We start from the raw sequence: 72,089 nt of genomic DNA on the forward strand, positions 1-72,089 counted from the left end.
AATGCAAATGTTGATAAGCAAACCCTAGGGCCACAGAGTGAATGTGTTTGAAAACATGAATGTTGGAGAAATAATGAAGGCTAGATAAAGTCAAGTAATCCTGGGGCTTTGAGAAAAAAAGGAGTATCAAAGAGACAGTGCAGAGACAGAGCCCAACCTGTTAACCTGGGGTGCACTGGCATGAAGAGATGATCGTGTGATACAGACACATGGTCAGCTTCAGGCCAAAGAGAATATTCAGGAAAAGCTACCGACCAGTTCCTTGATATTTGAACTGGCAACTGAGCACAACTAAACGTTCCTCTATCTATTCTGCAGTGTTTCAATGTGATAGTGTCAGCAGTAGAAGCAGGAGAGTAAGGTAAGGTAAATAAGTTTCTCTGAAAATATTCTTTGTGATTCTTTGGAGGAAATTCTGTCATATATTTTCCAAACTACACCGTGAGCTCTATTTTCCCCCATAGATCATCCTGCAGACCTCATGTTTCAAGACAATCTTTATAAATGTTGCCAATTCACTCCAGCTCCTTTCATAAATACCCCATAAACTTAAGGGTTTAAGTGATGGTGAAGTGTTTCTCACCATTCTGGACCTTAGGCATCCCATTGAGCTATGGCACAGTTTATCTTTGTGTAGCATTTATTTTTCTGGAGTGCAGCTTGCTGTCTTCTTGCTGTGTACTGTGACTCAGTTGAAAGCACATCGTTCAGGGTCAACATCATATACTGCTTCATGTGTTTCTTCATTATCTGTCTTTCAATTTCCTTCATAAGGAATTAGGACCATGACTCAATCTCATATGTTAACTCATTTTCTTTGGTTTTCATAATTATTACTGCAGACTTGTTAGAGAACTGTAACATTTCTTTCCAAGATGTCTCCTATTCAGTCTCTCCCAAAGGAACATTCCCATTATCTGTGTGATATCTTGCCTACCTTTGTATCCTCTTGATATAAACTATGGCAGAATCCTGATTTATCAAGAAGACTCCAAAGGAAGCACAGGGTCCTGTTTAACATTTCACAAAATTACATCCCAAAGAAAAAGGACGTTGTCATTGTCCATGATTTATGAACAGTGTCACATTTTTGAGTAGTTTAAATAATTTTATAAAATCCTCAAAGGCAAATTTACTATGAAACCAATTTCCTTTTACATGGGTAGTAAATAGAGTGAGTGATAAGCAGACACAATCACTGTGCTATTTGTGTAATTATACTCAGTATTTACATGGTTAATTTATGGCAGAAGGGCTTTCATATTTAAAATACAGAGCAGAAAATGAACAACAAACTTATGGATTAGATAATTTATGAAATGCTATTTGAGGTAATTAAAATAATGAAGAAGGGTAATGACTATCTCAGAAGAGAGCACTGCCTATGACTTACAATGATTGGAACTATGGTGTGTCTAGCTCAGTTATCACAAAAGTCAGTCCTTTCCTTAGTCTCTGTTGTGCCTCATCACGCATGACACTGCTTGAGCAAAATGCTCAGCTATCCTTTCTTTCCCATTACCTCATAAGCATTTTTCCAGAAAATTCTGTTTTCACTTCTCCAAATTATCTGGCAAATATGTCTGCTTTTGTCAATCAGCTCCATCCCAACAGTTTTCTTTGCCAGACATACACAAATGCCTATTGTTCATACTTACTGTTTTCTACTATCCAATTCTGTCTTCAGTTAGGAATCCAGAATCATCATTTTAAGTGGAATTACACAAGAAAATCTATTAAGGGTTTATAATTGTGTAAAAGTTAAGAGTTAAATATCAACTGTGGCCAGTAGTACTCTAGAAGATATTAGCATGCTATTCTGGCCACTTTGTTTACTGAAATTCACAATCTCTCAAAGGTACTATATGTGTTCTTTATGCTTTCACACACACACACACACACACACACACACACACACACACACACACACTGCTATCTCTGATGAAATTTATATTGCTACTCTTTTTTTATAAATTTGTTGATATTTATGCTTCAAGTTTTAATTTAAATACAGTGTTCTTAGGTATGTGTTCTTGAAGTGCTTTCTTGATATTATGATGAAAATTCTCTTTCTCCAAGCATACTTCCAATCATTTAGAAACATAATATGGACTGTTATAGCAGCTCTACTATGGAGTCTTTTCTACTATTACCAATTCTAGAAACTTCCTTTCCCAATCATCTTAATCTCCATCATTACCACATTTCTTTGTGTATATTGAATAAATATTTCAATAAATACACAGTTAAATTTCATTAAAAAGAATTTCTCAAGTTGAATAATGGTAAAGTTTCTACTCAACAGCTTATTCCAGAGCCCAGCCATGTGGTCTTATCTAATTACAGGGTGACTTTACAAACCAAAATCTGTCCATGTCTCATTCCATTTCTTCCCAACTGCTACTATCATACTAAACTCAGATATTCAACATAGAACATAGCAACTCAAAACATCTACATTATTTCGTGTATTTGAAATATTTTATTACAAGTCAAATATTTTATTAATGATTTAGAACAAAAAAATAAATAGAAACTTAGTTTAGTGAGGAAACTGTTCCATGATGTATGGAAGTCAGCTATTATTCTTAGAATGTATTCTGTACCTTGATTTAATGCGACACTTGAGCTGCTAAAAGATAATATGGGCAACAGAAAGGCCAAACAATGAAAGCCAGCAAAATTTAATAAAATAGCCTATCTTTAGTGATAGACCTTAAAATGCTTTAAAGTTTTTAAAACTTCAAATCACAAGCTTTCATATCTTAGGAATAGCACTTCCAGCAAGAGGAAGGAAAGAGGACGTTGCTGGTGATTTTAGGCATCTTAGGGCAAGGTCATTCTCAAACAACTATTTCCAGGTTTAAACAAAAGGGCTTCACAGTTAACACACTGGAAATGTGAAAGGTTAACAAATTTAATGCAGAAAACTCCCAAACCACTTGAGGTGATTTAAAATACTTCTAGAGCACTTGTGTTATCCTTTACAAAACATTCATGATTTTATTAAAAATATGGGTACATTTTGTATTACTTAGGCCTATACCTTACAACATTAAAACTTCACATGGATGTTTATTTGCTTATTCTTCTTTTAGTCAGATTAATAATTATTATTTTTCCAAATTATAACTTCAAATAACTAATGTATATCTTGTATCACCACAAACATTACGAGATATAGTTATTACACTAAGTGTTAGATGTTCAGTCAAAAGCATGGCCTTGTTACCAGTCAGTCAAAGCCATAGATGCTTTTATCGTTCTTCATGCATCTGACACTTTGTTAAACTCCCTGTGGAATTCAGTTAGAAGGTCTTATTTATTTATTTATTTATTTACCTCCTGGAAGTAAAGCAAGCAAGGAGAAATCATAGTATCTCATAGTATCACAACCTTTTCTCATCTGGTCCTTAGGACATGGTGTTACTTGCTGAGTTCTCTCCACAGACAACATAGATCAAAGGCAGGCTCTCATCTCTTGATTCTACAGTTTATTTTGCACAATCAAAGGACTCTTAGGGTTGCCTTGAGAAGACACATAGGGTGACCCTGATTTAGAGAACAGTCTTTGCAGCCTGTGGTTGGGGCTTTCACTACACTACTTTGTATGAAAAAAAATTAATTGGAGATTTTAAAAGTATTAGCTGAAATATATAGCAACAAATTGAACTCTTGTTAAAAAAAAGTGAACAAATGTGACTCTAACATTGTCCTAACTAAAATATGCATAACGAATAAAGTAAAATTCATGAATAGTAAAATAGGAATTCTTTGATACTAAAAACACATATATCAGCATGGCAAGATGCCTCAGTAGGTAAAGACACCTGCCACACAGCCTAGTAACCTGATTTCAAACCCTGTAACCCACATGGTAGAATGAAAGAAGAGACCTGACTGGTGAAACTTGTCCTTGACCTTGTGGTGTAAGCCACAACGTGTGGATAAGTGAGCATGCGAGTGCATGCACGCACCTAAACACACACACACACACACACACACACACACACACACCATACTCTTTTCTCGCTCACTCTCACCCTAAGTACATCAATAAAAATTTGAAAATAAAAACTATCACCACGTTTATGAAGAAAGCTGACACACATAGCAGATATTGGCTTAAATGAGGTACTTCAGATCAGTTTATAAATATGTCTCATCATCTCAGCAGGTTACATGAGCAGAAAAGATTTCTATGCTTTATGAGATAAAATCCTCCAATGCTATCAGGTTCTGTTAAACCCATTTTTTAGATTGAGGGACTTCCTTTCTTCAAAATCAGAAACTGAAAAAGGACTTGGCCTATTTATAAAAAGAAAAGAAAAAATTAAAGAAAGCTCTCCAGTCTTAGCTTCATTTCTCTTAGAGGCTCATTAAAGACAGCAACAGAAGTGCTTGTTTACAACGGAAGCACTGGTAGCATTATGAAACACACACCAGAGGATACAGTCAGTCCAAAAACATCTTGCACAACAAATCTCTGAGGGACTCTCTAAAAGTGTTGTGAGTTTCCCTGATTTCTCTGGTGCTTAGAAATAGAAGAGAAGATGTCGAGAAGACATCCCTGATTAACATGGAATCCTGAGTGCACTTCCTAGACCCACAAATATTCTGATCACACCCTCCACTGTTATCCTTCTATAAGAAGCTTCAGACAAGAAGAATTAAGTCACTTGATTATTCTTTGGAAATGAGTTTCTTAGTGGCACAAATAATATGAAAATTAGCTATTGAGTAATGATTTTTACAAGCAAAATCATTCTTAGACTTTACAAGGAAGTTGATGGAATTTAATATAAATTTAAATATGAAGTTTTCTTTTTTCTAACAGGTGTTATGTACAGGAGCACCTAACATGGATACTTTGACAAAATCTGAACAAGAAAAATACCAATGGATTCTCTAACATGGAAGGAGAAAATCTTACATGGGTCCACTCTTGAACAAAAATTACAGGAAAGCAAGGAATTTTGAGAGCAAGAGAAAAGAGTCTTCTTCCCCAGGGGTCCCGCAATTGGCTATCTGATACAAGGTGATTAGCTCTGAAATCACATACATATAAGTAACATACAAAATGAGTAGATTGTATCTATATACTTGGGCATGCACATGCATGTGTGCTTGTGCGTGTGTATAACAACAATTAAAGCAAAAACGAGGTATGTACTTGGAGGGAGGAAAGGGAAAAATACTGTAATTTTGTTTCAATTTAGAAATTGTTTGAATGTGAATAAGAAACACTTGCATTGTATTGTCAAGTTAGACATCTACTGCAGAAGATATTTTCCTTGCTAACTGAATAATTTCATTAGGATGGGTTTATTGCAGTTAAAATAAAGAACAATTAATGTGATTGGTACTTAAAAATATTAAGCTTCTTTGGTTTGTGGCAAAAGGTGTTAAACCCAGAGCTTTGCACTTGAGAGAAAACTCCTTAAATGTAACTCTAATCTGAACTTCATACTTGAATAAAAATATAAGACTAGGGACTTTTCATTTTAGAAGGTTAGACATTTGATTTTTGTCATAATTTAGCTTCAAATTTTCTCTTACTTAGCTTAGAGAAAGTGTTAGCACAGTCTCTAAAAATAAGTTCTTATATTTTCATTTTAAAAATTCTAATTTTAAAATTTAAAATACAGAGCATTTATATAAAAACCTTCATAGTATTATGTGTGTTTACTATTTTGATTTAGTTAATTTTAAGTCATTGTTTTACAGATGAGTAATAACCCATTTTTATGGACCACGTTTTCTTTATCCATTCCTGAGTTTTGGGTCATATACACTGTTTCCAGGTTTTTACTATTATAAATAAAATTTCTATGAATATAGTTAATCAACTGTCCTTGTATTATGATTGAACATCCTTTGGGGAATATGCCCAATAGTTGTATTGCTGGGTCTTGAGGTTGATTTATTCCCAATTTTGTGAAAAAACCACTATATTAATTTCCAAAGTAGCTATACAAGTTTGAACTCTCACCAGCAGTGGAAGAGTGTTCTCCTTACTCCACAACTTCTCCAGCATAAGTTATCATTAATTCTTTCATCTTAACCATTCTGAGATGTGTAAGATGGTATTTCAGCTTTGCTTTGATTTTGATTTTCCTGAAGGCAAAAGATATTCACAAATTTCTTAAGTGTATTTCAGCCATTTGAGATTTATCTGTTTAGATCAGTACTCCATTTTTAAATTTGATTATTTGAAATTTTTATGTCATTTCTTGAGTTCTTTATATATTCGGGAGATTAACCCTCTATCAGATGTGGGGTGAGTGAAGATCTTTTCCCATTTTGTGGGTTGCCATTTTGTCTTATTTACAGTGCTCTTTGCCTTACAGAAGCTTTTCAGCTTCATGAGGTCTCATTTATTGACTGTCTATGTCAGTGTCTGTGCTTCTGGTATTTTATTTAGGAAGTGGCTCCCTGTGCCAGTGACTTCAAGGCTACTTGCTACTTTCTCAGTGGCATTATTAAATTTGCAGGCAAATGGATAGAACTAGAAAAAAATCATCCTGAGTGAGATAACCCAGAAAGACAAACATGGTATGTCACTCATAGGTGAATATTTACTGTAAAGTAAAGGATAACCATGCCGTCAAACCACAGAGAAGTTAGGTAACAAGTGTTCAAAGAGGTACTAATGGGTTTCCCTGGAAAGGGGGAATAGAAGTGATCTCCTGGATAAATTTGAATGGGGCAAAGGGGGAAGAATAATGAAAGATATGTTTTTATGGGGAAGGAATTTCAGCGTCTGGAGAAAACCTGGTACCAAGGAAACTTCCAGGAATCCACAAGGATAACTCTAGCTAAGACTTTTAGCAAGAGAGGAGAGGGTACCTAATTGTCATCAGAGAGCCTTCATCCAGTAACTGATGGACGTAGATGCAGAGATCCACACCTACGCACTGGGATGAGCTCCAGGAATCCTGTTGATGGGAGAGAAGAAGGATTGTTTGAGCCAGGGGAGGATCCCAGAAACAACAAAGGGAACCCATAAAAACAACTACTCTGGGCTCATAGGTGCTCACAGACTCTAGATCTAGAGCTGGAGAGCTTTCATGGAAGCACCTAGGCCCTCTACATTTGTGTGACCTTTATGTAGCTTGATTTGTTTGGGGGTACTTAGCAGTGGGATCGGGGCCTGTCCCAAACACTTGGGTTGATTTTTGGAAACCAATTCCTCATAATAAATTACCTGGTTCAGCCTCAATTCAAAGGGAGGAGCTTAGTCCTACCTCAACTTGATATTCCTTGCTTCATTGGCACCCATTGGTTGAGAGCATGAAGTAGAGAAGAGGCAGAGGGAGGAAACAGAACAAGACGAGGGAGGGGAAAATATGGTAAAATAAATGAAAATTTTAATTAAGAAAAAGAAAAAGTTTAAAAAAACGTTTATCCTAAAGATATTCACAGTAAGAATTTATGGTATGTTAATTCAATTCTAATTTTATTTTTGGGCTCTCATTAAATTCTTTTGAAATATTAGTTCAAGAAATAAGGTGTAGAGAAAAAATTTACTTTGAATAAAACCATCTAATCCATTCAAAGAAATGCTAATCTATGTCCTGGACCTTCATTTTGTTTTTCAAAGTTCCCTACTCTTTGTTTCTGAGGCTGAGTCTCTTTAATTTTGAATTAATGAAATAATGCTTCTGAAAACACAGCAAAATACTTATCAACATTTACATCATTATTATAGCTTTCAGAAGTCATTCTAAGACCTTTGAGGCTCCCTATCCCATTGAATTAGTATAGATAAGAAGAATGTGATCTTTCAAATGGAATAATTAGTTCATTGTATCTTATAATCAGTACAAAATATTTATTTTTTTATTCCTATAAAACCAGGTCATTTTAAAAATAAATAGTGTCTACTTATGTAGCATATTTTGAGAAATATTTAATCCCTAATAAATATTTCCAATTGCCCTAAATTTACCAGATACCCATTCTTTGTAAGCATGTTTTGGTGACATGTAGACTATCACTCATTCATTTATATATCCATTCATTAACTTCTCATTTTCTCATTCAGTATACACTGAGCCTTTATATATTTTTGTGAAGTTAAGCTAGTCATCCAGAAATATTTTTATATTTTTCTACTTTACTTTGAAAGTAATGAAAGTGATAACCTTGTATATGTGTATAATGTGAAAAATGGAACATGGATACTGAGAAGACATGCATATTATTTTAAAGTATTGACATATTTTATTTTATTTTTGCTTTTTCAAGACAGGGTTTTTTCTGAGCATTGGAAGAAACTTTTATAAGACAGGAAACTAAAGAGATTCCCTAAGGGAAACTACAACTTGTTAAGTAAGCTATGAAAAGTTGTTTATTTTTCTGTTTTTACTTTATTTTATTTTTATTTTTAAACAACAGAAAAAAATAACTGTCCCAGTGTATAGAAGTCAACAACAGCATGCCTTGGTTCTTGCAAAGAATCGGATTATTGGTGGAATAGAGAAATCTACTAAGCCATTCAATCCTTAACTATAGTGTCTGAAGTATAGTCTACATTGGAGAAAATAAAATAATTACTCTCTTAATTTCCTTTCAGTGGTACTCAACTTCATAGATGTTAAGCATGTATTCTACCACTGAGGTATGCTCCCAGCCTGGTTTGACCATATTAATAACATCTTTGTTATGTTAAGATATTAAGATGTTCAGTATGCAGATGTTAGACATATTATACAACTATTTTCTTATTTTATAAATTTATACTTCAAACACAATTTTGAAATTAGCATAACAGAGTCTTTTGTTAGTAAAAATATTTTGAACTAAAATAACAAATATATTAATAGATACAATAAATATTTGATAATATATTAAAATTTGGGGGATAATGAGAAATGGAAACACAAGTGGAACTTAAGATGGTTCAGTTCTTCAAGGAGTACTAAAACAAGGCTTTTTTACATTGATCTAGTTCTTTTCTTGTGAAACTACTTTAGTCTTATAATCCAGGGTTCTGGAAATTAAAAAAATAAGTGACTTGAAGATAACAAATGGAAGTTAGTGCTACCTAGGTGGCTAGAATGGAGACAAGAACATAGAACAAAACATGGAAGCCCTGAAAGGATGGCTGTCCGTAAGCAGAGATTGTACTTTTATTTTCCTGCTGCCCAGACCCAAATAATCACACACACAAAAAAATTATTAATTACAATATTGCTTGACCAATGGTTTAGGCATATTTCAAGCTAGCTCTTACGTCTTAAATTAACCCATTTCTATTAATCTTATACCAGCATGAGGCTGGTAAGGTTCTGTCCATGTTGTTATCTTTTGTTGTCTCTATATGTTGTCTGCCTGACTCTGCCTTCTTTTTCCCTGCATTCGGTTTACTTTTCCTGCCTGTTTGGCCTGTGATAGGCCAAGGCAGCTTCTCAATTAACCAATGGTAATAAAATATATTCAAAACATACTTCGAGGAATGTCACTTCAGCCGTCAAACATCCATGTGCAAATTCCATCTAAGCATGTCTGACTTTAATTGTTCTGTTGAATTTACACAACATTGACCTATGCTTTATCATAACTAATTATTGGCAAAAAAACTTCAGTTAGAATTTATATGAGACTAGTGTTATGAAATGCCTGGACTGATAAAAATTAATACCCTTTAGGGGAAATACAAAATATTCATATCATCCATAGAAAATAGTATATACTTAAAATAATTGATTATGAAAAAAATAACTGAAAAAGGAAAATCTATAGTGGTGAAAATTTGCAGTTGATGGATACAGAGCAGAACCTTTATTGATCAATTTCATTCTGACTAAAAGTCATGAGCATTCAGCTAATAGGAAAGCCAGAACTGATAAACTCAATTCAAAGAAAGTATTTCTCAGTGATATGTATCGCTGATGTTCACAGAAATTACATAATTGTACTTGGCATCAATGTTTCAATTAAATATTGGAGCTGTTTTGTTTCTCTTGGAAATTTTTTCTGGAAACAAAGCTATGCCTCAATTAAAGCAGAAATAATAGGACAAGATAAGTAAGAATTCTGTATAAAAATTGAATGCCACGAGTTTATAATGGCAACAGAAACTGAAATGCTTAACAATTAAATAAAATAATTTTTTCATCTATTACTTGCTGTATATCAACCAATTGCTAATAAAATCTGTGTGTTCTTTTTTTTTTTTTTTTTTTGCTTTGGTATAGATCTTGGTTTATTTTTTTTTATTTTTTTTCCATTTTTTTATTCTTTTTTAATTAAAATTTCCAACTGCTCCCCGTTTCCCATTTCCCTCCCCTCCTCCCACACATTGCCCCCTCCCCCCACTCCCCTCCCCCATCCCCACTCCTCTTCTCCTCCCCCCAGTCCATTTCCCCTCCCTCTCGATACTGAAGAGCAGACCAAATTCCCTGCCCTACAGGAAGACCAAGGTCCTCCCACTTCCATCCAGGCCCAGGAAGGTGAGCATCCAAACAGGCTAAGCTCCCACAAAGCCAATTCATGTATTAGGATCGAAACCTAGTGCCATTGTCCTTGGATTCTCATCAGCCTTCATTGTCCGCCATGTTCAGAGAGTCCAGTTTCAACCCATGCTTATTCAGTCCCAGTCCAGCTGGCCTTGAAGAGCTCCCAATAGATCAGTTCCACAGTCACAGTGGGTGGGTGCACGCCTCGTGGTCCTGATTTCCTTGCTCATGTTCTCCCTCCTTCTGCTCCTCATTTGGACCTTAAGAGCTCAGACCGTTGCTCCAATTTGGGTCTCTGTCTCTCTCTCGATCGACGCCAGTTGAAAGTTCCTGTGCCATTCTCCTTGGCCTCTCGTCAGTTCTCGAATTTTGCATGCAAATGGATGGAAATAGAAAATACGATCCTTAGTGAGGTAATCCAGACCCAAAAAGAAGAACATGGGATGTACTCACTCATAATTGGTTTCTAGCCATGGATAGGGGCCACTGAGTCTATAATTTGTGATCCTAAAGAAGCTAAACAAGAGGGTAAACCCAAGGAAAAACATATAGATATCCTCCCAGCTATGGGAAATAGACATGACTGATGGGCAAAAAATTGGAATCTTGAGGGTGGGGTGGGATGGGGATGAGGGGTGATGGGGAGAGAAAAGTGTGAAGGAGAGGATGAGGGGAACTGGGGGAATGGGGGTGATTGGGGATAAAGGAAGGTTGGATAGGGGAGCAGGGAAACTCATACCTTAGGTAAGGGAGCCACCTAAGGGGTGGCAAGAGACTTGAACTTGGATTGGCTACCAGATGCCCAGGGCAATGTCCCCAGTTAGTTCATTGGGGCACCTGAGGATAGGGAACCTGAAATGAACCTATCCTATAATCATACTGATGAATATCTTGCATATCGCCATAGAACCTTCATCTAGCGATGGATGGAGATAGAGCCAGAGACCCACACTGGAGCACCGGACTGAGCTCCCAAGGTTATAATGAGGAGCAGAAGGAGAGAGAACATGAACAAGGAAGTCAGGATCATGAGGGGTGCACCCAACCACTGAGACAGTGGGGCCGATCTATTGGGAGCTCACCAAGGTCAGCTGGACTGCTACTGAAAAAACATGGGATAAAACCGGACTCTCGGAATGTGGCGGACAATGAGAACTGACGAGAGGCCAAGGAAAATCTGTGTGTTCTTAAATAAGGGTTTTCAGTTGAAATAAAATGTTTCATTTATTCTTCTAGAATTTCAATCAACACATTTATATCTATTCTTTTCCATCTCCCAAATCCACTCAAGTTTTTCACCAACTTCCTATACTCAAAACTCCATGATCGCTTTGTCAAATAATAAAAATTAAAACAAAAATGCCAGGGTGCAAACTGTGCTGACTTATTTCTCCTTCTCTGGAGTGTGGTTACACTGTCGTTCCCAGTGAAGAAAACCAATCTCACTCCCTCCACTCTTTTTCAGCAGCTATCAATTAAAAAAAAAAATCTTGGTTGGGGTGAAAAAGTCACACCTACTGCAGCTCCATGATGGGATTTCATCTGGTCGAAGTTTTGTGCATGTCTTATATATGCTGGCACTGTCTCTGTTAGTTTATATGTGAATCTGTCCCATTGTGTCTGGAAAATACTCTTTTCTGGGTTTCATGCATCACCTCTAGCTGCTCTAAAACTATTTCTTTCTCTTTTTCCATATCTGTGAACCCTGAGGAGAAGGATGTGATTAGATAGACCTTCTACATAGGACTAAGCAGTTTGAGTCTTTTATTTTATTTTATTTTATTTTATTGAGTCTGTGTTGGCCTTTTGTGACTCTCTAGGTTAATTATGATCTACTGCAAGAAACTTGCCTGATGAGGGTTGAGCCAAGTATTAATCTACATATATAGCAATATGTTATTAGGAAGCATTTTACTGCTATGCTTGTATAGTAGAACAATAGTAGCAGATTTTCTCATATAACCCATGACATACTGAACCTCAGATTTTGTCATCACTGATAGTGGCAAGTATGGGGTTCCATTTTATGCAACAGACATCAAATAAAAAATTAGCAGTTACTTCTGTAGGTAGAGTTTTCCTGTCCTGCCCACCTGCTCTCAAATATCCAGTAGCCACTTCCAAAATAACCGACTCAGAGACTTTATATAAATTTATAAATGTTTGGTCAATAGTTAAGACTTGCTACTAGCTAACTCTTATATTTAAATTACCTCATATTTCTTATCTTGACTTTGTCATGTGTCTTGTGGCTGGTTATCTCATTTTCTACAGGTCCTACTTCCTCAGCAGCTGACTGGAATCTGCTCTGACTCTACCCTTCTTTTTTGCATCATTTTTCCCAGATTGGTTGTTCTGCCTATAATTCCACCCTAGCTACTGGTCAATCAGCATTTATTAAACCAATCCGAGTATCCGAGTGACATATCTTCACAGTGTACAAAAAAATTTGTTTCACTTCCATTAACACTCATGCCACTGCTGTACCAGTGGGCATATTTTGCAGGCAAGTCTTATTGTAGTTCACAGTGTTTATATCTATGTGAAATTAATAATTATTTTATCTCTATTTGCCTGTCTAATACTTCCAGACCAGTAGGGTAAAATTCCAGTTTAATACCAATAAACTTAGTAATACTAAGTTACTCTGTGTTCTATTTTAAAATTATGTTGCTGTCTTCAACAATAGGGTCTTAGTGTTAAGTTATGGTCGAAAACCAACAGGCTTGGAAATACCATGTTATGTTTGGATGGTCTTTAGGAAACCAACTACACACAAAGATGTAACTCATTTATAATACTAGAAATTTAATTTGGTTGCATATGATGTCTATTTGGGGCATTTTCTCTCTGCATTGCCGAAATAGAAACAAAAAATAATAAGATAAAACTGAGAAAAGCAGATTGGAATCTTCATTTTAGCATCAGGAATATTATCATTTGACAAGTCATTTTCTTGGTTTCTGATTCCATCATTCTCTATTTTGACTGATATGAATGCTTAATAACAAAGGCAGCAAATTATATAAGAACTCTTAGAAGTGGTTCCAACTCAAATGCCTTCAGCAGAGCCTGAATTTCATTTCTACACTGCCTTCTACTGATTACATCCTGTCTCTTTTTGTAGTAAGAGTAGCTTGCAATTTTATCTTTAATTTGAAATATATTTTATATCCTTATATCCTCAAAATATTCCCATTTTAAAAGCAGTACTATAAAATCTCGAATGTTATTCTGTAATCAAATATCAAAATTCTGATGATCTTCCCAGTTCTGTTTACAGTTTAGATGTACCTTCTAACAATTCTTATTGATCTTCAGAATAATTACATTTGCTACTTTTAGCTCCCAATACCTTACAGTTACAATGTATTTATAACCATTTTTATCATAAACAATTTAAGAATATTCTTATACACTTTGAATAATATATTTCACTGAAATTAAATAGTGACATTGAAATTACATAAACAGTAAAATTGTATTAAGAAATGCTGTTTTATTATTATCTATGTTTACGTGCTTTAAATGTATTTTGATGAAATAACTTTGCCTAGGCCTTGAGGGTGTGCCTGTCTCTCTTTCTTGTGTTACCTACAAATGTATTCATATTCTAAAGTGTGACTTTTGGGGGATTAATTATGTACAGTGTAAAAATCCTTAAGACTCTTAAGCCTTATGTTGTTCTACACGGGGTTGAGAAACAGTGATATATTAATAGCATCATTAAATGATGTGGCATTGCAAATGGAAACTTTAATGTTAGTGCTTTACTCAATGGGCTTTATATTATTCTGTGGCTGTATTTACAAGGAAAGGCATATTTTTTCACTTTAAATTTCAGCTAGCAATGATGAAGCTGTGTCAAAATAAATCACAAATCATCTTTATGTTTTTCTGCCATGAAAATTCTAATTGCAAAAGAGATTTGGTATTTATTTCTAAACATTTCCTAAGAGATGACTCAAACAGCCATCATAATAATATTATGATCATCCATATTTTTAAACTGAAGCTGATCTAATAAAATTTTATTTTAAACTCTGAATGAAACAGTTGTGAGAATCAAAAGGAAATTGCTTTATTCTAAAGAAAAGAATTTTGACACAAACTTACATTTCTACGATAAATTAAAATAGCATGTTTTCTTAGAGAATGGAAAGTTGTCAGCACAGGTAATATGCATGTAAAAATGCTCATAGTCCATTTAAATCCTTCAGGAAAAAGTTTCAGAATATTGCATAGGAAAAGGGCTCATTTTAGAATACTGAATTTTTCTATGTTTTAAATAGTACCACTTATTTAATTTTTATATAATATAATTTGCATGTGTAACATTCATCAAGATTTTATAATACTGCTTCTAACATAAGAGTATTTGAGCATATAAGGATGACAAAAGCTAATTCAGATAAATGATAACATTTCAAGCTATTCCTACTATCAAAAGAGGTAGAGTATGAACAAGAGAAAGATAGTATAAAAATTAAATTAATGCTCTGCTGAAGATTTGAAATGGAACCACTTATAAGTGTGTTATAGATAATTCTGTTGCTTTAGTTATTAAGCACGCATATAATAAATTATAATAGTACAGAGAGAATTGAAATTAGAAACCCTGAGAAAGAACTGTCAATGGATAATCTCTTTGCCACTGGAAAGAAGTTTTCCATTATGTTTGTCTTGGTTTTGCTTCATTTTGTTGTATTTATGTTTTGGCACTGACCTAGTTCAGTTAGGATTCTATATGCACACATGATTGTGGCAAAATAAAGCACAATATCTTCTGTCCTTCCTTCTAGAGTAAGATACAGTATCTCTTCATTGTGAAAATTGTGCTTGAATGCATGTATAAAGCTTACCTCGTTGACACCATGTGCCAAATTCAGAATGATCAAACTTGCATATTAATCTTTCACATACTACAACTTCTTTTACAAAAAAAGTCATGTTTTAATTTTTTTTTTTGAAAAAAAATTTTCTGCCTCCTCCCCGCCTCCCATTTCCCTCCCCCTCCTCTCGCCCCGAAGTAGTAGTGGAGTATTAGGCTTGTGCTGATCATGTGAGGTGGCGGCACTTTTATAAATCATTCCGAGTCTTCTAGATTGTTGCTATTGAAATCCTTTTTTCACAAGTCAGTACGTTCCTGACATATGTGAGGTCAGAGGAAGCATGTGGGATATCTCTTTGCCCATCACTTTGATCACTGCCCTGATGGCATTATTCTGCAGCCAGAAGCTTCCCACTTTCACCAGTACTTACAACAAATGGCCAGATCTTTAATGTGAGAGCTAAGTTTCCAAAGGCAATAACCATCCTCTCTTGTGTGGTATCATGATGAGGCACACGTTCCCTAATGTGACATAAAGGAGTGGTCATGCACTTCAGCCTAAATTGTCCTCTGTCTATGGCTTCTGCTCGTCAGTTCTACTATTAATACCTGCAGGTTAGACTACACTGATATTTGTAATAATTTTGTTCACCTCTAAGATTGCTTCTTGTTTGGATAATTTCTTTTTATTACTGGGCAAAATCCATTCAGCAACTTGCCTTCAACAAAGAACATCTCTCAAATGTTAATTTGCTTTTCTTTCTGTGTGCATCTTTTTTGCTATATGCCAAATTACATGGAGCTCGGCTTGGTTTGTGAGGTTGTGGTTAGCATATGTGCACTTACCTTGTAAACCATATGGGAAATAAAAGTAGTTACAAGCAAAATACAGCAAAATTTACTTTTATATTTGTTCATGTATTAATTTAGTAGATATCAGTCTCAACAAATTTGATCATTTTCTAATATTTAATTTCAATATGGCAGATTTCTTTCAGAATTTTTGGTTAAATCTATAGCTACCAAGTACCTTTGGGGTATGTTTACTTATGATTATAGAATATTTTCTTTATACAAAGAATACTTGTCAGCAGATAAATCATTCTTTGTTAAATGTTGATGTCCTTTTAATAATTTTTATTACTTATCCACTAACTCTGGTTTCCACTATTGTTCCTGCTAAATAAGCTGCTAATTTTACTGCAGATAATTTATTATAATACGCCATTTCTCTTTTCCTGTATTTAGGATTCTGTTGGTCAATGATTTTAACAGGTTAGCAATAATGTATCTTTGTAAAACTCTCTAAGTTTAGTTTACCTAGACCTTGATGAGCCTCTTAGTTGTATATCCTTATGCATTTCATTTACCTTTTTATGTTTTCATCCAGATGTATTCAATATTCTTTACAAACTATTCTTTTAATTCTTTTAATTCCATTTTTTGTCCATTCTGGGCTTGCTCACATTTGCTTTCTCAGAACATTGGAGATAGAGAGGAATCTTTCTATATGTTTGAGGCTAATATGTTCTGTGTAGTAAGTTCCAGTAAAACACGGCTACTGAGATGAAAAGCATACACATATTGTTACTCACAATTATCAGAAATAATTTCAATTCTATTAAATTTCAATATATGTTTGTCATATATTACTTTTTACTCATTAGGTACAGATATTATGGCTGTTATATCATCAAATTCATGAATTCCTTGTTCTACCTGTTCAAATCTACTAGTCACTCTAATGAAATTTTCATTTATTTTTATTTTATTATTATTTTATTTTTTAATATATTAGTCATTTTATTTCATATCGTACTATTCAGCTATAAAATATGTTTTCTTTTTGGTGCTTTTGTTTGTTTGCAATTTTTGACACAGAGTCTTCTTATGGATCCCGGGCAGAACTTGCACTCACTGTGAAGCCCAGGCTGACCTCAAACTCTATAGGGAATAGGCTCCAAAAACCCTGTTCATGCACTTGGGATAGATCCTGGTCCCACTGCAAGGGACCTTTTAAAGCACACAGCTACAAAGCTCTTGCCCACATGTAGAGGGCCCAGTTCGGTCCACTGTAGTCTCCTTAGCTGTAGGTCTGGAGTCTTTGAGCTCCCATTAGCTCTGGTTAGCTGTCTCTGTAGATTTCTCTATCATGACCTTGAGTATCGTCCCCCCCACTCCCATACCCACCCCGCCTTATACATGTATTCTTTCTTTTCTCTCTTCTACTGGACTCCCAGAGTTCAACCTGGTGCTTGAATCTCTGCATCTACTTTCATCAGTTACTGGATGAAGGTTCTGTGATGAAATTAGAGTATTCTACAGCTAGATTACAGTGAAAGACCAGCTCAGGTACCTTCTCCACTGTTGCTAGGAGTCTTAGCTGGAGTCATCCTTGTGGATTTCTCGGGATTTCCTCAGCTTCAGGTTTCTCATTAACGCTATAGTGGCTCACTCTATCAAGGTAGGGTAAAGTGGCAGAGCGATGAAAGTAAATGTATACTTTTATACTGGGGGTTTCCAAACTGCTGTCTTTAGTAAGAGACCGCTCACACTGTGGTGCCAGTATTTGCATTTCTGGGAAACTCCACATCTTGATTTCCGCATTTAATGTATCTATATGGAAGCATTTTTTTTAATTCTCCCTTAAAATATATCCCAACTGCAGTTTTACCTCCCTCTACTTCTCCCAGTTTTCCTCAACCTTTTCTCTCTCCCAACTGCTTCTCTATTTCTCTTCAGAAAACAGCAGGCTTTCTGGGATACCAAATGAATATGGCACCACAATTTATAAAAAGACAAGGTACAAAGCTCATATAAAGTGTAGACAAGGTACCCCAGAAGAAGGAAAAGGGTTTCAAGAAGAGGCAAAAGAGTTGGAGACAACTCCACTCCCAGTTAGAAATCTCACAAGAACACCAGGCTGCATAACTGTAACATATACACAAAGGACCTAGTAAACAGACTTATTCAGGTTTTGTGATTGTTATTTTAGTCTCTGTGAGACCCCATGAACTTTGCTTAGTTCATTCTATGGGCCATGTTTTCCTGACAAGGCTTCCAATGGTGGGAATGGGCCACCAACATAGTCACAAAACCTTCGACCTATAATATGCCCTGCCTGCAAGAAGTGTTGGGGTAATAGTGGTGCAGAATTTGTGTAAATGGACAACCAATGACTAATCTAACTTAAGGCACAAAAGAGGGAGTCCATGCTTGAAATTACCTGAACCACAAGGAACTGGACGCTAGAACTGGAGTTCAGTGAACTAGGATAGAACAAAATTTAATACTACTGGCAAAAGCAATCAATGAAATTATTCTCAATGATATTCTGCTATAGTCATAGACTGGTGACCAGCTTAGTCATCATCAGAGAGCAACTAATAGAAGCGTATACAGAGACCCACAGCTAAACATGATGGTTCTCTCAGGGATCCCTGCAGAAGATGAGGAGAAAGGATTGTAGTAGGAGTCAGAGGGTTCATGACATGGACCATGTGAAACATTTAAAAGAACAGGTCTCTAAGAAACACAATTTGTGTAGGATTTTGTCTGTTGGTTAGCAGTAAAGAGGACTATGGCTAGCTACTGATTTCTGTGATGATTTAGAAGTGTTTCTCAATGAGATTCTGACAAATAAGAATAAATATTTCCCCAGGCTGGCACGCTGGACACATAAGCTGGGAACAATAATTCAGTTTTCCCTAAATATCTTTTAACCTATTAATGCTCTCCCTAATACGACTTGCTTTTAAAATGCAGAGAAACAAGTTCTAAACACAAGGGAAAAATAACTACATACTTCTAGCTAATCTTGATAGGAAAAAAACCCAAAGATAATATACTCTATATAATTTTGTTTAGCTGGAACATACTTTGTAACTTACTTTGTCTCATAAGCATTGCTATTTTTTCCTAGATTGCACTTTAAACTAATTCTGTGGTTTAATTATTCTGTTTTTTGTATGTTAGCAGCCACTGTGCATGACCTATTTTGCTACATTGCAAAGTTTTTGTTGACCTTTTAACTCATCCAAAGCAATATGATGCCCTCGGTAAAAGCCAGTCATATTTCTGAGCTGGTTGATTATTTTGTCACAGATGAGATATAGTTTATGAGATATGCAATTTTGTTGAATGGAGATTTTTCTGTAACAAAATACTATTTTGTTGGTAGGGTTCTTATAAATGTTCTGCACTCCTATCTTTCTATATATCAAAATTAAATTTCTAATATCAAATATGACTATTTTATCTTTGACTTAACTGCTATACTCCTCAAGTACCATGGTTATGGAGTATAATTACCCATCTGGTGTTATCAAAATAAAATAGAAAGCAAATGAGTCATTATGTTGGTGGGAAAAGTTATTCCAGTTATCATTGTGGAAATAGTTTAACAATTTGGATTATGGAAATCTCAGAAACACAAACATTACATATTTTCTTTAGAATTTTCTTCTCCAGAAGTTTAAATTTTACTTTTTGCTTTAGTTACATGTTTCTTGTCTTTTCTTTTGTTCTTTTCTTTTCTTTCTTTTTTTTTTTCAAGAAAGGCTTTCTCTGTAACTTTGGAGTCTATCCTGAAACTAGCTCTTATAGACCAAGCTTTCAGAAATCTGCCTGTCTCTGCCTCATGGGTACTGATAATCAACTGGTGCTGGTCCAGTTCCCAGAAGCTATGTATTTCTTTTCCATCTGTAATAACACTTTATCAGTCAATCCCATGGACATCCAGGACCTTTTCCATTTATCTTCATTTACAAACAACTTCAAATTGTTTATTTTTGAACTAAAATTTTGGTGAGACTTTCTCATCTTTGAAGAATCCTTTGAAGATATAGATGAACCTCTGGAGTTTCTTTTCCTAAATATCATAAATTGATTCATTTTGATATTACTTAACAAGTGTCTTGGAGAGGTCCATCATATTGTATCTCTTTTGAGTTACACTAGTCTTTTCATATCTTTCTTTGCTGCAACAGTAGCCTGAGCAAGTAGCAGGCATTCAGAGGTGCTGCCAATTTTTGATCCATTGATCAAAGATATATTTGTGTGAAAAACAGCATTTTGATACTGAGATGGTAACAACTGTATAAAGCACAAGTTAGGAACTGCAGCAATTCTAAGGGACACCTTGAAAGACATCATGTACCAAATAGTATTGCCACGATTCACTAACCTAATAATTTAGGAGAGTGACTGGGAAAAAGAGCTAAGCCACAGATGGCTTTTCATTGTTCCTACAGGGCACTACCAGTTTATGTTTGCTGTTATGTTTGAAATTTTGTATTTCTCACTGTACCAGGTCTTCTATTTGTAGTGTAAAGCACTGATCACAAAGAAAACAATTAACTTGTCCTGAACACCTTGAGATTTGTCATTCACTTGGTCTCTTTATGAAGGAAAACATTTTAAGACATCAGTGTCCACAAGAGATTGGATTCTTCTAAATTTAGAGTTGTTCTTGAAAGTGCTTTTGTTCCTCATATATACTGATTGAAGTTTCTTCAATCTTTGTCATATCAGCACTTCAAACTCACAACATTTTACATTATGTAATAATTAAGATCTATAGTTTTATTTCACACAGAAGGAAGAGTAAAGTCACAAATATGTAACCATTTTGCCTGAGTCATGAGTATCACCAAAGTGAGATTCTTATTTTGTTTTCAGTCCCACTCCATGGAACTTACATCACATTTTAAAAAAAAAAGTATTTCTAGAAGTGTTTGCCTCCTCATTTTCAGTGAAGCTGAACTTTGGTTCTTGTTTTTCAGAATGGTAGCATTTGCAGGATGTGTCATACCTCATTCACCAATAATAATCATAACTTTTCCACCTTCATTGTCTTCAATCACTTTTCATTTAATTTTTAGGTCAGTTATTTGTAGTGACCTCTTAATGGTAATGTTAGCAGTGCAATCTTATAATTATCAGTTATGCTAACAAAACAGCTAAGATTAATTAATACACAAGAGGAAATAATAAAATCATGAAGTTTTATAAGCATGAGATCTTAGAGGTCTCTGTGGTGCAACACTTTGGCATATACTTGTATAAATACAACTCAACTCAAAAATAATAAAAGCACACTGTAGCAAATCAGTCACATCCTGCTTATTGTTTTCATCAAGTACTGCTTAATGTACCTTTTATAGAATAGGTAGTGAAGGTGAAGGTATATATAGAAAAAATAACTATACATAATTATCTATATAACTTCTAGTCTGATAATAAAATGAGATTTATGTTCAATTCATCTGAGAAAAGTCAATTCACATTATATTTGTTATACTGCCATTGGAAAATAATAAAATATTTTTCAGATGCACTATTTATATATTTCAATACCCCATATATAAATCACTATTTCCATTATAGTTATCAATTCCATTACTATATGAAATGAGTTCTTTTCATTCATGTTACCCATAAATATAGAATAGATAAAAATATTTAACTCACCAACAGAAATAAGAATATGTAGAAAATGTCATTCAAAGAAAATGCATTAATCCAATGAGAATATAAAGGAAATATACAGATAAGTATAAGGAGCAGATACCAGCAAAATAATCTCAATTACTTAATCAGATCCAGTTTAAGTATCTAGTTATATAGATTTTTACTATATCTTTTTCAAGCATCATTTAAGATTATAAAATAAAACAATTAAACTGCTTTGATTGATTTAAAATTATCTTAATGTTTTTAAGCATTGTGTCAAAAGATGGTGAATAAAACATATTCTATAGATGTCGTATATTCTTGGTTAATTCTCTTCAGAGATAACCACCACAAGTGGAAAATGCCTAGAGACAAAACAGAAACAAGCATATCTATAACTGTGCAGAATTTATTTATCAAGGACACAGGCATTGTAAAGGGAAGAAGTGAGATGAATGTTTTTTCAAAATACAACAAGGGACGAGGCATATGCAGCAGTTCAGATAAAAATAGTTTGATCCACATTCCTGTGATCCTGGTCTCTATTAGCCTAGTATCAAAGCTTTAAGATATATTTCTAGTGTTGATAGAACTTGGCTGTAGTCATGAAGTCCCATGCACAACTGTAGTTTTCATCATTTTGGCCAGGAGAATGTGTGGGGAAAATACGCTGTGGTAAGTCCATGATGTATCAAGATGCTGTAGTCAGACCAAATCTATCTCAGTGGTGTCAAGAATAAAGAGACAAGAAGATACAGAGGGACACTGAAGAGCACTCACCCTTTGAAATGTCAGATCTATCAATGGTAGTTCCTGTGTCAAGCACTGTGAAATCATTTAATTGGTGATTTGGTGCCCCATTCTCCTAGAAAGTGTCATATGGGAGATAAAACATGAGAGGTTCAGACCTGTGGATTCAGTGACATGAAAAGTTCTGAGGTTTGCACTTAGAAAGGCAAAGTGAAGATGTTTGATATGGTAATATATAACGAATCACAGAACTGCTGCCTGACGCTGCCAACAATTAGAGTTTCTTACAGTAAGTATTAAAAATCATTTTATCCTTCTGTTTTCACTTAAAGGGATCTCCAATATAGTAATTTACATGAATAACAATAATTGAATGTCAAAAGAATGGTTTAAGAGTAAATATAAAAAAACACAATTACATTGGAAAGACAACTAATACTTGGACAAACTAGTAATTTGGATAAACAAAGAACTCATTAATAATAACTAATGAAGTACAGTAATTAGGATTGTATAAGATAGGTCACCAGCCCTTTAATATTAAATGGCAATAATTTGCAATAAATTTATTAGCAAAAAGGAAAATTGACAGTTTTTAGGAAGTTTTATTCCAGGAGAAATAGGAAATGTCTAACCACCATGAAAATTTAACAAGACTGAAAAACCTGGTCATGAAAATGAATTAAATACAATATGATTTTGTCAGGGATTAACACCAAATTTACAAGAGACAAAAAGAAAGACTTATTAAGAAAACTTTTCCTGTTAAAATAATACTAGGAAGTATATCTTTTAAATGCAACTAATTTTGGTTTTCCAGTCCCTTGGTGGCTCCCAAAAAGCAGAAGTAGGAGTAGCACATATCTTCTGAACAAGAGGTTTTCAACCTTCCTAATGCTGTGACCCTTTAATACAGTTTCTCGTTTTGTAGTGACATACCAAATATATAATTATTTTCATTGATACTTCATAACCATAGTTCTGCTACTGTTATAAATCAGAATGTAAATGTATTTGGAGATAGAGGTTTGTCAAAGTATCTGAGACACACAGTTTGAGAACCACTGCTCTGTACTGACAAGTCTTCAATGATTTAATTTTACTCCTTAAGTCTTTACCTGTAACAGATTCCAACCATTAGCATTGTGGGCTAAGGACCAAGATTTTAATATTTAGGCCTTTAGAGGATATTTAAGAGCTTATAGTAGTAGAAGGGACAGAAGAAACTTTAAAAATAAAAACTAGGTTTCACAGTTTAGTGATTACAAAATTAAGACTGTATGTCAAAATTTTGATTGTGATTTTTCTATGATAAATAATTTTATGTGTCACTTTGCTGGGACACAGATTATCTATCTGATTAAACAGTATTTCATGTACGTCTGTAAAAACTATAGCAGCAATAATAAAAGTCAGAGACAGATATTGTGTTTCTAGTTGAAGATCAGAAAAGCAAAAAGACAAGTCACCAGAGAAGTCTTACCTCTACCAAGGCTTGATGACTGCAGACTGAGCCCTCTGTCTCTTCCCATATTATTTTTCTCTTTAATGCTGGGATTAAGGGTGTGTGGATCCCTAGTCCTGGGATTAAAGGTGTGTGACACTACTGACTTACCTCTAGTGACTTAGTTTTATGCTCTGATCTACAGGCAAGCTTTATTTATTAAAACATGAACAAAATATCGTTAAAGAAAACTGTTGCAGGAAAACCTTGAGATTTAAATTGGTGGACTTGCATAAATACATTACTCTCTTAGATGTGAGCAGGCATCTTGGGAGATGCATTATATAGAACATTATATAAAACAGAAGGCAGAACAGAAGATGGGGTACATAATGCCCACCCAAATGTTTAAGCAAAGACCTTAGTTAGTTTTTCTCATCCCTGCTGCTGTGCACCCCAGCCTTGCAGACTGGCCCATCCACCATGAAATCATAGGGTCACAGGCTTTTCAATTACACAACTAATGTTCCTGTTTGCTGTATATGTCAGGTTTCTTAGCTTCCCTAACTCTTTCCATTTATGATTCATCATAAATCTCCATTTCATAGACCTTCTTTAGATTCTGAAGAATCTTAGACTCTACACTTTCACATTAATAATAATTACTGAGTAAATATGAAAATATTGTTTAGCATTCAGTAGAATGATATATGTTGACTCTCAAAATCATTCCTAAAACCGGATATGTATCATTTTTAGTAGTGTAATTTAACATTTCAGTAAAAGAAATGAAAAAAAATATTCAGTTAAATGAAAACAAATTTTCTGGATAGAATATTCAATCCTATAGAGAAGTCAATTTACCAAGATTAATTCACATTGGCAATAAATTTTCAAATTATACTTCAAACAATGTTCATCACAAATGTTATTTGTCTTTGTTGTTTTTTTGTTTTGTTTGCTTGTTTGACTGATTGTTTGGTTGGTTGGTTTTTCAAGTCACTGTTTCTCTGTGTAGCTCTGGCTGTCCCAGAACTTGCTCTAAAGACCAGTCTGGCCTCAAACTCAAAGATCCACTTCTCTCTGCTCCCCAAGTGCTAAGATTAAATGTGTGCCACCACTACCTGGCAAGCAATTTGATTTTTTTAATTAATAAAAAATAATAATATGAGTACAGCTTACTTAATTCTAAAGAACATTTTAAAATTCTGATGAAACTGTCTTACAGACCTGTAGAAGGAGTGGCAGGCTGTGCTCCCACCCAGCTCCCACACGGCTAGCTTTATACCTGAAATAACAACACACAAATTGTATTCTTTTAAACACTGCTTGGCCCATTAGCTCTAGCCTCTTACTGGATAATTCTCACATCTTGATTAACCCATTTCTAATAATCTGTGTAGCACCACGAGGTGATGGCTTACTGAGAAGGATCTTAACCTGTGTCCATCTTGGAGAGGAGAGCTATAGCGTCTGCCTCACTGCCTTCTTCTTCCAAGCATTCTGTTCTGTCTTCCCCACCTACCTATGTTCTGACCTATCAGGCCAAGAAGTTTTCTTTATTAATTAACCAATGAAAGTAACAGATAGATAGAAGACGCACCTACATCACAGACCTCCCAATTATAAAGTGCACAAGGTACTTTGGTAGATATAAAAAAATGTACAGTAACATGAAACCATGCCAAAGCCATGAGTAATGCTCATATGCACATGAAAACTGGGTTTTTATCAGGAGGTGTCAGTAGGATAGACAAATAAATGCATACATAAACTGCAAAACAAATAGTGCTTAAAAACTTTATTATACCTATATCAATACATTGGATCTTTAGACTGTGCAGACAATGAGTTTCAGATAGGAAGAAGCCTCTGAAATCTATATAACTTGGAAGTACATATTTGTGATCAATTATAGATGACACAGAAATTTCCATTGTAGCTAGTTAATTGTTTTTATTTTATGTAGGTGGGTAGTTTCCTGCATGCATGACTGTGCAGCCTGTGCAAACAATGCCTTCACGGTCCAGATTTCCTGGAACTGGAGTTACAGGTGGTTGTTAGCTTCTATGTAGGGTGCTAGGAATTGAACCAGAGTCCTGTGGGTTTCTAACCACTAAACTATCTTTCCAACAGCCCCATTGTAGTATTTTCACTGAAATGTAGTGTATCACTTACATTTTAGTGCATAAAATAATGTTGTATTATTCACATATAGTAAGAAATATTTGTATTATTAGTTTGACTTGTAGAATAAAATTACGATGGGAAATCTATGGGTATGCTTGTCTTTGAGCATCTTCCTGCGTTTGTTGGAAGCTGGCAGCAGTATTAGGGTTCCCCACTTTAGAACCATCTTGGATAGATGAATATGCTCTGCCCATACAATTGTCCACCATCTTTGTGTACCCAAGAATTTATACTCATGGCAAAGGTGGAGTTTCTTAGTCTTTCAAAGCCTAATCTAGCAAATGACACACTGTTGTTTCTCCAGAGTGCCTTGTACAAAACAAGTCAAAAGATAGTCAGGTGTGTCCAACCTATCTTCCAGGGGAGCATGAAGCCAAACACAAACAGTAAGCTTACATAAAATATTATGGGATTGTTTCTGTGATATTTTCTTTCAACTGTTTCTGCAGTGTTCAATCACAAATTTTGTGGATGACAATGAGGAATGAAGTGATTTTGAAGTTAGAAGCACATGAATGAGATTTAAATTGAAATCTAATATAAGATATTGAGTAGAAAAGTGAAAATGCTGAAACTGGAACATTCAGAGAAAGGTGAGAGTTCAGTTCTGCAACTATTTTGTTAGTGATGGTAATATGCATTTGTTTACTTTCATCATGTTTACATTTATTAAGATTTACTTTAAAGTAACTGTACAAAGTATTTTCTAAGTATGGTATCTTTTGTATTTTCAATATTAGGCAGTAATACCATGTTCTACTTTACTAAAAGTCATATAACCTTCTGTCCTAGAAATTCTCATTAGATCATCACACATTTTACCTTTAAAGAAATATTTGTCATGTGTAACTTACTATGAAGAAAACTTAAATGGAACAGGATCATTTTTGTTTATTTTATTAATAATTTATTTTTCCCATACAATGCATTCTGATTATGGTTTCTCCCACATGTATTATTCCCAGTTCCCTTCTTCTTTCCCATGCATCCAGATCTATTCCCTTTCTGCCTCTTGACGAGAAATAAACAAGTATCTAAGGGATAATAGTAAAAAATATAATAAGCTAAAACAAAACCAAACAAATTGGGATAGGACAAAAATACACAGAAACAAATAGATTTCAAGAATCGCTCATTAGCACACTCAGTAATCCCATAAAAAAAAAAAAAAACAGAAACCACAAGATATACACAAAATCTGTGGCGTAATTTAAATTAAAAAAAATAGAAAACTCATACATGATATTGTGAGACAAAGAACCTCCAAAATGCCAGTGAGTTCATTTTTCTGTTGGCCACCTACAGCTCAGTAAGCTGCCTACCTTTAAGAGTAAATTCATTCCACTGTGAGAATGTCTTGGAGAAAGCTATATTTAACTGGAGACAGCCTCTGAGTTAGGGACAGGTGCATGTGTTTCTTTCTCCTTTCAACTCTAGGACGCCATCTGGTATAGACCCTCAAATGTCCTGTGCATGCTTCCTCTTTTAATTCATAAGTGCTTTGTTCCTGCTGTGCTTAGAGGGCCTTGTTTCCTTTGTGCTTTTCAGTCGCTCAAGATTTTATACTCTTCTTTCTCTTCTTCAGGGTTCCCTGAGTTCTAAGAAAAGGAATTTTATGGTCCCATTTATTTTTTATCTTAATCCTGTACTGATGATATTGTGTTCAGAGAATCTTTTTCTGTATTAATGAATTCAAAGTTCTTCCCTACCTACACTTCTATCAGGTGAACTGTATCTGGTATTATGATGAGCTCCTTGATACATTTGGCATTGAGTTAGGTGCAGGGTGATAGATAACTATGGATATATTTGCATCCTTCTATGCAGCCATCCAGTTTGACCAATGGCATTTGTCAAAGCTGATATCTTTTTTTTCAGTGTATATTTATAGCTTTCTTTAAATCAAATATCAGAATCACAGGGAACATAGTAATGTCATAGGTTTGAACAAAAACTACAATTTATGCTTTGTGTGAAACATGAAATTCAATTCAGTTGCCATTTATTTTTAGAACAACTTATCCTTGCGAGTTTTATGTCAGCTTGAAACAAGTTAGAGTCATCTAAAAGTAAGGGACCTCCATTGAGAAAATGCTTCCATATAGTCCAGATGTAGGGCATTATATTAATTCATGATTGATGGGGGAGAGGTCAGCAAATTGTGCATGACACCATCACTGGAGTGGTAGTGGAATGGATGAGCAATTCATAAGTACAAAGCTGGAAAGAAGAACCCCTCCAAGGCCTATGTATCAACTATTCCCTCTAGATTTCTTCCCTATTTGAGTTTCTGTCCTGACTTTCTTTAGTGTTGGATTCTTATTTAGATATGTAAGCCAAATATAATGTTTTCTCTGCAATTTGCTTTTGGTGACAATGCGATCACAGCAAAAGAAACCCTAAGACAAACCTGTTAGGCAATAATGTTTTTAAAATATGTTATGCAAATGTGTAACTCAAGAAAATGCCATAAATTTTTCTTTAGAAAATGTATTTCAATAAGCATTTTCTTGCTATCAGCAAAAGGCAGTAAAATAAAATTTATTTAAAGATTAGAAAAATCACTGGCTACTGTAAACCCAAAATAGTTAAAAAGAAACTAAATAAAGCTAAGTTTTCTAACTGAAAAATCATGTCTATTATATGTTCTATTTAAAACAAAATGTTTCATTTGGTTATATTATATTTTACTGAAAATTGAGAAGAAAAAAAGCATTATTCTTTGTTTAAAAGAGATACTACAAATTTTTACACTTTACTATGTTCTTCCACAAAATAATCAACTCAGGGATGTGACAATAGTTAGTGGAAATAAGAGGCAAAGGCAAGCCTTTTCAGGAGTTCCTCAAAAATTAATTGTTCCTTGTTAGGGATATTTCCTAACCTGAGCTCTGTGTCAATGCAAAATCCCCAATCAAGCCAAATTAAAACAAGCTGAATTAAGAAATATCCAGTTTTAATGGATGTTCTGCGCCCTTGAGTGGCCCTGAGAGGGAACTGTGAAGCCAAGTAAAAGTGCCCACCGGAAGGAAGGAAAAGTGACCTTGTTCCTCTTTAGGGAGCTCATTTAAATACCCTGGGGAAGTGGTCCTGAGCCAACCCCCAGGGAGGGGTCAGGACCTGGCCTGCTCTGATTTGGAGTCCAGACCAGACCTGGGGGTTGGGATAGATGCAAGGGGCTGGGGTCTATGCTCCCAACTTGACAATCCAGACTCTTTGGATATAGAGGTGACAGAAAATTGGAGTGCTAATTATAACAAACATTTAGGCTCTTTTTGGGAAAAAAAAAGGGGCATAGACTCAAATCTGGCTACTTTCTGCATGCATGGGGCAGCGTATGGAATGGGAGAGCTAGGTGTTCAGCAAGAGGTATGGCTGGAAAAGGAACCCATCCACTGTCATTCCAAAGACACCAGCATCTGTTCCTTGGGGGAGATGAGAAGGCAGGTGTCTAGGAAAATAAATTTTTATCATTAAAGATGAGTGTGCCAGAATGAGGAGCAGGTAGGCCCTTCACTGTGGCATCCTGGAAAGCCGGAGGGTGGAAGGTCTTGTCTGCTGGACAGACCAAGTGTCTTGAGTAGGTGCACGCTTGAGCTTGGGTATACCAAGAGCTTGGCAGTCAAGGGGACGGTGAGGATTACCATGTGAGGTCCTGTCCATAGAGGTTTGAGAGACCTAGGAGTTAACTGTTTGAGGAGTACTCTGTCCCCTGGGGAGAGTGGGGCAGGTTTAGAGGTATTAGGCTCCACTACTGTGGTGGCAGGAAGACAACTGTCTGCATATGAACAGAGAAGGGACCTTAAAAGTGAGAGGTAGGGTAGGTACCCTGCCAGTGGAGGAGTTTGAACTGGGAGGTGATGGTTAAAGAGAAAGGGCCTGCCATAAAGCTGCACAAACGGGCTCAAGCCTGTAGAGGAACATGGAGTGGCCTTGAGACAAGTCAGGGAAATGGGGTGACAGGAGGGCCAAGATAACCTGAGTTTAATGGAGAGCTTGGTTAGCTGTTGCTTGATGAGTCCATTGGACCTCTCAACCTTTCCCAAAGATTGTGGATGGTAGGGGGTGTGGAATTTTCAGAAGATGTTGAGAGCCTCTGACACAAGCTCCATGACCCTGGAAATAAAGGCTGGCCAATTGTCTGTCTGCATGGGTTGTGGAACACCAAACCAAGGAATGATTTGGTCCAGAAGTGCCTGAGCTACCATATCTGCTGTTTCCCTGGAGACCAGAAACATTTCTATCCGTCCTATAAAAGTGTCCACAATTTTTAAGAGATAACAGAGATTTTTATGAGTAGGCACATGGGTGAAATTAACCTGCCAATCTTTGCCCAGTTAGTGTTCATGAAGCAGACATATGTAGAGAACCCATTGTGGGTTGGCCTGGGCTCATATCTGGCAGGAGGAGTGAACATGTAAAATAGAATCTTGGAGATGGGTGGCATTAAAAGGGGCTCCAAGAAGCGGAAAAAAGATTTGGGGAAGCAGCTAAGGATATCTCCACTCAGTAAAGGTGCTGGACAAGCCAGTATTGCTAAGAAAGAATGAGAGAAAAAATTGTCCAGCAAGATGGTAGGGCAGTGGCAAAGTTTTAAGTGGGGAGGAACAGGTCCCGTCTACCCCCATAGCCGAAATTGGTGAGGGAGACTTAAGGCTCAAGTGAGAATAAAAGTAATGGATTTACCCACCATTTGTAGCTTGGCGCTAGGCTCGAAGAGAGTTATGGGATATACCAAGTCTAGGCAGTGTCAATCCTCTGCAAGACTGAGACATTTGAATGCTGACACAGTTTCACTTCCAGATGGTGATGAGGCCAGACCTCTGTGGCTTGGCATAGAGGTCAAGCCCGCATGGGGGCCTTGTGATTTCCAGTGTCCAGGTTGCTGGAAGATAGGGCAAAACCTCAGAGCAGGTGTAGAGAAATATCATGCCATGTGACCATTTAGGCCACACTTGATAGAGCCCTGTGGTTGACATCCCTTGTCCCCCTTCCTGTGACCTTAGGGCAGCTGCTAAGGCTTGGGCCTGTAGATTGTTGTAGCTTTGTATTTAGGGAAGACTCAGCTTATTTCCCTCGGGCATTAAACACTTTAAAGGTCATTTTCACCAATTTTCATATAGGAGTTTGGGGACCCTCCTCAATCTTTTTTAACTCTTTACTAATATCTGGTACTGACTCAGATATAGAATGGGTAAGCAGAGGGATTAGTAGAAAAGAAACCTAGCAGCTTTTCTAACTGAGAGAGATTTGGAAGAGAAAAGGGAGCATGGATGGGGCTAGCCCAGTGTGCAGGAGGGGGTCCAGGAGTGGAGCTATGAGGTAGGAGGGGGAGGGGAAGGTGGATGTTGACCTTGAAGCTCCAGGTTGGGAAGGGAGGGGAAAAAATGTTGTTTCACAAGAGGGGTTGGGAAGTGTGGGCTGTGGGCTGTGAGACACTGCCTACTAAGCGGGGGGGGGGGGGCAAGAGGGCAAGAGTGCAGATACCAAAAACCATGAACATATGTAAGCTCTGTTCATTTGTAAGACAGGCTCAATTTAAAAAGTTTTTTGTAAGTGGACCTGGCTTTGAACTATAAGTACCCATTTTATAGTCTATGCCTGATGTAGGAGGGTCATTTGTTTATGTGTTACTTTCATTGGTTAATGAAGAAACTGCCTTGGCCCTTTTGATAGGACAGCAGCTTAGATAGGCGGAGTAGACAGAACAGAATGCTGGAAGAAAGAAGCCGAGTTAGGCAGTCGCCATGCCTCTCCTCTCCGAGATGGACATAGGTTAAGATCCTTCCTGGTAAGACACTTACCTCGTGGTGCTACACAGATTATTAGAAATGGGTTAATCAAGATGTGAGAATTAGCCAATAAGAGGCTAGAACTAATGCGCCAGACAGTGTTTAAAAGAATACAGTTTCCATGTAATTATTTCGGGTAAAGCTAGCCGGGTGGGGGGAAGTGGCCTGCCTCTCCTATTTCTACATATGCTCAACCATATGGCCTAAGTCCATTTTAGTGCATCCTCCAGAATGGCTCTTAGGTCCATAAGGGGCCACAGAGATTGAATGCCCAGCATCCCAAGACAAACGCATCTCCGCCTCAGCCAAACCCATCCTGCATGTTCAACCACTGCTGGGAATCAAATTCCTGGTGTGAGCTCACGACTTCAGCAGGAATCTGAAAAATACAAAAATAAGTATGAATGGGTCCCACAAAAACTCTATAGCATAGACAAGAAAAGGGAATCACAGACACAGCCATTATATCCCAGAAGCTGGTTTTAAGTGTGTCATGGAGAGCTTAAGATTGTAGACTTTCAAAACATGGCCTGCCAGGTGGAAAGGGCCTGCCCTAGCTCGGTGTTAGAATATTTCCTGACGTTTAGTCCTATGTCAAGTTGGGAGCATAGGCCCTAGCCCCTTGCATCTATCCCATCCCCCAGGCCTTGTCTGGACTCCAAATCCCAGAAGGCCAGGTCCTGACCCCTCCCTGGGTGTGGGTTCAGGACCACTCCCCAGGGTATTTAAGTGATCTCCCCAAAGAAGAACATGTGGTTCCTTTTCCTTCTTCCTGGGGTCACATTTGTGGGGCTTCCCGGATTCCCACAAATTTAATGGAACAGAACTTCCATTAAACCTGGATATTTTTTAATTCGGCTTGTTTTGATTTGGCTTGATTGGGAATTTTGCATCTACAGGGAGCTCACATTAGGATATATTCCTAACACTTCTAATTTCAGAATATGTGATATCCTATGTTAATTTGCTTCTCACAAATCTTGTTATGAACAGATAAGAATATATAAAACATCTTTCTTTGATTATGACTGAAAATTCACATTGGAAAATGACAAGAAGAACCAGTGATATCCCTCTGATGATGAATTCTGTTCAGTCTCTTAAATATATAAGAGATATCACTATACTATTACATACATTTCACTCAGTCTGTACCATGTTGCTTGCATGTGTATTTTCAGGGCTGGTTATTTGGTATTCAAAAACCAATGTGTTTTCTTTCCTGGAAAAGATTATTTTTTAAAAAAATGCAAAATGTTGAATATGTGTGTGTGATTTGTTACAATCATCTGTATTTGAAACTACAATAACCTTACTATGTTTTAGAGCTGATATCAAATTATAAAATATATTATTAGCTTTTACTAATATATTTTAATGTAAATCTCTCAATTTGTTTTCTTAAAATATATTTTTAAGAAAAAAGCAATGAACTTCTCAGTGTTATAGTGAAGACTAAATTCACAATTTCCTTAAAAAGTAGTTCAGAAATTAATATAATATAATTATAAATATATTATTACTAGTAACTTTTAAGAGAAAAACAAGAGTATTATTTATTGCTTGTGGTAATGTAAAGTAGTGAAAACTTTACAGAAATAAATATATAGATCTCTTAACAACTTAAAAATAGAACTATTATGTAGCTTGACAACAGAGCATTTACCAAGAATGCTTTACATACTACATAGATATATATGTGAATTCCAGGTTCATGTTTCTCTATTTAAATAAACAAGGGAGTAGAATTAGTATATAAGTCTAAAATATGATATATGGATAATGAAAATATGGTACATATACATAATACAGTAGAACCTTTTTTCAGCCACAAATAAAAATGAAACTAGAAAAATGGATGAATCTAGAAATCACATTTAAGTAGATAATACACACAAAGAAAGTCAAGTTTCATGTGTGCTGTTTTTAATCTGTGGATCAGAGCTTTTAATGTTTATCAGATTTTCAAAATACTATTTATTCTTAAAATTAAAATATAACTGCCTTCTCCTCTCTCTGTTTCCCCTTCAAATTCCTGTATTCAACCGACCAAATTTCCTCTCAAATCAATCCATGGAACTTTTATTTTTAATTGTTATTTTTATATATGTGTATAAATGCATAAATATATGAATACAACTTGCTGAATCCATTTGGTGTTTGTATATACAGGATTTCAAGGCTAGCCTTGACACTGGACAATCAACTATGGGCACAGCCCTGGAGATGACTATCTCTCTCTCAGTAGCCAGTATTTGCAGTAGTTCTTTGTCTAGGGATGGAGCCTCAGGAATTTCCTCTTTCCACTTTAGTGTACCTGTTGGTGTTCTCATTGTTGAGGTATTGTTTAAGTAGCCATAATGATGTAGTACCATTAGTCTATCTTTCTGTCCGTTTCTGGGAGACATGATCTTACATCAACTTTCTCATTATTTGGCTCTTACAACTTTTCTGCCATTTCTTTCAAGATATTCTCTGTGCTTTAGTTAGGACAGGAGTTTTCTTGTTAGATGTATCCTCTGGTGTTGGGCACCCTATAATTGTTTTTCTGTGCATTTTGATCAATTCTGACTTTCTGTAATACTCCATCAGTGGCTCTCAAGTTTCTAATGTTGCAACTCCTTAATACAGTTCTTCATGTTGTGGTGATGCCTAACATAAAATTATTTCATTGCTACTTCATAACTGGAATTTTTCTACTGTTATCTATTATAATGTAAACATCTGATATATAGAATATCTGATATTTGACCTTTGTGACTGATCATTCAATCCCCAAAAGAGTTATAGTCCATGGATGAGAGCCACTGCTCTACTTCATTCAATGTTGGTATAATTGCAAACTGATACAGAAACTCTAGAAACCAGTTTGGGGATTTTTCAAAAACTAAAAGTATGTCTATCCAATATGATCCACTGTACCACTCCTTGAAAAATGCTCACGTGAGTTACACTCTACTCAACTTTTATTTGCTCAGCCACATTTATTGTGGCACCATTCACAATGGCTGGAGAAGGGAGACAGTCTAAATGTCTTCCAAATGATAAATATATTATAAAATATGATACAGATACACAATGGCATACTACTTAGCGATAAAAAATAAAGTTATGGAATTTGTAGCTAAGACCTAAAAGTGTTCCACATAATAGAAACAGAAGGGACATTACCAAACTCTTTTTATGAGGCTACAGTTACCCTGATACCAAAACCATACAAAGACCCAACCGAGAAATAGATTTACAGACTAATCTCACTCATGAAGATGAATGGAAAAATTCTCAATAAAATACTGGCAAATAAAATCCAGGAACACATTAAAAAAATCATCAACCATGATGAAGTCAGCTTCATCCCAGACATAAAGGGTTGGTTCAGCATCAAAAATCTATCAATGTAATGCATCATAAATAAATTGAAAGAAAAAACATATGATCATTTTATTAATGCTGAAAAAGCATTTGGCAAAATTCAACACCCTTCATGATAAAGTCTTGGAGAGAACAGGGATACAAAGAACATATCTAAAAATAATAAAAGCACTATCTAGTTAGCAGACAGTTACATCAAATTAAGTGAAGAGAAACTCAAAGCAATTCCACTAAAATCAGGAACAAGACAAGGTTGTCCACTCTCTCCATACCTCTTCAACACAGTTCTTGAAGTTTTGGCAATAGCAATAAGACAACAAAAGGAAATCAAGGAGATTCAAATTGGAAAGGAAGAAGTTAAACTGTCATTATTTGCAGGTGATATAATAGTATAACTAAATAACGCAAAAAACTCTACCAGAGAACTTCTATAGCTGATAAATACCTTTGATTATATGCCAGGATACAAGGTCAACTAAAAAAATCAGTAGCCCTCCTATACACAAATGATAAAGAACCTAAAAGGAAAATGAGGAACTGACAAAAGAAGTGAAAGACCTGTTTGACAAGAACTTTAAATCTTTGAAGAAAGAAATTGAAGAAGACACCAGAAAGTTGAAAGGTCTCCCATGATCTTGGATAGGTAGGATCAACATAGTAAAAATGGCAATCCTACGAAAAGCAATCTCTATATTCAATGCAATCAATCAAAATCACAACACCATTCTTCACAGACCTTAAAAGAACAATAATTAACTTCATATGGAAAAAACGAAAAACGCAGAATAGCTAAAACAATCCTGTACAATAAAGGATCATCTGGAGGCATTACCATCCCTGACTTCAAACACTATTACAGGGCTACAGTAATGAAAACAGGTTGGTATTGGCACAAAAAGAGATATGTTGAGCAATAGAATCTAATCAAAAACCCAGATATTAATCCACACACCTATGAGAACCTGATTTTGACAAAGAAGCTAAAATTATATAATGGAAAAAAGACAGTGTCTTCAACAAATTGTCCTGGCATAATCGGATGTCAGCATGAAAATAAATAAGAAGAAAGAAAATAGATTCTTCTTTATTGCTATGAACAAAACTCATTTCCAAATGGATTAAAGACCTCCATATACATCTGACCAAACTGAACTGATAGAAGAGAAAGTGGGAAGTAATATTCAATTCAAGGGCACAGGAGACCACTTCCTAAATATCACCCCAGTAGCATAGACACTGAGAGCAACAGTAAATAAAAGGGATCTCCTGAAACTGAGAAGCTTCTGTAAAGCAAAGGACACTGTCAATAAGTCAAAAGGCTTCCTACTAAATGGGAAAGATCTTCATCAACCTCACATTAGACAAAGGATTCATCTCCAAAATATATCAAGAACTCAAAAAATTAGACATTAAAATTATAAATAATCCAATTAAAAATGTTGTGCAGAACTAATCAGAGAATTCTCAAAAGAAGAATCTTAAATGGCCAAAGGATAGTTTAGGAAATGTTCAACATTCTTAGCCATCAGTGAAATACAAATCAAAAAACTTACACCTGTCAGAATGGCTAAGATCAAAAACACCAATGATAGCTTATGTTAGAGTGGATTTGGAATAAGAGGAACACTCATCCATTACTGGTGGGAATGCAAACTTGTAAGACCACTTTGGAAATCAGTATAGCAGATTTTCAGATAATTGGGAATCAACCTACCTCAGGATCCAGTAACACCATTCCTGGGGTTATACCCAGAAGATTCTCAATCATACTACAAAAGCATTTGTTTAACTATTTTCATAGAAGCACTATTTGTAATAGCCAGAACCCGAAAACAACCTAGATGCCCCTCAGTTGAGGAATGGATAAAGAAAATGTGGCATATTTACACATCAGAGTACCTCTCAGCAGAAAAAAAAATGACATCTTGAAATTTGTATACAAATGGATGGAATTAAAAGATGCTATCCTGAGTGAAGTAACCCAGACCCAAAAAGATGAATATGGTATGTACTCATTCATGAATGGATACTGGCTATAAACAAAGGACATTGAACCTATAGTTCGTGATCTTTGAGAAGCTAAGTAATAAGGTGAACCCAAAGGGGAAAATATATATATATATATATATATATATATATATATATATATATCCACCTCAAAATTGGAAACAGACAAGATTTCCTGACAAAATTGGGAACATGGGGTGGTGGGAAAAGGCAGGGTGAAAGAGGAAGAGGAGGGAATAAGGACTGGGTTGAGGAGAACTTGAAGGAATGGGATAGTCAAGATGGAGGAAGGACAGAGAGCAAAGAAAGAGATGTCTTGATTGAGGAAGCCATTATAGGGTTAGCAGAAACTTGGCCCTGAAGAAATTTCCAGGAATCCACAAGGATGACCCCAGCTAATACCCTAAGCAATAGAAGAAAGGTGGCCTGATCTTGGCTTGCCCTGTAGTCAGGCTGATGAATATATTAAATATCACCAGAGAACCTTCATCCAGCATGATGGGAAACAGAGGAAGAAACCCACATCAGAGCTCTGAACTGAGCTCCCAAACTCCAGCTGAAGAGTGGGAAGAATGAAAATATAAGTAAGGATGTCAAGACTATGATGGATACACCAACAGAAACAGTCTACCTTAGCTAACGGGAGCTCACCAACTTCATCAGGACTGGTAAGGAACAAGCATAGGACCAAACTAGTCCCTCTGAATATGGTTGACAGTCACATGGCTGGAATAGACTGAGTGGCCACTGGCAATGACACCAAGATTTATCCCTACTGCATGTGTTGGCTTTTTTGGAACCTATTCTCTTTGGATGAATACCTTGCTCAACCTAGATATAGTATGGAGGACCTTGGACCTTCCACAAAGTAATGTGCCTTAGTCTCTCTTGGGAGTGAATGGGGGGTATAGTGGGAAAGTGTGTGGAAGGAATGGGAGGAGGGGAGGGATTGGGAACTTGGACTGGTATTTAAAAAAAAAAAACTAAAGAAGAAAAAGGAAATCCTAAGTAAGATACTCAAAATTCAAAAGAAAGAAAGAAAGAAAGAAAGAAAGAAAGAAAGAAAGAAAAGAAAGAAGCTATTGTTTGCTTCATTTCTTTTAGATTGCGCATATGTATTGATTCCAATGCACATTATTTGACTACCTTAGGGTACTTTGTGCCAAATGATCTTTCTAAGGATATTACCGGATGTGCAGTTCAAATACTATATAAGTCATCCTGGGGTGTGGCATGTACTGATGAGGCTAAATCCCATTCTTGTACCTTCTGTCCCTGCTCATAAATTTCAATAACTTTCTCAATCTTTTCAAATCTTTTTACTACTGCCTTTTAAAAAGTCTCCTGTCCAGTGTTCTGTTCTAAGGTATTAAACTTGTAAAGTCTCATACCTAGTAAAGATAATGTCTTGTCCTTGGACATATCATAACTTTTCAACAGATTTCGATAGATTCAACAGCATGAATTCTTTCAGATAATTTTGTCAAATTGATGTTATCCCTCTATGTAGTATTGAAACATTTTTAATGAGATAATATTGAAAACAAAGCTTATTCCTGGAATCAAATAAAGGGAAGGAAAATCATATAAGTCTTGCACAATATCTTCCATAGTATAAGCAAAAATAATTATTACACTTCTGGATGTTATCTGTCATTTTTTTGTTGTTGTTTTTCAAATCTTTTTTCTCTTCTTTTATTATTTTTATTGAGCTCTACATTTTTCTCTGCTTGCTTCCCTACTTCTTTCATCCCCTCAACCCTCTCCCAAGGTCTCTATATTCCCAATTTACTCAGGATATCTTGTCTTTTTCTACTTCCCATGTAGATTAGATCTATGCATGTCTCTCTTCGGGTCCTCATTGTTGCCTAGGTTCTCTGATGTTTTGATTTGTGGGATGTTTTTCTTTGCTTTATATTTAAAAACCACTTATGAGTGAGTACATGTGATAATTGTCTTCTGGTATCTGGGTTACCTCGTTCAAAGAGATGTTTTCTAGTTCCATCCGTTTGCCTGCAAAATTCAAGATGTCGTTATTTTTTTCTGCTGTGTAGTACTCCACTGTGTAAATGTACCACATTTTCCTTACTCATTCTTTGGTGATCTAGAACAGTGATCTGTATGTTTCCCCTAAATAAATAATCATTTATTACAGGTAATTCTGAGCTAGTGTGGGATTATTTTGTAACTTCTAACATCATCTGGCTCCCAAACATGAGGACTAATTACACTTTTTGTGATTGGTCTGCCTATTCTTGCAGTAGATTAAGAAACGATTGCAGAAACACACTGTTTGAAATTGTGCAGAGTGTGAGCCTTTGGGACAGGCGGTCCAAAATGGAATGTCTTAATACCCTTAACCTTTCAGGGCTTAGGGAACTATAACAAAGAGGATGTAGAACACTAGTAAGAGCCAGAGTGGTTAGGTGACTCCAATGAAACAGTGTTTTTCAGACACAAAGTGACTGAAACAGATGAAATCATGGAAACTGGCAGTACTCACAGGGCCTTTACAGGTTCAAGCCATATGGGGGTTCAAGTGCTGAAAGAGAGAAGTAGAAATAATCTCATATCCCTAACTTAAAAGTTATCTCAAATTGGCAACCACTTGCAAAGGAAAAATTAGGTTTGCCAATTGAGTCAAAATGTCTACATAAATCATATTTAAGGGTGTATCTATAGCCAGGATATGAGGAGGATATAGGAAGAGGTGGGGGAAAAGAAAACCACAATCAGAATATTTTATTAAAAAATAATTTTAATAAAAAAGTTCATTTCCTTTAAAATATACAAAACCTATCTAAAATTGCAAATTTTCTATAAATTATCTGAGCCTAATAACTAGGGGTTACTTTAAAATCAAAATAAGTTAGTTAAATCCTTATTCCAAGAGGGAATACCCAGGGAATAGTCACAATAAAATCAAAGAAAAACCAAAGTTTAACAGTTCAAAATGCATATTCATAGTTCTGAGATATACTGATCCTTTAGGCAACAAAGGACTTAGGCAGGTCTTCTCTAGCTCTATACTTCACAGTATACACAGATCTTTTCATAGACTTAGACTGGCTCCACTTCATACTGCCACTCTTATCATCCCAAAATACAATGTCTTGTCTGTCATGATCTAGAACCAATTTTTGTCTTTGTTCAGAATTCTAATACTGTGGTAAAACATGTTAAAATCTTGCATCTCTCAGGACATAAGCTCCACTGCTTAGGGTGGTCAGCATCAGAACCCAAGACAGGAACAAAAGCGAATCCATGGAATAATACTGCTAACTAGCTTGAACCTCGTGGCTTGCTGAGTCTTTCTTATACCATTTAGGACAACCTGTGATGTGGGAGGTTCTTCTGTATATGTGTTTTTTTTTTATTGGCTAATGAATAAAGCTATTTTGGCCAATGGTATACTAGATTAAAGCCAGGTGGGAAATCCTAACAAAGATACAGAGAAAAAGAAGGCAGACTCAGAGCCTACTAGCCAGCCTCTGAAGAAGCAAGGCATGAAGAAAATGAAGTAACACTACGGCCACATGTCCATACATATTTTAACTGAAATGGGTTAATTTAAGATGTAAGAGTTAGCTAGAAATATGCCTGAGGCATTAGCCAAACAGTATTGTAAGGAATATCATTTCTGTGTGACTATTCAGGTCTTGGTGGCAAGGAAACAAAAGTACACTTTCTATTTACACACCAGTCTACAGGTGATATGGTCAGTAAACTGTAAATATATATATATATTTAATTGAAAAAATTCACTATAATCCCAGACTTGCCTATTGGAAAATGATATAGTGGTGTTTTGTTTCTTTGTTTCCTTTTCTTTCTTATTTTTGTGCTGGTTTTTGTTTGTGTGTTTCTTGAGACAGTGTTTCTCTGCAGGACATTGGCTATCCTGAATTTCTCCACCCAAGTAGCTCTAGTATATGTGAAGTTGAAGCTGATATAAAACTATCACAATAGACATTACCTTAAAGTGAGTGAATGTAAAAGAGCAATCGGATCATACAAAACCAGGAAGGAAACAGGAATTTCTATCTTATTTACAAAGTAGACTTTAAACAAATATAAGTCAGAAGAAATAAAGAAGGGCAATTAATTTTAATCAAGCAAACACTTTACCAAGAAGCTATTACAATATCAAAACATATGTACCTAACTCTGATGTATCCAATTTCATAAAATGTGTTCTACTGAAATTAAATCCAGAGAAAAACATCAAACTCATAATGAAAATTGATTTCAATATCCTACTTTCTCTAAGACAGATCATTTTAATAAAATTAAATAAGTAAATAAAAATGTTTTAGAATTAAATATCAACCTACATCCAATAGATCTAACAGATAACTACAAAATATTCTACACAAACACTAAGTAGAATGGATTCTGCTCCATGGTGGAAGCAACTCTAAAAGAAATCACATAGGGTACATAAAACAAATATTAATAAATTCAGAAAAATTAAAATAACCTTATACTATCCAATCACAATGCAGCAAAACTTCAAAATTGCAGCAAGCAGTTTTTATCAAGCAAACATACTGGAGAAGACTGAACAGTTCACTGCTGAATAATGAATGAGTGAAAGAAGAAATCAAAATAGATTTTCTTAAAACACTAGAACTAAATGCAATAACTACAGACAAACCTCTTAGAATATTAGATACGACACTACAAAAGAAGCTCCCACATAGAAAATCAGAAAGAGCACAAATAAGTAAATTTATGATTCAAATCAAGTATTTAGAAAAATAAAACAAAACAAATCCAAATCTAGTTGACAGCAAGAAACAACCTGACAGATTAAATATTGAACCTGTTTATTTATAACTCATTATTGCAAGAGTAACACATGCAGTTTTTACTTTTCCTCTTTCTGCTTTCTGTTTGTATTGCTTAAATATGTAGTAAAAATAAGTAAAACTGTCAAAAGTATTCTAATTGTAAACATAACCAGAAAAAGAAGGAATTTGTTTTGTCTTGTCAAGTGGATACTGTGGAAATGTAAAATAACTGCTTTTTTCATAAATGGGCACACATTGAAGAAAATTAATTTAACTGAGTAGTCATTTTTATTTAATAGAAAAATAAGCACTGAGACAACCTTTTACTCTAGAGGAAAGAGAATCAGTGGAAAGAATAGAAACTAATACACCAAAGCACGAGCCTCTTCTAATTTACAATGTGACTAACAACAGTGGAAATCCATTAGATTATTCTACAGAATATAATATAATACACCATTATAATATATATAATTATATATAATATAATTAACCATTCACCAACAAGGAAAATACCTTGTATTTGTCAAAACACCCTTAAAAATTTATAGGTTGGACATTGGAGCACTGGACTGGGCTCCCAAGGTCCAAATGAGGAGCAGAAGGAGGAAGAACATGAGCAAGGAAGTCAGGACCGGGAGGGGTGCGCCCACCCACTGAGACTGCAGGGCTGATCTATTGGGAGCTCACCAAGGCCAGCTGGACTGCGACTGATGGAGCATATGATCAAACCGGACTCTCTGAACATGTCGGACAAGGAGGGCTGACTGAGAAGCCAAGAACAATGGAACTGGATTTTGATCCTACTGCATGTACTGTTTTTGTGGGAGTCTAGTCTGTTTGGATGCTCACCTTCGTAGACCTGGATGGAGGGGGGAGGACCTTGGACTTCCCACAGGGCAGGGAACTCTGACTGCTCTTTGGACTGGAAAGGGAGGAGGAGGGGAATGGGGGGAGGGGGGAAAATGGGAGGAGGGGAGGAGGTGGAAATTTTTAAGTAAAAATAAATAAATAAATAAATAAACAGTATAAAATGGAAAAAAGAAAGCATATTCTGTCCCTGATGGTATAGGTGTGTGAGCGCTGACCCTGAGGGTATAGAAGCAGGAGAACTGCCCTAGCCACTGGCTCATTGCCCTAAGAGGTGAATTAGTGGGGGCAATACTAGAGAGCTCGCCCTAGTGGTAAGGATAGGGGAGAAACTGGCATGTGAACCAACCCTTTAGTTGCCTAGGTCCAAAACTGGGGTTATGACTTGATCTACCCCAGCATCGAACAGATCTATGATCTGATAGAGCAAGTGAAAAGACCTAATCAGAAGACCAAAAAGTGCGGTATGTCCACAACACAGGATAACAACAGGGTATCCAAGAGGAGTCACAATGAGGGTCCATTATCAATGGTGTAGTAGAAACCAGAGGCCTTGAACCAGACCAATGACCCTTTGCAATGAAAACTTGCAAGTAAAGATGCAATGGGGTTTCCTGTGACTCACTCTGTCATACCGCAGCAACCATGATAAAATTTTTAACTTTTTTCCTTACCCCTCTTTTTTTTCTCTTAAATTTGTTTTACTTATTTTGGGGGGGCGGGGGAGGTACAAGGGCAGAGGGCAGATGCTAATGGATGGGGAAATGAATGGGAACAAGACACACAATATAAAAAGAAACATAGAATAAATAACAAATAAAATAAAATAAAAAATTTATAGGTTGGCAGAATTTTGACTGGTAGGAAAAACAGAATAGATATTTTTCTTATCAAATTCACAATGTGCTAATGAAAGCAAACGGCTAAATTATAAGGTAGATGTTGAGGAAGAACACGAATAGTTATCATAGCAAATGTTTGATTCATTCCCATCTTAGAAATATTCCCACTCTGATTGTTCTCCATGGACCGACCATGTCCCCTGTGGCCCCTTCCCTCTCCTACTCAGGTTTAGTTATCAAATCACTAGATTCTTCTGAACTCTCTTCCTTATGCCCCATTGTAATGCTTGCAGGGCATGTAATGTACATTCTACCTGAAGAATCTTGCTGATATAATGTTGCTTTTTATCTGTTTGTAATTTCTCCTAGTACACACCCATAGTTTTTACCTTACATTTAATCCTGAGAAATCTCTATCCATCTAATAAAGTCACTGATGTTATACAGATGAGAAAATTGAGATTCAAAAATCAGAGACAACAGTTACTATTATACAGTTTAACAAAGACAAGAATCAAGACAAAAGTCAAATAAATAAACACTGAGTATTTTAATTGAATGAAAAAAATAAATCATTTCTAATGTAACATGGAAGAGATCGTTTTTACCAATAAAATAGTCTAGGAATTACAAAGTGGAATCCAATATTCCCAGTTGAGTTTTTCTCTTAACATGTCTCTAATATTGTTTGCTAATGAAGTACAAACTTTCATTATTAACATTTTTATAAGTTACACATAAGAAAATATTTTATATTGGTTTAGAGCCAAAAGAAACAAGAAAATGCTTTGTTAGATTAAAGGCAGAGTTTTTGATTCCTTTAATATCCATGACATACATTTCTTAGAACTTACAGATTTCCCTCATGGTTTCTTTTAATCAAAAAATATGGCTTTAGTACTCCTCGAGGACCTTCATGCTTCTAATATTGTACTTTTAAAAGATAGATGCTGCCATTTTATATGTTATTTAATCAGTAAATATACACTGGTCCTTATGGAAGAAGCAATTTGAATAAAGACCATGAATAATGCAATATACAATATGTTCCTTTTGCATTTTAACAAGAGATGCTTCCGAGAATATTTCTGAGTAAAGTGTTATCATAGTGTAGTACAACTCTCATTGGCTGTTACTCTTCCCTCCATTTACCATCTACCTTATACAGGCCAAGAGTGAATTCTTTATTTAGTTGGGGCCACCAACTTGTAAATATGTGTTTTTTAAAAGATTAATTAACATATTAATTAATTTAACATACTGGCTGAAGTTTTCCTTCCCTCCTCTTTTCCCAGTCCCTATCCCCACCCCTCTCTGTTCTCATCCCCTAATCAACTCTTCCTTTGTTTCTGTTTAAGGAAGGAGAGATCTCCCTTGAGTATCAGTAAAACATTGCATATCAAGTTGCATTAATACTAAGCACCTCACTGTGTATTAAGGCTATACAAGGAAACTCAGTATGATCAATAGGGTCCCAAAGCCAGTAAAAGTGTCAGAGACAGCTCCTGCTCACACTGTTAAAAGTCTGACAAGAGGACCAAGCTACACAACTGTTACATATATGCAGAGTGCCTAAGTAAGTTTCATGACAGTTACCTGTAAATCTCTGTGTGCCCAGGTTAGTTGATGCTCTTGCTCCTACAATCCATTTTCCCCTTCTGAAGGATTCACAAACTCTGCCTTCTATTTGTTGGCTTGCATCTGTTTCCATCAGTTGCTGGAATAAGCCTTTCTGATGAAAAATGAGCTAGTCACCAATCTGGTCACAAAGATGGCCAATTCAGGCTACATATTCACTGTTACTGTGAGTCTTAAGCGGGTTCACCCTTGCATATCTCTGAGAGATTTCCCCAGGCAATGCCCTCCCTTTTCCAGTTGTCTCTTTTAGTACTGTCCCTGTCCAGCAACTCCCAACCTGTCACTCATGTTCCCATTCCCACCGGCTCTCATCTGTTAGGGGTCACTAACAGAATTTCTTTCCAGGGAGATCCTGGCAATACCCCATGAATCCTTCTTGTTACATCATCTGTCCAAGTTCTTTGATCAACTTGGAATGGAGTTATGTACAGGGTAAAAGCTAAATATCTATTTGCATACTTCCACATGCTAAAATCCAGTTAGACCAGCACCATTTGTTGAAGAGGTTTTCTTTTTTCCATTGTCTAATTTTGGCTACTTTGTAGAAAATGAAGTGTCCATAGGTAGGTATGTGGATTTATATCCAGGGCTCTGATCCAATTCCATTCATCCACCTGTCTGTTTTTATGCCAAAACCATAGGTTTTTATTAGTATAGCTCTGTAGTAGGACTTGAAATCAGGGATTTTAATATCTCAGGAAGTTATCTTTTTTGTACACTAATGTTTAGCTCTCCTGAATTTTTTTCCATCTTTCAAGGTCTTTTAAGAATTGTCTGGGGATATTAATGAGGACTGCATTGAATCTGTAGTAATTTTTACTCTGTTAATCCTACTGATCTATGAGCATAGAAGATCTATTCATCTTCTGATAATTTCTATCTTCAAATATTTGAAGTTCTTGTCATACATGTCTTTCATTTGCTTGGTTAGAGTTACCCAAGATATTTTATACAATTTGTGGCTATTATAAGGGTATTGTTTCCCTGATTTCTTTCTCAGTCCATTTCTTATTTGTATATATGAGGGCTACTGATTTTATGAGTTAATCATGTATCCAGCCACTTGACTACAGGTGTTTTATCAGCTGTAAAAGTTCCCTGGCAGAATTTTTTGGGGTAGCTTATGTATACTATTATATCATTTGTGAATAATGTTTCTTCGAGTTTTTCCTTTCTAGTTTTCATTCCATTCTGTAGGTGGAGCCTGCTTGTTTGTTTCCTGGCAACCCAAACCTGAAATAATCACACAGAAACTTAACTATATTAATTATAATACAGTTTGTCCAATAGCTTAAGCATATTTTTGGCTAGCTCTTACATCTTAAATTAAACCATTTCTATTATTCTGTGTATTACCATGAAGCTCGTGATTTACAGGCAAGGTTGCAAGGTTACTGTCTCCTTTGGTGGTTGTGTAGTGTCTCCCTGACTCTGCCTACTCTCTCTATATACCTCTTTCAGTCTGGCTATGTTCTGCTCTGGTATAGACCAAAGCAGCTGTAGCCGATAAGCCACTGTCATATGGTAATACATAGCTTAATAGAAATGGGTTAAATAAATATGTAAGATTAGCCAATAAGAAGCTAGAGCTAATGGGCCAAGCAGTGATTTAATTAATCTAGTTTCTGTGTGATTATTTCAGGGGTAAGCTAGCCGGGAGGCTGGGGTGAACAAGCGGGTTCTCCTCCTTACTACAAGAGGACAACATTATCTTGTTCCTGATTTTAGTGGAATTGCTTGACTTAATTTTATATGTCAATAAGCTTGCTATATACTTTTTTCATTATGTTCATGCATGTCCCTTGTATCCCTGTTCTCTCCAAGACTTTTAGCATAAAGGGGTTTGGATTTTAAAAGTTTTTATTTATTTATTTATTTATTTATTTTTTGGGGCAGGGGAGGTTACCTGGCAGGTGTACCACTGATGAACTGTCAACTTGACAGTGAATTGCTAATTTGAATTTATTTTTCCAAATTATATTCATCCTTGATAGAAATTGCTCTTTTGCTACTATAGTTTGATGCCTTCTTCATTTTGGTTGACCTATATCACTGTGGTGCCTGTTACTCTGTATAGCTAACTGGATAAGTCCTTATAATGGAATAAATGATTTTTCTTCTTTCTTTTGTAGAGAGACAGAAAAAATGAGTTGAGCATTTAATGCTCATCTTGCATTGCTAGTAAAACTAGACTTTATGCTTCATCCATACACTCTCTTGTAATACACATAAAGGCAAAGTAATCTTTCCTTTTGAACAGTGTCTATTTGTTTTTTTTTCTTTTTTTTTTATTCTTTTTTAATTAAAATTTCCAACTGCTCCCCGTTTCCCATTTCCCTCCCCTCCTCCCACACATTGCCCCCTCCCCCCACTCCCCTCCCCCATCCCCACTCCTCTTCTCCTCCCCCCAGTCCATTCCCCCTCCCTCTCGATACTGAAGAGCAGTCCAAATTCCCTGCCCTACAGGAAGACCAAGGTCCTCCCACTTCCATCCAGGCCCAGGAGGGTGAGCAACAAAACAGGCTAAGCTCCCACAAAGCCAGTTCATGTATTAGGATCGAAACCTAGTGCCATTGTCCTTGGCTTCTCATCAGCCTTCATTGTCCACCATGTTCAGAGAGTCCGGTTTCAACCCATGCTTATTCAGTCCCAGTCCAGCTGGCCTTGAAGAGCTCCCAATAGATCAGTTCCACTGTCACAGTGGGTGGGTGCACGCCTCGTGGTCCTGATTTCCTTGGTCATGTTCTCCCTCCTTCTGCTCCTCATTTGGACCTTAAGAGCTCAGACCATTGCTCCAATTTGGGTCTGTCTCTCTCTCGATCTATCGCCAGTTGAAAGTTCCTGTGCCATTCTTCTTGGCCTCTCGTCAGCTCTCATTGTCCACCACATTCAGAGAGTCCGGTTTTATCCCATGTTTTTTCAGTAGCAGTACAGCTGACCTTGGTGAGCTCCCAATAGATCGGCCCCACTGTCCCAGTGGTTGGGTGCACCCCTCATGGTCCTGACTTCCTTGTTCATGTTCTTTCTCCTTCTGCTCCTCATTATAACCTTGGGAGCTCAGTCCGGTGCTCCAGTGTGGGTCTCTGGCTCTATCTCCATCCATCGCTAGATGAAGGTTCTATGGCGATATGCAAGATATTCATCAGTATGATTATAGGATAGGTTCATTTCAGGTTCCCTATCCTCAGGTGCCCCAATGAACTAACTGGGGACATTGCCCTGGGCATCTGGTAGCCAATCCAAGTTCAAGTCTCTTGCCACCCCTTAGGTGGCTCCCTTACCTAAGGTATGAGTTTCCCTGCTCCCCTATCCAACCTTCCTTTATCCCCAATCACCCCGATTCCCCCATTTCCCCTCATCCTCTCCTTCACACTTTTCTCACCCCATCACCCCTCATCCCCATCCCACCCCACCCCCAAGATTCCATTTTTTGCCCATCAGTCAAATCCCTCAAAGTAGTTTTGTGCCTTTGCATGTTTCCTGTCAGCATTTACCAATGCTTTCCTTTAATTTCTCAAAATCTTTTAAAATTTCTAATAAATTTGGTCAAATTTTGAAGAATACACTTATGTGTTTGTGTGTGTGTGTGTGCCTATGCATGTGCTTGTGTGTGTGTTTGTGTGTGTGTAAGAGAGAGAGAGAGAGAGAGAGAGAGAGAGAGAGAAAGAGAGAGAGAGAGAGACAGATAGAATATATTTATTTTCCCCTTATCTAAAAAACGGTTTTGTTGAGTAAACTGTTTTTTTCCTTATTTGTTTATTTTTATTTTTTTTCAGCATTTTCAATACGTCTTCCCACTCCCTTCTGACCTGTGACTTTTCTTCTGCACAGTCCTCTGATGGTCATATTGGTACATCCTCATAAAGTGGTACATTTCTTTCCTCTTGGTATTCTTAAAAATATGTTACCTGTGGTATTTGTTGTTTTGAATCCTTTGTGTCATGGTGAAATCAACTATGAGTTAAATTTGATTGGAGAATTTTATTATTTTACAATTTGGATGTCAACAGTTATGTTTGTCCTAGGGATATCTTCAGTTATTATTTTTTTTTAAATAATCTCTCTGGTTCTTTGAATTTTTCTGATGTAACTCTTAATAATATAAATTTTATCATCTTTGAATATAAGTTTTAAATACAATCTGTTTTCTATTTAATATAATTTGTATATATGTTTTCAGGGAGGGTTGACTGTTTGGCACTGGATAACAAATGCTATAAACTTATTTCCTCTCTACTGCCAGTTTTAACAAGTTGTTGAGAGTATTTTTGTATGTTTCAGCCCATGGAGGCTTTTCCTCACCTGTTATGAAATGTTTATTGGTGTCACTTTTTTCTCCAGTTCATGTTTGTACAGTCATGTTAGTGAGACTTCACTGACATATATTTTGATGTTTCTAAGAGACACAATCTCACAGCAAACTCCATGATTCTCTGGTTCTTAAAATCTTTCTGTCCCTTTTCTGCAATGTTTCTTGAGCTTTAGATGCAGGGGTATTTTGTAGATGTATCCATTGGGACTGGACTCTACAAGTCTTCATTTTGATTGGTTATGGCTTTCTTCAGTGATCTGCATCTGTTGCAGAGAGATGATGAGGTAAAGCATAATTAGAAGAAAAGAGGCCATAAATTAGAAGAAAAGCAAATAGGTGTATATGATAGGGTTTAGAGAGAGAAAAGGGAAAGAAAAAAATTGCAATTAAATTAAAATATGAGAAATAAAAATGTTAAGAGATCCATATAAAGAATGAAACAAATTTATTGACTTAATACCACCCTTTATCTTCTATCATATTTCTTTCTATTTATTTTTTTATTTTGTATCTTTGATTGATTTAGTCTTTATGTAATTGGTTTTTAATGAGCCATTATTAAAGTTTTTGATCACTTTATTTTCAGCTCATGCATTGTATTAACTATGTATAGAATTTCTATTTGTTTCCTTTCTTTATTTCTATTGCTAGGTCAAATTTCTTAAGATATATTTTTTTCTATATTCCAATTATTTTTCTTAGTATGTTGTTATAACTCATGGAACATTTTTTTCTCTGAATTAGTTTTGAGTCACTCAATATATCTTCTTCAATGTTGCAAATTACAGGATCTTTCTCATTTCCTTTGGGTGGTATCACAATTGCTCCATTGTTAATATTGCTGTCACTTTCCATTTATGTCTGAATGTTTGAGAATATTATTCTCTCTCTGGTTGACATAGAGTTCTACATTATGGATGTCTCTCTCAGGTCTTTTTCCTCTTTGCTGTTCTAGAAGAGCCAACTTTGGTTATCCTAGACAATCAGATCATGTTGTTGGATCTATTATTTGAGTAAAAGTTAAATTTGCTCTAGTGTTCAAATCTGAAAAGTTAAGCCTTAACACCCAAGAAGCTTGTAATCTGGCAATTTCATTAGCTTCTGGTCATAGAACCGTCACCAGTCAAGCAATTCTGATATTTGAGATCTACTACTTGACAGAGATCTAAACTATTTCCAAAGATTAGGTAAAGTAATTACATGGGAAAAAAATTACTGAAGCTATGGTCTTGATAAATGTATAAACAAGTCGTTGAATGGTTTTTGGCTTAGCAGAGCAGTGAATTTCCCTTTAGATTCAAACAAGTGTTGTCTAGAGATTTAACATCAGTGCAAAAAGGTGGATGTATTTCTAGGTGGGGCAGTTCATTTCTTAGATAAAAATCATTTTTTGATTGCCTAAATAAAAAATATAACTCTTAGACTTATATCAACTGGATAGAAATGGTCATTCCCTGCTAAATTGTATCCTTGATGTTAGAATTTACGAGTGAGAATGGTCACTAGCTGAGTTGGATTCAAGACAAGTTGAAGTTGCCAGTGTTCTTGTGGAAGGGACTACATTGGGTTTACTGTGAAATGAGCATTGGGATTTATTGGGTAGTGCAGGTGCAGAAAGTCAAGAGGTACAGAAGTATCCACATGGTGGTCAAGGTAACCCCTGTTTATTTTAGTAACTTCTACACCATGGAGCTTAGTTATACTCTTATTACTATTGTTTCTCAGTAATTGACATGAGCCAGCTTCTTAAAGAGATTTAAGAATGTTACAAAAGACAGATGACTATTTCCATTTCTCTCTTTCTACCTAGGGAAATCCTCTCTGACTTTGCTATGTCAATTTAGAAAACAAGGAGAAATGAAACTCTTGAAACACAACCAGTTTTCTTAACCTACTAATACAGATCCACTTTTGCAGAACATATGGGTATATCAGGATTAATTCTAATTGTGAATAATGAAAAAGAGGCTCACATCAATAGACCACTCTGTGAAGTTTCTGCGAAGGTAGATAAGAAAATGCAGCTTAGGCTTCTTTTTTATTCAACCTTTTGACAAGAAAATTGCTTCATAGTGATCTTGTATGGAATTAAGTTTATCATAATATTGATTTTCTTTTTTGTAAAAATTTTTTGTTCTATAGAGAAATGGTTCTGCCTTACCTGTCATAGATCAAGTACTTGAGACTTCTGGTGAGATTAGAAATTAAATCTGAGTGAGGGAAGAAAGACCATGGTTTACTAGCCTGAGCTGTTGCTGTTGATTCCTTGGCCAGAATTTTCTGTATGTAACAGGAAATTTCTTTCACAAGCAGATCCTTAATACTGATGTCTCTCCTGTAATATAGATAATTTTCACCAACAAATATTTCAATGCCACACTTTCTGAATATTTTGCGGACATAAGTGAAGCATAAAGGCTATCTTAATTGAAAATTAGTACTGAAACTTCATGGAACCTCCTCAAAAATTAACCACATACTCAGTAACAAAACAAAGTTCAACAAATACAAAATTATTGGAATAACCCAATGTACCTTATCATCATCATGATTTAAGTCTAGAAGTAAACAGCAATGCTAGTTCCAGAAAATTCACTGTAGTGATGAGGTGATCAGGCCTGCTTTTCGTCCCCCCTAGCTCCTGCATGGTTAGCTTTATACCTGAAATAACAACACACAAATTGTTAAACACTGCTTGGCCCATTATCTCTAGCCCCTTACTGGCTAACTTTCACATCTTGATTAACCCATTTCTAATACTATGTGTAGCATCATGAGGTGGTAACTTACTGGGAAAGATTCTATCCTATGTCCATCTCTGGTCGGAGAACCAAAAGGCAGAGAGAATATCCAATAACAAAATCAGAAATGAAAAGGGGGGCATAACAATGCAAAGAATCATCCGGTCATATTGGGCAGAGATACAAGGATCATACCTAAATATAATGAAGGCAATAAACAACAAGCCAACAGTCAACATCAAAATAAATGGAGAGAAACATCCAGCGATTGTACTGAAATCAGGAACAAGACAAGGTTGTATACTCTCTCCATATCTATTCAATGTAGTTTTGAGGTCCTAGCTAGAGCAATAAGACAACAAGAAGAGATAAAGGGGATACAAATCAGAAGAGAAGAATTCAATCTCTCACTGTTTGGTGATGATTGATAGTTTATGCAAGTGATCCCAAAAATTTTACCAAGGAACTTCTACAACTCATAAACAGTTTCAGTAATGTAGTAGGATATAAGATTAACTAAAAACATTTCAGTAGCCCTGCTGTACACAGATAATAAAAGTTCTGGGGAAGAAATCAGAGAAACAACACCCTTTATAATAGCCACAAATAACATAAAATATCTTGGAGTAACTCTAACCAAACAAGTGGGAGACTTGTAGGGCAAGAACTTTAAATCTTCGAAGAAAGAAATTGAAGACACCAGAAAGTGGAAAGAGCTCCCATGCTCTTGGATAGATAGAATTAGCATAGTAAAAATGGTAATCTTAGCAAAAGCCATCTAAAGATTCCATGCAATGCTCAGAAAAAATTCTTCACAGACCTCAAAAGATTGGTATTCAACTTCAAATGGAAAAGCAAAAAACCCAGGATAACCAAAACAATCCTGTACAATAAAAGAACTTCTGGAGGCATCAAAATCCTTGACTTCAAACTCTACTACAGTGCTAGAGTACTGAAAACAGTCAGGTATTGGCATTAGAAAAGATAGGAGGACCAATGGAACTGAATCGATAAACGGATATTGATCCACATACCTTCAAATACCTGATTTTTGACAAAGAGGCAAAAAATATCAAATGGAAAAAAAGAAAGCATATTTAACAAATGGTGCTGGCATAACTGGAAATCAACATGTAGAAGAATGAAAATAAACCCATATCTATCACTAAGCACAAAACTCAAGTCCAAATGGATCAAAGATCTCAACATAAAGCCAGCCACACTGAACCTTATAGAAGAGAAAGTGGGAATTACACTTGAACACATAGGCACAGGAGACCACTCCACCCCAGTAACATAGACACTGAGAGAAACCATTAATCAATGGGACCTCCTGAAACTGAAAAGCTTCTGTAAAGCAAAGGACATGGTTAACAAGACAAAATGACAACCTAAAGAAAAGGAAAAGATCTTCACTAACCTTACATGAGACAGAGGTCTAATTTCCAAATACATACAAAGAACTTTAAAAATTGGTCATCAAAAGAACAAATAATCTGATAAAAAAATTAAGTATAAACATAAACAGAGCACTCTCATCAAAGGAATCTAAAATGGTGAAAGACACTTAAGGAAATGTTCAACATCCTTAGTCATCAGAGAAATGCAAATAAAAACAACTCTGAAATTTTATCTTATACCTGTAAGAATGGCCAAGATCAAAAACACTGATGACAACTTATTCTGGAGAGGTTGTGGGGAAAAGGGAACACTTCTGCATTGCTGGTGGGAATGCAAGTTGGTACAGCCACTTTGGATGTCAGTGTGGTGTAGTGTGAGCTGTGGGCCTCTTCCCACAGCCCGGCTCATGGTTGCCTGGCTAGCTTATGCCCCAAAATAACGACACACAAACTCTATTCTTTTAAACACTGCTTGGCCCATTTCTGTTCATGTATGTAGCACCCCAAGGAGCGCTTACCGGGAAGATTCTAGCCTACGTCCATCCTGGGTCAGAGCTTCATCGCATCTGCCGGGGAGAGGGGAGCATGGTGCATGGCGTCTGCTCCAGAGAGCAGAGCTGTCGAGTCTGAGCTCACTTCCTCTTCCTCCCAGCATTCTATTCTGTTCACTCCACCCACCTAAGGGGTAGCCTATCAAATGGGCCAAGGCAGTTTGTTTATTGACAAATGACCTTCCTGCATCATTTCCCTTTTTTCTGTTTAAACAAAAAAAAAAAAAAAAAAGGAAGGCTTTAACATTAACATAGCAAAATTACATATAACAAAACAGTTATCAAGTAAAAATTACAATATTTACATCTATTTTATCTTTATCATAACTAAGGAAAACTATAACTATAACTATCTATTATTCAACTCCATCAAAGACTCCAGAAGAATACAATATTACCTAAGCAAACAAAAAGTAAGCAACTTCTAAACTCTAGAAATGACAGAGACATCTCACTGCCTGGACAGTCACCCAAAGTTCCTCTGTACCGTTGGGGCATCCATCTTCGGCCTAAAGGACCATAGTATCCAGAGATGTTTCCATGAAGCAGGAAATTTAAAGGCAGTTCAGTCACTATCTGCTGTGTCCTGCAGAATGTCTCGCAGACTCTTTCATGAATCAGGAACCCCGAAAGATCATCTCACCTTTAGGCAAGTTCAGCAGTCCTCTCTCTGCGGGTTCTTTGTGTCCAGTTTATAAAATAGTCCAGGCAAGAGCAGTTTCTTGCCCAAATGGCTATCAAACTCCATAAGGATCCTCTTCGATGCCCATCTCCTTCTTGAAGTAGATTGGTGCTGCCAGGAGCAGAGTGTCTCATTGTCATGAAAAACCCTAAGTTATTAAAACATTTAAAATACCATATTCTCTAGCCTTTGAAAGATATGATGAATGCCTATCTGAAATATATGCATGCACATCTAGAAAATCTAACTAACATGACTACAAACTTGACTATTATTGATAATTATCCATTAACAACCTATACACATTACATTTTTAAGTGAACTACACAATCACAATACCTTAATCAATATCAGAAATACATATACATATAATAAAATTGACCTTAAATTAATATCAGTAAACCAAGATTCATATCAATGCAAATTATTCACATCTATATCATCTCCCTCTTGAAATGTAAAAGAACATTTATAAACAATATTTGGGAATATGGGCGCAGTTATTTCTCTCCAAACTGCTTCCTGCTGAATGGGGGCGCTGTTAATCAAGTCTTTCATGGTATAACCTGTGTGCTAGGTTCCTCTCAGTCGGCAGTTGAGCAAAGTAATTTTTTGAAGGTGTTCACAGCAACCCTTCAGGAGGACGTGGTCTATCATACCATATCGTGATCAAAGAAGCAATCCACAGTGTCTCATCTTCTGTGAAAACAAAAGAAGAAACTCTTTTCCAAAGTATCATATCCTTAGATCCAAATTCTGAAGTCAAGGTATTTTGAAAATATCTAACTTGGATTAGTTCAGCAGCATTTATAAACAAATATCTTTTAGCAGATGTTGCTCTTTCCTCAGCATTCAAACAATTCAAAGAGAGCATAATAGCATACAGTATCAAGATTTTCTGTGTACTTTCCATCTTTGTGCGGCTTTATTTTAACTCTATTTTGTTTATTTTTACTTTTGTTTTATATTTTCTGTATATCTTTGTCCTGGAATAACTCTTTAGACCAGGCTGTCCTTGAACTCTCAGAGATCTGTCTGTCTCTGCCTCCCAGGCAGTGGGATTAAAGGCGTGTGCTACCACACCTTGAAGTCTCAGAGGTCAATCTCCCTCTGCCTCCCAAGTGTTGGGATTAAAGGTGTGTACTACCACACCCAACTACTTCCTTATTTTTGTTTTTTTTTACTTTTAAGAACTTTATCTTTCAGCCTGCATATATTTTTAAACACACTGTAAATCATTTAAAGTTTTCTTTGTCTTTGAATCTCTCTTTACTGTATATCTCTCTTTTTCTGACCAAATGAGTCTTTAATTTACCAAGCAATATCAGTAGGACGAAAGCCGTGGCTTTGACGGCTGGATCCAGCACATTCCTTAGCTTTCCAGCCTCATGGCTGAGATACCGGCTGTAGTCATGTTAATCACCACAACTCTGTGGAGTTTCAAGGTCCTTGCCAGCAAACAAGCTACAACACTCAAATGTTCTCTCTGTAGCTGACCTCCTGCCTCAGAGTCAGAGTTTGCCCTGGTAGGATGGCCCACAAAGCCAGCATTTTAAAACAGCACAACTTTTTTCCTGCTACGGCTGAAAACCGAAAAGCATGCCTTCAGCTTTTCACCAACACCGTTTTAAGTGTTTTGTGGCAGGACCTCTTAAATGAGCTGCAGGATTTTACAGCTGAAGCTGAGTCAGGAAGCCTCTCTTAGATGAGAGCACTTGCTTGCCTCTAGCAAGCAGAGCAGACCCGAGAAATTGTTGCTACCAAGAAAACATGCTTTACTCTATTCTTTCCCAAGCTTTCTCAAGCTTTCTGTAGATTCACTGCCCCATGTCTGGACGCCATCTGTAGTGTGAGCTGTGGGCCTCTTCCCACAGCCCGGCTCATGGTTGCCTGGCTAGCTTATGCCCCAAAATAACGACACACAAACTCTATTCTTTTAAACACTGCTTGGCCCATTTCTGTTCATGTATGTAGCACCCCAAGGAGCGCTTACCGGGAAGATTCTAGCCTACGTCCATCCTGGGTCAGAGCTTCATCGCATCTGCCGGGGAGAGGGGAGCATGGTGCATGGCGTCTGCTCCAGAGAGCAGAGCTGTCGAGTCTGAGCTCACTTCCTCTTCCTCCCAGCATTCTATTCTGTTCACTCCACCCACCTAAGGGGTAGCCTATCAAATGGGCCAAGGCAGTTTGTTTATTGACAAATGACCTTCCTGCATCAGTGTGGTGAATTCTCAGAAAATTAGACAACAACCTTCCTCAAGACCCAGTAATACCACTTTTGGATATGTATCTAAAGGATGCTCAATCTTGCCACAAGAACATGTGCTTAACTATGTTCATAGCAGCATTGTTTGTCATAGCCAGAACCTGGAAACAACCTAAATGCCTCTCGATAGAAGAATGGATAAGGAAAATGTGGTACATTTACACAATGGAGTACTACACAGGAGAAAAAAATAGACGCAGGATGGATGGAGGTAAAATACATTATTTTGAGTGAGGCAACCCAAATACAGAAAGACATATACTCACTCATAAGATTTTAAGCATAAAGCAAAGAAACCAGCCTACAGATCACAATCAAAAAGAACTTAGACCACAATGAAGATACTAAGAAAGACTTATACAGATATAATCTACATGGGACATGGAAAGTAGAAAAATACATGATCTCCTGAATAAATTGGGAGCGTGGTGATCTTGGGGGAGAGCTTAATAGGGGAGGGGAGAGGCAAGGAGGAGAGCAGAGAGAAAAATGTAGAGCTCCATAAAAAATCAATAAAAAAAAATTAGTGCTGACACTGATGGTAAATCATTGTGAGAAAGATCAACTACTTTTATATTACAATAGACACATTATTTCTAGTGAGGACAAACCTCATGGAGAATTAACATACAAAAAACAAAGCAAAAGCATGAGAATGAAGACGAAAGTCAAAACTGAACTGTGCAGTAGACAGGTTAAAAATCACAATGACTTTTGTTACCCAACAACAAAACATCAAATAACAAATGCACCACAACTCTTCATCAACTTCACAACTTTTCACAGACACACTGAGACAGTCAAAATATTGTAAAAAGAATTCAAAGTCTCATGTTATTTTTTAAATAATCAGTTGCCATACAGAAAAAATGATGGATGAAATAATGAAATAATATTCAGTAATTTTTTATTTTATTTTATTTTATTTTATTCTTTTTTAATTAAAATTTCCGCCTCCTCCCCGTTTCCCATTTCCCTCCCCCTCCTCCCACATATTGCCCCCTCCCTCCTTCCCTTCCCCCTATCCCCACTCCTCTTCTCCTACCCCCACTCCATTCCCCCTCCCTCTCCATACTGAAGAGCAGTCCAAATTCCCTGCCCTGTGGGAAGACCAAGGTCCTCCCACTTCTATCTAGGTCCAGGAATGTGAGCATCCAAACAGGCTAAGCTCCCACAAAGCCAGTTCATGTATTAGGATCGAAACCTAGTGCCATTGTCCTTGGCTTCTCATCAGCCTTCATTGTCCGCCATGTTCAGAGAGTCCGGTTACTCACTCATAATTGGTTTCTAGCCATAAATAAAGAACATTGAGCATGTAATCTGTGATCCTAGAGAAGCTAAATAAGAAAGTGAACCCAAAGAAAAACGTATAGTCATCCGCCTGGATAGGGGAAGTAGACAAGATTGCCGGGCAAAAACTGGGAACTTGTGGGTGCGTTGGCATGGGGCTAAGGGGGAATAGGGTGAGAAATGTGAGAAGGGGAGGATGGGAGGAACTTGGGGGAATGGGATGGTTGGGATATAGGAAGGGTGGATACGGGAGCAAAGAAATATATATCCTAACTTAGGGAGCCATCTTAGGGTTTGCAAGAGACTTGACTCTAGAGGGGCTCGCAGGTGTCCAGGGAGATGTCCCCAGCTGGTACCTTGGGCAACTGAGGAGAGGGAACCTGAAATGACCCTATCCTATCCTATACTGATGAATATCTTGCATATCACCTTAGAACCTTCATCTGGCGATGAATCGAGATAGAAACAGAGACCCAATTTGGAGCAACGGACTGAGCTCTTAAGGTCCAAATGAGGAGCAGAAGGAGGGAGAACATGAGCAAGGAAGTCAGGACCACGAGGGGTGCACCCACCCACTGTGACAGTGGAACTGATCTATTGGGAGCCCACCAAGGCCAGCTGGACTGGGACTGAATAAGCATGGGTTGAAACCGGACTCTCTGAATATTCAGTATTTATACAAAATAATTAGTAAAATGAATAAAAAGGTTTTTAAAATGTTGAAAAAAAATTCATCAAGCAAACTAAAATACTGACTTTTCCCTTTGACAAAAAAAAATCAATTGCAGGTATCTTCTTAAGAATAAGCCCCCTGTCCACTTTAACATCTATATGATCTTTTTCCTTCCCTGTTTTCCATCTAGTTCAAACCAGTTCATGTGTCTCTGAACTGTATTTGTATGGAATACAGTGTTTCCTTTGAGTCATGCATCAACTCTGGTAGCCACAGGTGTACCACCTCCTCTTCAGCATAGATGCCTCAGCCTTGAAGTGACAAGTTTGATAAGGACATATTTAGGAGTAGGTGCTTCAGTTTTAGTGCTGAAAATTGTCAGATTTTGGTCTCTCTATTAATTCTCATGAACTACAAGGAGGAAACTCTCTTTGAGTGAGAAACTGATCTATGAATATAGCAATATGTCATCAGGAGTCACTTTATTGCTCTATTCTTTTAGCAGAAAACATAGTAATAGGTTTATTCTATTACTATAACCTATAATCCCATAACCTATCTAGTCTCAGGTTCTTGTCCACTTTAGTAGTATTAGGTATGGATTCTAACTCATGGAGTGGTCCTTAATCCTGTGAAAGAGTAATTGGATATTTCCATACCATTTGTATCACTACTGTATCAGTACACCTTGCAGGCATATTACTGTTGTAGGTCACAACATTTATTACTGAGAGATATTCATGATTACTTTTATCCTCTTGTATATAGTGTGTTCCAGCACCATGAAAACTACTCAGTAGGTGTGAAGGTTCTATTTTGCTTGACTTATTTGCATGTTTGGGTTTTTTTTGTTTGTTTGTTTTTTGTTTTTCGAGACAGGGTTTCTCTGTAGCTTTGATGCCCATCCCGGAACTAGCTCTTGTAGACCAGGCTGGCCTCAAACTCCCAGAGACTTATTTGTAAAGTAGGGCTTTACCATCATGTTGTGAAGAATAAACAGTAAGTTTGACAATATTATATGATTTTATGGGATTCTATGACCTCCTTTGGTCAATGACTCAATAAGATGTAATCCATTCCTAGAACTAGATGTTTTAATGGTGGCACTTAAAATCTCTTGTTAGGGTATTTTCTCCTCTACTTTATGGTAACACCATTTAGATTCATTATATATATATATTCAGATGTATGTAAATACTTTAGGTTTTTACAGAGTAATGTGTATCCATATGTTTCTTCCAATGGTCTTGAATATAGTGCTTCCTCTCATAATATTCTTTCCTTTACTCTTCTCTACCATGTTCCTTGATATTTACTCTTCTTATTCTAGATCCCCATTTCTCTCTAAAAATATAGTCTATTCAAATAGAGTCACTAGTATTACTACACTCCAGGGTAGGCCTCCATTCCCAGTAGTACATGACCAACATAAAATGAGTTCCATGTGTTTTTGTTATTGTCACATTTTAATTTTTTCTTTATGATATTATACTATAATTTTATTGTTTATCTTGTCTCTCGAAACTCTTTCATATGTCAATACTTGCTGTCTTTCAAATTTTTGGGCTCTCTTTTATTAACTGTTCTTCCATGCATACATGTATATGTGCACATGCACATATACATATATATGTATACATACACACACATATATATTCCTAAATAAAACACTTTGCAAACTATATAATGCTACATGCATTTATATCAAATCAAAGTGCAACAAATTATTTGAAAAAAATGTATAGAGTTAAAAATCTCCTATCTCAAAAGAATCCAGGCACAGAAGGATCACTGCTGAATTCAGTAAATATTAAAGAGCAAGACCAGTGCTTCTCAATCTATTCCATAAAATAGTAAATAAAACTTTTTTTATAATATAAAAGTATTTCTAACAAAAATACAACCAAACATTTATATACCAATATTCACATGCATAGATGAAAATTTTCTCAATGAAACACCTGCAGAACAAATTAAAGAGCAACTAAAACTATAATTTAATTTTAGGTAGTTGACTTCATCCTAGGGATGCACATGTTTCAACAAATATTAATAATAGAACTTTTATGTTACACTCAATAAGATTTTGGCAAACAACACATGATGACCTCCATAATACAGATAATTTTCTTAAAATTTTTATATTTCTTAATTAAAGTCCTGAAGAAATTATGAATAGTAGGAACATATATAAATGTAATAAAGAGTAGCAATAACAAAATAAATATCAAATTTTTATGCTACGTTATATAAATTAAGAACATTTTTTTTTCTAAATTCAGGAACACAATAAAAGTACTCTATTTCTCCACTCTTATTCAAATTATTCTGGGAATCTTGGATGGAGCAATCAGAAAACTGAAACAAATAAATTAGAAACAAAGAGTAATAAGAAAAATGAATGGTCTTTATGGTAGGATGGAAATGGAATTTCATTGTACATATAATTCGTATTTTTATGGTTAATAATACTTAATAGATTTAACACATTATTTTTCATTGTATTTGTTCTTTTGAGAACTCTGTATTATATTTCATACCCCTTTTTATTAGGTTGTTTGGCTTTTTTAAAGATATTTTCATTGACTTTGCAACAAACTTTGATGTTCAGAAATGAGACCCTTATTCACTATTTATGGAAATGTGAACTGGTATATCCTCTAATTAAGTTAGTTTGAATGTTTCTCTTAAACTTAACTACCTTATGTACTAGTTATACAACTCCTGGACATATAATCAAAGAACTCTCTATCCTATTACATAGATGATTTCTTATCCATGCATATTGGTGCTAAATGTACAACTGCATGGAAAAGAAGTTAGTTCACATTTGATGAATATAAAAAATAAAATATGGTACATATAAACAATATAATTTATTCTGCTGTAAAGAAAAATAAAATTATGAGAAATAAGATAGAACTAGAAAATATTATATCAATATAGGTAACCCAGGATCAGAAAGAAAAATGGTATAGATTTTCTCTCACATGAACATCTAAAATTCTATGTTAATTTATTTGTATTTATGTGGGAGTAAATGTACATAGATACCACAGCTAGTAAAAAAAAAATGATAGACAGGCTTTAAGAGAATGGAGTCCGTGTGAAGATTAGATAGCATTTGATGTACTAATGGAAGAAGAGTACTGAAGTTGGAAGGATTTAAGTGTGATGGCAGAGTGTGGAGATAGGGTAGAAAAGTGAGTAGAAAGATGGTTAACCAAAGCTAGAAATACAGGATAGTTTGAGAAGCTAAACTAATCTGTAAGTTAAGTTTTAAAAATGGTCATTACTAAGAGTAATCAACAGATTTTAATGAAATCCTAATTGCATTTATCATGGGCGTGCAAAACAAAACAGAAATCCTTTAATTAAGATGGACACCAAACAGGGTGAACATGATAAAGGGATTATTAACCTTGACAAAAAATTATATTCTAGAGCCCTGGTGACAAATACAACATAGTACTGGCACAAAATAAGACATGTAAAACAGTGAAATATAATTGAGTTCTTAAAACTAAAACCACAGAGCTATGATAAGTACTTGTATTATTTTTTTCTCTGATCTTGCTTTATCTAGATTGATATAACATTTTCCAGTTCTAGCTGATATAACATTTTCCAGTTCTATTTTCCCTGATAATTATACATTTCTTTACAGCAGAATAAAATGTAATGTGTATATTACCATATTTTAATTTGCTAAGATGTCATAAATACACAGTATAAAAAACAAATGGGGGGGGGAGAGAGATTTACTAATGGTGCTAGCAAACTGGATTTTCAGTAAAAAACAAGAAAGTTAGATCCATATTTTTCATCTTGCATAGAAAGAAATGCAAAATCAACCAAAGATCTTTTAAGAAAATTGGGATACTAAAATTTCTAGAGAAAAACAGTTAAAATACTCCAATATTTGGGAATAAGCATGACCTTTTTGAATAAGACTTCAATATCCCAGGAGACAGTCTCAAAATTTATATCCCATAGAATTAAGAAGATTTATCACTGCATACAAAATTATAAACAAGTTAAAGACAACATACAGATAAGTTAAAAATCATTGGCCATTATCTGGGAAGACTTTAATGTCTAGAATACAAAACAAACAAATAAAAACTCTGCAAAAATTATATACCAAAAAAATTCTAAACTTGTTAATTTTGAATTGAAAAACACAAATGCCAACTAAATGCTTTGTTGTTTGTTAAACATCATTAGTTACATCCTTAAAGACTCAAATTAAAAATATTTTGAGATTTTTTTATCTCATCATAAATGACAAGAAATGCTGGTGAGTATATTTGAAAAGAGGCATTCTTAATCACTTCTGATCATAAACTGCTACACAAAATATATTATCATAAAAGTTTTCCAAAAACGTAAAAAGACAATTACCATATATGACCCAGCTATAGTGTTCCTGGGCACACATATACTGTCATACAGGATATAGGCATATTCCACCACCTTATACCTTCTGTGTTCACATTATCAAGGAATTGAAATCAGCCTGGGTTCCCGTCAATAGACAGATAGTTAATATATTGGTTGTAATATACTTATTAGAATTTTACTCAGCTGTAAAGAATAAAATTATTGACTTTTCAGAAATATAGATAGGACTAGGAAATTATTGTGTTAAGTACAATAAGCCAAATTTAAAAAGACAAATACTTTATGCGCTCTGCTTTATATGTATCTGAATGTATGTATTTGTGTATGCATGTATGTATATAAGTAAGTAAATTTGCAAACATATAAATGGGAGTATGTGTTAAGCCTATGGGTCATGAAACTAGTTATGTGACATATCAGGAAAAAGTTGGGGCTGATGGTAATAGAATACATGAAATATGAAAATGGGCAAAGGGTCAATCAAGATTAGAATGGCAATAAAAGAGGGGAAAAAGATGAGCAGAGAGAGCAAGAAGAAGGAGTGGAAGCAAAAACAAATTGTGTATAAAAATCCATTCTGTGGCACATTGTGCATGATATTTAAGTAGAATAAAACAAAAAGTAATAAAATGAAACTATAATCAAATCTATGCAGTAGTCATGAGAATGTTCTTCTTTATACTTACTGAATATTTAGAAATAACTGAATGATCACATAATAGTTTAGAGATGACTTTACATAACCACATAATTCTACACAGGTGTCAATTTGTTTACAAAATCGTAAAGTCAATTCTGGACTAACATGCATAATAAATCTCAGAGAAATTATCATTTTAGATATATTAGTTGTTGCCTAATTAGACTACCTCCAATTCTAGTGGTCCATAAATCAATAAACAGGAATTAACTTCTTTTTGAGTTCTAACTATACTAAAATGCTTTTAAACAAGTGAACAGTTTTATGGAAATTATTTATTCGACTCAGATTAACATTATGAAACATTTGAGACTCACAATTGCTTTAAAGAATATCTTAGTTACAAAATCTTCAACAATTTAAACAGTAAGTTTAATAATTCTTCTGGAAGTCCTAAATTTTATAAAATATAAAATAAATGGATCATGAACTATTTAAAGTTGCCACATCTTTATTTATTTTTATAAAGTTATAAAAATCAAATATATCTGGAATAGTGGTTATTTTCCCTGGGTTCAGGAAGCAAAAACTGGTAGATCACAAATTCAAGGACTGCTTGTGACACAGAATGAAATCTTGTCTTAAAAACTGTACAAAATAAGGAAAAATTAAATTATGAAATAATTTTATTTTTACATATCTCAATTTACTGAGTCATATAAATTTAAGATATTGTCAAAATTTTATATGTGTTTTTTCAGTATATATGGAGACAATGTGATGGTTCATACAGGTTTACATTGTGGAATGAATAAATCAAGTAATTTGCATATCTATCACTCAGTACATCTTGTTTTGTGTTGAGAACATTTAAAATATTCCCTTCTTGCTATTTTAAGGTATATATTATCATTAATTACAGTCACATGCTGTGCAAAACAATTCTAAGACTAATTTCTCTTTTCAAACTGAAATTCCCTACTCTTTTAAGAACATCATTCCGCTCCAATTCCAATTTTCCCAGTATCTGTTATTTTTTTATTTTATATACCTATGAGTTTACTTTTAAGTTTCATGCAAAAGTGTTTGCAATGATTGGGTTATAAAGTGCTCATCTACAAAAACTTCAAATGTTGAAACTCTAATATATGCATTCTTTAAGAAGTGACTGGACAGAAGGGGTGGGCAATGGTTAAGAACAATCAATGCCCTTGCATAAGACCTGAGTTATATTCACACATCTAAATATGATTCTTCAAATGATTAATAAGTTATAGGATGTGGTGGCTTGAATGAAAATGATACCTATAGACTCACGGAGACTGGCACTACTGGATGGTGTGCCTTTGTTGGAGAAAGAGTGTCATTGTTTTTTAGTTTTCAGAAGCCCAAGCCAGGCCTAGTGTCTTACTTGATTAATTGATAATTTTTCCCTTAGAATAGACTGCCAGCAGGCAGATCATTTAGTTAGTAATTTATTTAATTTTACTTGTTGCAACTCTTAATGCAGTGGAGACTAGACTGGAACTCTTGATCTGTTTGTCTCTGCTCCCTAAGTGGTAATACTTTGTGTATTCTTTTATGACCATTTAAGGCTTACCCATAATATTTTAATAGAGAAAAGAACTTCAGTCTTTCTTCATACAAGCCTTGAAGATTTTTCTTATATGACTTTCAGTGTTTTCACTTTGTTTATATAATAACTTAGCCAATATATGTTTGAGCTTTTTCTTTCAGTAACAAATGCCTAGGTTTATATCATGAAATGAAACCCCATATGAAACTAGTCATATACAGGTCATCACCAGGCTGTGTAGAAGAAACCTGATTAATAACACTACAACAAGGTCAACATTGGTTTTGTTTGACGTGAAATGTATAAATACTCTTAAAAAAATAAAAACCTAAATCTTTCAAAATGCAGAGTTGAAAAGCCCAGCCCCAATGGATATCTCCACAAAACAACTCTTGCAACTAAGGCTCAGAGAACCTTGTAAATGTAGAGTCAGAAAAACTGTAGGAGCTAGAGGAGCGTGGAATTTGTTGTGAGACTATGTCTCCTAGTAATATCAGAAGGTAGACCCAAAAAGTGTCAAAAAAAAAAGCTTCATAAATGTAAGATAACCAAGGACAACAGCAACAGACATGCAAAATGTCTGAGGAAAGAAAGCCCATGAACCCTCAACCCTACAAAAAGAACTCAGGCACCTAAGGAATGTAGATAGCCTTCTCTGGGGAACAGCACACCAATTGCTTACCCAATACCAAATTGTCAGTCAGTCAAATATAAATAGTGGTGGTATTTTAAAGACTAAGCAAGTTCATTTATGAACATATTTATTCATATGTTCATATAAGTTAATTAAAACAGTTAATGAAAATGGAGGCCATACCTTTGAAAGTTAGAGCTTGTATGGGGGCAGGTAGAGGGCAAGAAAAAACGTGAAATTATGAAATTATAAATTCAAAGAGAAAAGAAAAACAAGAACAAGAATCAGATGGATCAGGAGGCCTCTTGACCAAGTAGGAAAGTTGGGGCATTTTTAGACCTATAATTTATTTTTATTATTGTTAAATTATTTGTGGTATTAGTATTAATTGTTGGTGGCATCATTATTAACTAATATCAAAATATTGGTAGATAGTAGAGAAAAATTGGGTGTGGTACCTAGTGGAGAAAGTAAGTTACTGGGCAGATGGATTTGGGGAATGTATCTTTCCTCAGAAGTCTTTGTGGAATACTGCTGTTGTTTCCTTGCTGCCATGATGTGAGTAGCTTCCCTGGTCATACAGTGCTATGACAGTGACTTCATTTCATAATACAGACCCAGAATAAACAGAGCTTGCTGAGAAAGGGCTGAACCTTCTGAAACAGTGAGATAAAGTTCTTTCTCACTTCTGTTGTTCCCCAGTACACTCTAGCTATACTGTAATTTTTACCTGGCTTACTTGCTTGTCACAGTGCCGGTTAGCTTGTGATATTGTAAATGACAGTGTCTTTGTTTGGAACCTGCTCAGTACTCTCCTGAGTATGTATAATACATTTGCTTTATCTACTGCTATTGCCAGATTTAATTTTATGGTAAGATCATAGATATATCTCTTCCACTGTTGGCATTTGGGACTGATGGCTCTCAGTGTGAAAACTGACTTACACAGAATGTGTTGGTAGCACCTTTGACCTTTTTACACCCTTTGACAGAAATACATGTCTTCCCTGCCTCATTCGACTCATTCAACCATGTCTCAGTTACTGCAATGTTTTGGTCATGGCACAACTATGTCTGCTGAGAAGCACTGATTCAGGTAAGGGGGATATGTAAAAGTAAGAAAATCACAATAGAGCTATGAAAACAATGAAAAATTGGAGTGGATAATTACTATGTGTTTATTTTAACATGATTAAACCTCAATGTGTATGTGACCTTTTAGAAACATTTTGATTATTACAAGGCATTTCCATAGATATTAGATGACTATAAATAATGTGCATCTTCTTCTTATAACTCTGTGTACTAAGAAGAACAAAATCACAAAACACGAACAGATTCCTTGATTGGAGAAGGCACCTTTTCCTCATTTCACATGGCAAACTTACTTTGGTGGTCTTGCAAGAAGAAAACCAGGAAATATAAGAATATGCATATTTCCGTGCTTCTTTTATGGAAAGTTTCTGTCATCAAGCCTTTATCCGTATGTCCTAATCATCTCTTTTTACACAGTGTTATCCTCTGAAGCAAACTGCAACTCTCTTCATTAGTGCAGCATTGTCTGTTTGCAGAAAATGATCATATGTGGGCTTATTGATAATCTTTCATTTCAGATGGGAGAAGAATCAGGGGACCCTCATGTAAATATCCAGCCAAGACTTCCAGCCATTTGTATGCAATTATGCCTTAATTTCACATGGCAATCATGATCTCAGGGAATAGACAGATTATACAAACTGAGGAAGACTATATTGTCTGAGTAAGGATGAAGATTTTCTACTGCTGCTATTTTCCCCACAGGAACACATTTAATAACGTAAGTAACTCCTCACCCATGCTCAGTAAGTATGCCCAACAAATTAATTTGTTTCCCTGTGTGAACATTGATGTGATTCCTCGGTTTGTCCTTGAAAGCTTAGAAGAAGCATAAAAATATGTATAATCTTATGTTTCCTGGTTTTCTTCTTGCAAGACCATCATGTATCACCCAGGAATTTTAGTAATACTTGATGTAGTAAACAGGATTTGAAATAATGAAGGATGAGTTCTGGTAGAGCAATTTTGTATTTCCTGATAGAGTGAATGAGATGAACAATTGAAATAAAGTTTTGTGGTATGGGATGACAGTGCTTGCAGAGGAATTTAGTTATCATGGTTACTCCATTTTGGGGCTTGTAGTTTATCTGTTTGGGGTAGTGGTGGTGGCATTGGTAATTCTGAGGGCAGTGAGATATAAAACTGAGGTGAGGTCATTGGATCAGGGTATGACAGACTTTGTCTAGGCCTTATGAAGTAACAAATATATTTGATGGGTAGGGTAAACCCTGAGAGTAAAGGCATGCTTTGATAACAGCTAAATGACTACAGCAGTAAGCCAGCAGAGACAGAGGTAATATCAAGGAGTGGTAGTGCAACCCACATGCTTCTGTGTGTAAACTGAGACCAGCCTGGGGCTTGTGAAATTTGTATTATGAAAAGAAACACCTAGCATGATGGAAGAATTCTAAAAAGGAGTACTGCACCACTGATACTTGGATTTTATTTTATTTTTCCATTCAACCACGGTTTCTATTTTGATTACTCGTGAGTAGTAGGATTCTTTTTGCTGTTATTTTTTGGGGGGTTGAAAATATTTAAATCAATTTTATTTAGATGGCAATGTTATAATCACAGTTTCTACTCCCCAACTACTTCCAGGTCATCCCTACCTCCTCACCTACCCAAATGTATGCCCTTTCTCTCTTTCTCTCTCATTAAAACTAAAAAGGAATCTAAAATAAAATAAGTAAACAAAGGAAAAAAAGAATAGGACAAAACAAACACGTAAACAAAAAATAGCCAAAGAATAGTATAGGGAACATATTCATATATAGGGATACATGCATTCATACATACAGTAAACTGATACTAACAGAGTCAGAAACCATAATATGCTATGTAGAGGTCTGCAACATTTTTTTTCACCAACCCTGCAACAGACAAAGGTCTGATCTCCAAAATATATAAAGAACTCAAGAAACTAGACTTTAAAATGCTAATTAACCCAATAAAAAAATGGGGCACTGAACTGAACAGAGAATTCTCAACAGAAGAAATTTAAATGGCCAAAAGACACTTAAGGTCATGCTCAACCTCCTTAGCGATAAGGGAAATGCAAATTAAAACAACTTTGAGATACCATCTTACACCTGTCAGAATGGCTAAAATAAAAAACACCAATGATAGCCTTTGCTGGAGAGGTTGTGGAGAAAGGGGCACACTCATTCATTGCTGGTGGGAATGCAAACTTGTGCAACCACTTTGGAAATCAGTGTGGCGATTTCTCAGGAAATTTGGGATCAACCTACCCCAAGATCCAGTAATACCACTCTCGGGAATATACCCAAGAGATGCCCCATCAAATGACAAAAGTATCTGTTCAACTGTGTTCATAGCAGCATTGTTTGTAATAGCCAAAACCTGGAAACAACCTAGATGCCCTTCAATGGAGGAATGGATGAAGAAAGTGTGGAATATATACATATTAGAGTACTACTCAGTGGTAAAAAACAATGACTTCTCAAATTTTGCGTGCAAATGAATGGAAATAGAAAACACTATCCTGAGTGAGGTATCCCAGACCCAAAAAGAGGAACATGGGATGAACTCACTCATAATCGGTTTCTAGCCATAAATAAAGGACATTGAGCATATAATTTGTGATCCTAGAGAAGCTAAATAAGAAAGTGAACCCAAAGAAAATCGTATAGTCATCCGCCTGGAGAGGGGAAGTAGACAAGATTGCAGGGCAAAAACTGGGAACTTGCGGGTGAGGTGGCATGGGGAAAAGGGGAAATGGGATGAGAAACATGAGAAGGGGAGGATGGGATGAGCTTGGGGTATTGGGATGGTTGGGATATAGGAAGGGTGGATACGGGAGCAGCGAAGTATATATCCTAACTAAGGGAGCCATCTTAGGGTTGGCAAGAGACTTGACTCTAGAGGGGTTCGCAGGTGTCCAGGGAGATGTCCCCAGCTGGTACCTTGGGCAACTGAGGAGAGGGAACCTGAAATGACCCTATCCTATACTGATGAATATCTTACATATCACCTTAGAACCTTCATCTGGCGATGGATCAAGGTAGAGACAGAGACTCAATTTGGAGCAACGGTCTGAGCTCTTAAGGTCTGCAACATTTTAAAAATGCTTAGAGATTGGACTGTAGTTCTCTTTCTTGGTTGTGTCTTTGTGTGGTTTTGGTATCAGAGTAACTTCAGCTTCATAAAAGGAATTTGGCAATGACTTCTCTGTTTCAATATTGTGAAATACATTAAGGAGTATAGGTATTAGGTCTTCTTGGAAGTTCTGGTAGAATTCTGCATTGAAGCCGTCTGGACCTGGGCTTTTTTTAGTGGGGAGGTTTTTTATAACAACTTCTAATTCTTCGCGACTAACAGGTCTATTTAGATTGTTCACCTGGTCCTGGTTTAACTTTGGTATATGGTACTTATCTAAAAAAGTGTCCATTTCTTTAACATTTTCCAATTTTGTGGCATACAGGTTTTTGTAGTAAGATCTAATGATTCTCTGAATTTCCTCTGTGTCTGTGGTTATGTCTCCCTTTTCGTTTCTGATTTTGTTAATTTGCGTATTCTCTCTCCACCGTTTGATTAGTTTGGATAGGAGTTTATCAATCTTATTGACTTTCTCCAAGAACCAGCTTTTTGTTTCATTGATTCTTTGGATTGTTTTCTGTGTTTCTATTTTGTTGATTTCAGCCCTCAATTTGATTATTTCCAGTCTTCTACTTCTCCTAGGTGAGTCTGCTTCTTTTTTTTCTAAAGCTTTCAGGTGGGCTATTAAGTCTCCAATGTGTGCTTTTTACGTTTTCTTTAAGTGGGCACTTAATGCTATGAACTTTCCTCTTAGCACTGCTTTCATAGTGTCCCATAGGTTTGAGTATGTTGAGTCTTCATTTTCATTGAATTCAAAAAAGACTTTAATTTCTTTCTTTATTTCTTCCTTGATCCAGGTGTGGTTCAGTAGTTGACTGTCCAGTTTCCATGAGTTCATAGGCTTTCTGGGGATAGCATTGTTGTTGAATTCTAACTTTAATCCATGGTGATCTGATAAGATACAGGTGGTTACCGATATTTTTTTTTGTAACTGTGTAGGTTTGCTTTGTTACCGAGTATGTGGTCTATTTTTGAGAAGGTTCCATGAGCTGCAGAGAAGAAGGTATATTCTTTCTTCTTTGAGTGGAATGTTCTATAGATGTCTGTTAAGTCCATTTGATTCATTACCTCCCTTAATCCTCTTATTTCTCTGTTAGGTTTCTGTCTGATTGACCTGTCCATTGGTGAGAGAGGAGTGTTGAAATCTCCTACTATTAGTGTGTGTGGTTTGATGACTGCCTTGAGTTTTAGTAACGTTTCTTTTACATAAGTGGGTGCTTTTATATTAGGGGCATATATATTCAGGATTGAGACTTCATC

Source organism: Chionomys nivalis, chromosome 1, assembly GCF_950005125.1.
Source record: "Chionomys nivalis chromosome 1, mChiNiv1.1, whole genome shotgun sequence".
Taxonomy (NCBI): Eukaryota; Metazoa; Chordata; class Mammalia; order Rodentia; family Cricetidae; genus Chionomys; species Chionomys nivalis.